Source organism: Clytia hemisphaerica, unplaced genomic scaffold, assembly GCF_902728285.1.
Source record: "Clytia hemisphaerica strain Z4C2 unplaced genomic scaffold, Clytia hemisphaerica genome assembly, whole genome shotgun sequence".
Classification (NCBI taxonomy): Eukaryota; Metazoa; Cnidaria; class Hydrozoa; order Leptothecata; family Clytiidae; genus Clytia; species Clytia hemisphaerica.
In genome coordinates this window covers 1706399-1757048 of record NW_027103562.1, presented here as the reverse complement: position 1 = coordinate 1757048, position 50650 = coordinate 1706399, and the positions used below count along the sequence as shown (strand labels likewise).

Genomic DNA, 50650 nt, shown 5'->3' with positions numbered 1-50650 from the left:
TAATAGCCGCCCCCCCCCCCGCTAATTAATTTTTCGAAAATTTTCCACCCAGGACATTCTTATTCCAACCCCCCACCCCCCGTTTATTAATTTTTGGGAAAATATTTTTGAAAGTTCCCTATTTTGTTCCAATTCTGCTGTATTAGCCTCCTTTTCAAAGATTTTCCAACCTCAACCCGCTTATTAAGTTTTGAGATTTTTTCCAACCGAGGGGGGGGCGGCTATTAGGTACCCGAGAGTAATTAGATTTCGGTAAATTTAATTAACTTCATATATTACCCTAAATTCGGCATATTTGAGGCCTCAAGACAGATTTTTTCAGGCATCTTCTAAATTAAATTCCTTACAAAAATAAAAATTAATAACAACATGTATTACTTACGAATTGCTGAAATCTATTCTTGTCTTGAATTCTTCCAATGGCAGAATATTCAATCCTACAGATTTCTCGAAGCATTCTTTTGTTTTATTCTGGACAAGATTTTCTTTTATTAGAGTATCTACTACCCTGGTGAGGTTACACAAACGACCTTCGTCTAGGTAATGAAAAAAGAACATTTAAATCAGCTGGAGACTCTTAATAATGATTTAGAATTGGTAATTCATACCTTTAGGCGCAAAATTTTTACGAATAAACAGTTCTTGGGGACGGAGCAGACGTGAGTTGGAATAATACGTCATTTTTATTCGGGGAAATTTTTGTGGGACTTAATTTCGTGTTTTCGAAAATTTATTACAATTTATTGCCTTCATTACAAAAAATAACTGACAAAATCGCGTTGGATTGCCAAAAGTAAGTAAATCCGTGTATGAATTAAAAATAAAATAAATTTGAAGCAAAAAATACTGTAATTTTCCTATTTCCGAAGAAAACTTCGCGGTTATCCCAATTAAAATTTTCGCGACGTGAAAGGGGATTCCTTTTTTTTCGAGAACATTAACTTTCACGAGTCGATGTGTTAGGAAATTTTTATCAAGGATATTATGGACAGGTTTCCAAATAAATAATTCATATTACCTGATTTGATTGTGACAATGTAAAGGTTAGTCCGAGCTCGAGAAAGTGCTTCACCAAACATATGTCGCGAATGGTAATCACTTTCATCCCATATGACAAGGACCTAAATCATCGTGAAAAAGTTATGATTCCCTAAATAAATGTTTCATATTTTATGATTTGCAGTGTTTGTAAGTGATTTACAGATTTGTTAAGAATGTTTCATAGAGTTCTTTCTTTTCCGATTTCTTTTTTTTTATTTTTGGCTTTTAATCCGGTTTTTTGATGAATTTCTTGAAATAGAGAAATCAAATATGCCTAAATGCACATCATCAAAGTTAAAATATCGTTCTTTTAAGTTGAAATGACTGAAATTTTATAACTAAGGGTAAATTGAAATATGGAAGTTCCTTAAAAATATTGGAACAACTATTGTATTCACTGTTGTTCAATCGTTTAAATTTCTTTCAAAATATAGAAAAAGTCTCTTACCTCCTTGTATTCTATGCCTCTGCATCCTCTACAATCTGTTAATAGAACTTGGCATCCTTGTTTCCATTCATCCAGTATATGCCTCTTGAATTCAGTTGGTTTGGCAGGATTTTTATGGATGCAGTCAATATATTCGACATGATTTACAGAGATTGATGCCAATGCACATCTGATCAACGGGATCAGATCAACGAAATTACAAACTATCATCAAATGCTTCGCTTCATCCTCCTTGAAACAGACATTCCTCAAATAATACACCAGAGGTTTAACGTCAATTAAGGTAGCACTATCAAGGCGCAATAGGGATGGTTTAACTCCTCCAACACCAGTACCGTTACCTTTGTTCTCCGGATATTTGAAGTTTGATATAATTTTATTATCCGAGTCTAAGTCTAAATTTATGAAGTAGTCATCGAATTTCAATATGGGTTGTATCATGCTTTTGACTTCATTTGCGCTGGTAATAGCTGTATCATTTTGTAACATCAATTTTTCATCATCACCAAGATTCGCAGGTTCTTCTTTAAGATCTGTCTTAGATGCTTTGTGCTCAAATTCCGGTTTTATATTGAAATCGTCTTTGTAGGTCTCCAGGAGTTCGCCAGAATTTTCCTTTTTAGATGGAATGTTTTCTTGTGGTTCAGGTATGTTGATATCCACTTCAACTCGTTCTTCTTTAGGTGTTTCTTGCGATAGAGCCGTATCATCTAAAGACTTTCCATCTGGGGCATTATAAAAATTCTCTTCCTCTTCCACCTTTGAAAGCACAGAGAGCATGACGTCATTGATTTTTCCACTGTATCGCATCGTTTTCGGTAGCTTATATTCTTTTATACCCAGCTCTTGCAAGCAATTGCTCGAAATATTTTCAACACGACCACCTTGATCAAGCCTTCGACTCTTTTGACAGCTTTGGATTGCTATCACGAGATTAGTTTTCTTGAAGAAGGGCGATTCTAACATCCCCTTGATATTTTTAGCTTCTTCTTCATCAACATCTTCACCATCAAACTCGTCAATTATGACATGGACTCTATCAATCGTATTAAGATGTTCATTTTCAATATAACTGAGACATTGGGAAAGAGTGAGCAATTTCGTGGTATTACTTGTTTCAATTGATAAATCAGCAATATTCCGGCAAAGGATATTTGGTGAGATCCCCCGGCAAAACTCGTGCATTTGAACTTGTTGTATGGTGTATTCATCAAACCCAATGTAATATATAATATCATTGTCGTTAGTTGCAAGTCGTTGGATCATCTCGTGTATCACAACACTTTTACCTGATCCATAAGGTCCTGAAAACATAGTGACAAAAGACTTTGTCAAAAAAAACAAAAGAGCTGTCAAGACTGAAATTTAGTTATAAACCAGTAAATGTTATCTCCAGGTATTGAGAATGTATCTTGACAACAGGAATAAGTGATGCAAAAATCATATACCCATTCTTCTTTGTTTAGAAACCCTAAATGATTAGCCACAAAACTGAGAATGTTTGAACATGTAAACAATATGTTAAAAGGAAATCTAGGGCAGCTCACCGGTAATGATTTTCTTGCTTGACAAATCCAAAATTGCATTACTCTGATATTCGTTAAGAATTCGTTTACAAATCTTTTCATCTGTTTTACAGAACAAATTGGGGAATCTCTCGTCAATAATCGACTCCATCACAATCGATCTACTAGCGACTTCAAAAACCATATTTCTTGCATCTTCTTTTTCATTTTCATCTACATCATCGTCACTACTCCCAGCGTCTGCGTCATAGTTTGGATCTTGTGCCTCCTTCTTAACATTCCTAGAATTACAATATAAATGGCGAAATAAACTTTCGATACTTATTTTGCGATGGCGAACCTTTTCCTCTAGCCTCTGTGACATTAAGGGTACTTTTCTACAGGATAAGTGGAAAGCAAGGTAGACTAATCCCGCGTAGCATATCCATTTTGCTTCAAAAACAAAAAAACGAGCGGAAATTCGTTCTAGAAAGTTGATCTTTGAGGAGTAAGTCTGCCTTACTTTTGGGTTAGCCTATAGAAAAGTGCTTTAACATGAGCAAAGGCTAGAGGAAACATGTTCGTAGTCACAAAATATCTATCGATACTTAACAACGCTAACATAAGTTGGTTCATTCATATCTCTAATTTTACCAATCAAATAAACACAGACAATTTTATGCCAGGTATTTCGAAACAACGACTAAATTGATACCTGGCGTAATTTCTCTGAAATAGGGCCACGGTTATAGTGTTCCAGAATTCAACTTAATCACCTTAGCAACTTTTAAGTGGTATATTCTATACGAACCTGTAGAAATCTTCAAGATTGCTATTTGTCTCTAGTTCTTCTTTAAACAACATCAAATCAACATTGCATTGAGTACAGTAGTCTTCAAAATCATTCAGTTTGTACCAGGCTGCTGCAATAGTGTTGATGACAACGAACCGTTGCTTTCTTTGCTTGAAGATATCGGCATGTATTGTCATGAAAGCTTTCAAATTTTCATTTGCTTTGACAAACAGTTGATGTAAACTTTCATTTTCATTTTCCGGTAATGTCATGATAATTGCAATCGGCATTTCCTTTGGGTAAAGCACCATTGCGGAGCCTCCTTTTGGAAGGCTGTTGTACATATTAGACATTTGCTGGTCATCGTAGCCAAGCGTTTTTGATAAATGCTTGTGAAAATCAACATTGGTTAGGAGATAACAGTCGCCAAAGATCTCCAGTATCTTTGAAGCAAGTCGAAAATTCAAAGATTTGGGATGCAATTGATGGAGCTGTGGGATAAGAACTTGGGACTGGATGAGTTCTTTTTCACTAAAATTTGAGCGGACATGTTTTCCACAATCGATGAGATCGAGAGAACGAATTTCTTTGCCAGCACCAGTATGGTAAATGATCTTTTTTGCATTGTTGGGTTGCCCTTCGATAAATGAAGGTGCATCTGTTTTTAATCCAAATGTGTGGGATACCATTGTAACTCCATAGGTATCGGTATGTCTGTGAATTGCATCTGAGAATGAGAAGGACCCCCAAAATAATTGAGAGTGAGTTTCTTAAAATTTGAGTAGTTTGAAAGAGCGCATCTATACGTTTTTTTATAGTACACATGGTGCATACATGTATTTTTATAAGCATTGCACTTGTAACAGAGGGGGAGTACAGACACAGGGTACTGACCCATAGCCAGGTGGTCTATTTTTGCATTTCAAAAAAGTTAGTACCCGGTACTACTTTAGTAGAATTTTGCTGTTTTTCAATAAAAAAAGTAGTATGTTGTAATAGTTTGACTTTTTCAAATATTAATTTATTTGATTTGAAATTTTTTTAATCGACAAATTTTCTTTACTCTTTTGAGAAATGTTTTGATTTTTTTGAAGACAAAACTTCCAAAATGGTCAAGAAGTGTGTGATGAAAATCAAAGGACAAAAGCTTCTGACTCCATCATTGATGGTTTGCTTGAATTATCTGTCAATTTTCAGTCTGAAAAACTAACAATAGTACCCCTCTCTTGGTCTAATTTGTAAAATTTAAGATTTTAGGGATGGCGTCCCTAATTTTTACAGCGAAAGAATGAAGTAGTAAATAAGTAGTACTAAATATGGGTGGGTGGTACTAAACAAAATTTTAGTAAAAAATCAAGTTAGTACCCTCCTATGGGTTAGTAGCCTGCCTCTGTACCCCTGCTTGTAAGCATATCTAGGCTCAGATATGGGGGAAAATTAAGCGTATGCTAACCGTTACCTCGAGCCTATGAAAAAAGTATAAGCTATTTTGTAGTATAGCTACTTCATTTTTTTTTGTTGCGAATGTTTTAATAAAAATTCGAACGTTTGATAAAAAAATTCGAATGTTTAATAAAAAATCGAATCTTTATAAAATTTCATTATCTTTTGTAAGCATACTCGAAAAATTTATGTTAGGATATAAGCATCCCTCAAGCACTTTTTCAGCCTTAATAAGCTTTCAACCTTACCGGATTTTTATATGCTTATAAAAACATGTAGTGGAATATCAGGAATATGTCCAAAGCAGAAATCAAGTGAGTAGCTATTATACGCGTCTTTCATGTTAATGTGTTTTTTCATTCTCATTTAAGCACCAAGTTATCTCGGTAAGTTTTCCAAATGTACAAAAACTATTTTAAACTTTAAATTTAAATAATCATCGGCAGGGTGATAATTGAAAAAAAATCGTCAAAGCATGAAGGCGACTTAATGCACGCGACAAACTCTTTAAAGAGTTGAAATCCTACAAAACTTTGAATTCGTAAGGTATTTTAAATCTTTAACACCTTCTTAAAGCGTTTTTAAACCTTTGAGCAAATTTCGCTTGAATACCATTATTTTCACCCTGACCCTAACCCTAACTAAAGAGTACTTCTGAAGTACAATAAGCTGGTTGTAGTTGGCTTTGTAGAAGTAATCAAATATGAAAAGCTACCTTTGGTGGTGATATTTTCTATTGTTAAAACAATGATTTCATCAGCTGAGTTTTTAGCCAACACTCGAACATCATATCTGCATCTTTCTTGTAAGTGATTCAGTATTAGAACTTGTTCACTGCCATTCAATGTTTCCAACTGGTGTTCACGACATACCCATCGATTTTGAGCTTGATCCCATGTTTCAGCTCTCAAGACATATTTCACGTCTTGTTTGGTTGGTAGAATGAATTCCAGCTGGTTATTCCTTGTGGTTTTAACATCGAGGCTAAAAATTCGAAATTTTGAAAATAAACTTTAACTGAAATTTAAAAGCTTACATTATAAACTAAAGTCAGCGGTGTTCAAAGTTTCAGAAAGGTAATTTTTATCTTCTTTTTCAAATTATTAGAAAGTTTTACAAAAATTATATTAACCCAAAAATTAAATTAAAAATTCCTCGCTGAATTTTAGTTAAAAAAAACATTTAAGACCATGTTCAGATGTTATGGTTTCGTATTGCTCCTGTTACGGTTGGATTTTACGGAATCATACTGATTTTGGAATGCTTCAGATCAACGACACGAAGCAGTTCCGTTCCGATGAAAAAAGTGGAACTAACGTAATTCGATCTGTTTTTTTCTTTCTAACGTCATTTCTAATATTGACGTCCACACAATGTTTTGAGACGATCTGTTACCGTAGCGTCTGATCGTAGTCTAAAACTAGCGACGTTAATGTCAACAAGCTAGAAGCTGAATGTGTAATGCGAGCTTGGTGGCTCTGATGTATTTTTAGTAAATTTTCAATAAAATCAAAAGAATTCTCAGTCCCTAGCCACAGCTTCTCTTTTCAAAGTCTTCAGTTTCCATGGCTTCAGTGTCACTTCAGTGTTTTGCGTTCATTAGCTTCTGTTTTCAATTAATTTTTACGCATCTTATTTTTATGTTCAATGCGTGCGTTGTCATTATTTTTCTATTGTTTCATTATGTCATCTTTTGTTCATTTTTGTCAGCTTTTTATTAAAATCGGGACACTTTTTTTCAAGGAGCTAACTTGTTCCTTACTTAGAGAGATGTGAGGTTCAAAGTATAAGAGAAATTTTGATGGAATTCAATTTTTAACTTTGATTTTTCAATCGTCATTTTGTCATTTTTGGGCACTCAATACCATATTTACTGGCTACCTGGTAGGTTTCCTTCTCGTTTCTCACTCGTTCATTATTTCGTATTTTTCACCAGGGCTCAGGCATCATGTCTCCCTAGGTTAAGATTAGGTTATGAAATTTTTGAAATGGATGTCTTTTTTACATTTTTACGAAGAAATTTTTCACTCATTTTTGGTCAATCTTACAGTATATGAGATTCGTCATTTTTTTCAATTTTTTGAGATTAAGATTAGTCAATTTTTTTTGGATGATCAACTTTTGTCACTTTTTTCAATTTTTTCTCAGACTAAAATTTGTCATTTTTCTTAATTTTTTTTAGACTAAAACATTGTATTTTTTCTTCATTCAGTTTGAACATGTCATAAAAGTTCCAAACGCGTCAGTCTCTGTGCCCTGCCCAACATTCAGACAAACGGTAATTCCGACAAGCCACGTGTCAATTATCGATCAATCATATCACTCATTCGTTAACTCGCTCACTCGTCGTCACGTGTTATGACGTCACATAATTGAATGAAATTACGTAACGTTCCACGCATCAATTACCGTACTCTTCACTTGACCGGTGTCGTCGAACCAAAATCACCGGACACAACATCTGATAAACCCGTCACCATGTCAACACATGATGAAACCAGCAAGTCATTGGAAATCGATATGAAGGTCATAATCAAACAAGTTGATTACGTCATCGATGAGAACCCCATCCAATCCTAAACCATCACAGATACAAACCTTACCGTCCAGAAGTTTGAGGAATTACGAGTCCAGCTCAGACGTAAGAACCATCAGCTAGGAGAATCCGATCTTCCTGTTCTATCAACGTTCAACCTTATCAAAGATTTCATCGTAAGATCGAGAGATCGTAAGTTAAATTCTCGTCTTGCTCAAGAAAAGGAAAAGCACGATCGACTTCGTCACAATGATCAATCAGTAGCTTTCTCAATAATCAATATTGCTCGCCAGATATCGGAACTTCAAGATGTTTACAGTGGCAACCCATCCAAAGCTTCCCTCGAACAGCTAATCGAATGGAAGACCAACCAACACAATCATCTCAAAAAGTTTGATATAAGTTGCTGTTGAGTACAAAGAACTCTTAAAATCTTAAGTACTCGATAAACAACGAGACGATGATGTTAAAAGTATCAGTAAACACTTTGAAAAACTTACCACGCTCAGACAAATTTATACCAAATCACTTGAATCTGAAGTCAGCAATCGTGAATCAGACAAACTCAATACCTTCAACAAGCTGTCACTCAACATCAAGCTTTAACCATCTGCAGTGTATGGATCAAAAATTGACTTTTACACATTCGAGTCTGCTAAATCGCTTGCCACGCGTGCCAGCGTGCTATGCGTGCCTACGTGCCAGCGTGCCAACGTGCTTTGGCGTGCCATCCAAATCTCGGCGTTCCATCCGAATTTTGGCGTGCCATCGTGCCATCCGAATTATTACCGAAATTTCGGTAAAGCTTTGGGGAGAAGATGACACAACTTGGACCCCCCCCCCCAATTTGGACCCCATTGTGGACTCCAATATGGACCCCCTCAAAATGAGCGGGAAAGCATTTTCAAGGATATTTTATGTAATGACACTTAAATTATGTAAATAATGGCATTATCACAAAATATGAGGTGTATACACCAATTTACAACAAGATGTTTTCTCACGCTCAATAGGATGCTGGCGGCGCAAATGGATATAGATTGTCATGCAATGAAAACATTAAATGCTCCAAGAGAGCTGTTTTAGAGATATGAAAATAGTAGTACTTTTATTATTATTTTATTATTTTATCATTTTTATATGAACAGAGCATTTATACATAACTTTAAAAGTTTTGAACGAGATACACATGTTTCTTCCACGCGAAAGGCAGTAGTCTACCTGTCATTTTCTTAACAAAGTGACACTTTTTGACAAAATTATTGACATGGCAATTAAGTGGGATACCTGCAAGCTTTATTACACCAAATATTTCAATTGTACCGGATGAGATGCCTTTGATATAGATAGATAAATATTGGGGTTTGTGTAATTCGCGATGCGCGATCCAACGATTCACGATGCACGATGCGCGATCCATGCATAATTTATGTTAATTATTCTAATTATGCATTTACAGTAATCACATAATCTAAGTTTTCTTTTGTGATTATAAAAAATTTATTCAAAATATGCATAGACGTTCTCTCGTTTTCTTTAGCTAGCTGTCTACAATTATTATTCTTTTACCCAGGCTTTTTTTCAAAAACAATTATCTGCGCATGGATGTCACGCCAAAATTTGGATGGCACGCCAAAATTTGGATGGCACATCGGAATAGGATGGCACGCCAAATTTTGGATGGCACGCCGGAATAAGGATGGCACGCCAAAATTCGTATGGCACACCGAAATTTTAATGGCACGCCAAATTTGGATGGCACGCTGACACGTTGGCACGCCAAAGCACGTTGGCACACTAGCACGTTGGCACGCTGGCACACCAAGGCACATTGGCACGCCGAGGCACGTTGGCACGCCAAGGCACGTTGGTACGCCAAGGCACGTTGGCACGCAGGCACGCATAGCACGCTGGCACGCATAGCACGCTGGCACGCGTTGCACGCGATTTAGCAGACTCTACACATTCAAGTCTAATTTCGAGAAAATTCATCTTCACTCAACACCAAGTCGTTTGCTTCCATTCCAGACCTTCTAAAGAATAATTTTCTGGTCGACCCAGCTCTAACTCTCGTCAAAAGTCTCGATGATATCGACCTGATATGGCGCCACCTAGAAGATGTTTTTGGTGACGCCAAAATTATTCTCCACAAAAGGTTGCAAGAGTTATCAAAACTAGACAACGTCAAGTCTAACAATTCAGAGAAGTTGACAACCAGTCTTGGTAAGATCATCAACGTCATTAACAAAACCATGAGGCTTACAAAGGATCACAAAGTGGAAGAACATCTATACTACGGAGATAGACTATCTACAATCTACAACCTTCTTGGTAATCAAAGGACAACCAAATTCCTCACATCCATCATCGATGATGACCTATCAGAAAAGCACACTTGGTTGAAACTCATCCCATTCCTCGAACGTGAAAAGAAGGTTCATCTACCAAAGTCACTCCTCCAAACTGCTAAGAATGCATCAAATTCAAAGAATGATCAAAGAAAGTCGGCCAGCTCAGGATCAAACACAGGCTCCAACAGACTATCATCGCGTCCCACATCACGAGTCCAGAAACATCATGTACAATTTGCAACGAACCCACTGGTACCATTGGTCGCATTCCATCATCTGTTCCAAACGCTACCAAAATCCTTCAATACTTCACATGCAGAAAGTTCGTCATGGCTACACCTGCTCAACGTCTCAAGATCCTTCGTGAAAGAAACTACTGCATGCAATGTCTCTTCCCTGGTGCTGACGCTACAACTGGAAAGCACGCCGAAGGAAGATGCCAACGAGACTTCGTATGTCCACATCCATCTCATCGAAGTTATGATGTGGAGAAACACTTCCTTGTCTGCGAGGAACACAAATCCGAAAAAGATCAATTACTCTGAATTACTTGCAAAGTACGTTCAACGCTTCACACATAATCCATCACTACCAGAATTTGCTCACAACCTCAGCCTGACACTTGAAGAATCAGAGAGTGCCACAAGATCCACAATCAAGACTGTAATGACAGAGGAATCTACGCCTTACAACGCATCAACGTCAATGGTAAGAAGATTCTCGTTTTCTTCGATTCCGGCTGCAGTGATTTCATCATCAGCAAATCTGAAGTAAAGCTCCTTGGTGACAGATGCTCACAAGAATCATCCAATCCTATTACTCTTGGTGGTGTTGGCAACTGTTCGACCAAATCAACCTTTGGATCATATCGTGTCAAGTTACCTCTCTTTGACGGTGATGCTGTCTTAATGTCAGGTCCTTGCTTGGAAAGGATCACATCAACCATGCCAACCTATCCACTTGACGAAGTCTTCAAAGACATTCAGCGAAGCTACACAATATCAGGTGGTAACAAACCATTGCCCCAGCTAACTCCTTCAATCGGTGGTGAAGTTCACGTTATGATTGGTGTAAGGTATCTTCGTTACCATCCAAAATTTATCCATCAGCTACCATCAGGACTCACGTTGTATCCGTCAGTTTTCCAAGATTTATCAGGTCGTCGTGGTGTCGTTGGAGGTCTCACAAAGTCTTCACTAATGTCATCAATACCACCACTTTGCTATTCATCCAACCCTGAGGAGGTAAACCTCAACTTCCTCTTTTGGGATAACAACCAGATTCAATATCAGCATTCCTGTCAACTTCAAAGTCTTCGAAGAGGTGGAAGGAGCAGAAAGTGAAATTGACTATCGATGTCCAAAGTGTCGAGGCTGCAAAGACTGTAAACATGATTCATCAAGCAAAACTATTTCAATCAAAGAAGAAGTCGAACAAAGTCTCATCAATTCTTCAGTCAAAATCGACTTCGACCAATCTGCTTCATTACCCTTCATCGCTGATCCAACAACTTGTCTCGCCAACAACAATAATAAAGCAATGAAAATTTACATCCAGCAATTGAAGAAGCTCAATCAACCATCAAACCTCACTGACAAAGAAGATATCCTCCAATCTGAAGGGAAGCTTCAGAAACTTGGGTATGTTGAATTTGTTCGTAACCTACCTCAAGATGTTCAATCAAGACTTCACAATTCATCTATACACTACTTCATACCCTAGAGAGCCGTCTGGAAGGGAAACTCTCTAAGCACACCCTGTCGCATCGTCTTCGACGCATCTCAATCAACACCTTCCGGGAACAGCCTAAACGATATCTTAGCCAAGGGCCGTAACAATCTCAATAGGCTACAAGAAATACTCATCCGTTGGTCAGTTCAACCAGTTGGGATGCATTCAGATGTAAAGAAAATGTACAATACGATCAAACTGGAAGAGAACGATTGGTGCTACCAACGATACCTCTGGCATCCTGATCTCGACATTAACAAGCAACCAGATGAAAAAGTTATCAAGACGCTCATTCATATCGATCGTCAGGCAACCAAGCGGAACACGCCCTTCGAAAGCTTGTTGAAGCTTCAAAGGAGGAGTTTCCTGAGGCAAACAATGTGGTTCAAAAGGATGCTTACGTCGACGATTGTCTCACAGTGCACCTGATCACAAAGCAGCTCACCAACTTGCTGACCAAATAGAATCGTCACTCAATCGTGGTGGATTTGAATTGAAAGGTGTAGCATTTTCTGGAGAAGACCCTCCACCACAGCTTACCGAAGACGGAACGATGATCCACATAGCCGGTTTGAAGTGGTTCGTTAAAGCTGATCAAATTTCGCTCAACATCGGGAGATGAACTTTGCAAGAAGATACGCGGCAAAAAACCTTCAAAATTTTCAAATGTCATCCCAGAGAGACTTACCAGAAGACACTGTGCATCAAAGGTCGCCGAAGTATTTGATCTTACTGGGAAACTCACACCACTCATTGCTGGAATGAAGATTGATCTCCAGACACTCGTTCATTTGAAGCTGGATTAGGATGACAAGATTCCAGACAATCTTCGAGAGATTTGGGTAAACAACTTTGATACAATTCAAGAAATTGGCGACGTCCGATTTCGTCGAGCTGTCGTTCCAGAAGATGCTGTCCATTTGCAAATGAACACCCTGGATTTCGCTGGTGCAAGCCAACATGACGTGCACCACGATCTATGCCAGATTTCTACGTAAAAATTCCACTTACTCTTGTCAATTAATTATCGTCAGATCAAGAACTGTACCAAAGGATATGTTGATACCCAGAGCTGAATTGTACGCCGCTCTTGATAATACTCATTCAAGTGAAGTTATCAAAAAATCATTTCAAAAAATGCACCAATCGCCATCCAAATTTACAGACAGCCAGATTGTCCTTCATTGGCTCAACAACGATGAAAAACCTCTCAAGACCTGGGTCAGAAATCGAGTAAACGAAATCAACAGATTCACCTCAAAGGATCAATAGTTCTATGTGAACACAAGCGACATGATTGCTGATCTGGGGACGAGGAAGGGAGTAACCATCCAAGATGTTTCAGACAATTCCACTTGGATCAATGGCTACGAATGGATGACTCGAGACGTCGGAGAATTTCCAACCAATACAGCCAAGGACCTTCGACTCAGCCAAAAGGACATTGCAGAAGTTCAAAAAGAAAGATAATATCAAGTACATCACATCCAATTGCTAGATGCTGTCCAAGAAAGATATCAATATTCCAATTACGTAATAGACCCCAATCACAGAGATTTCAGCTCAGTCATTCGTATTCTTGGTTACGTAATTCGATTTATCAACATCTTGAGAACGAAGCAACGAGCTACTTCGACCAATCTTACAGATCTGGAAATCAAACAAGCAGAGACGTACTTCTTCAAAAAAAGCCACTGCTGAAATCGTTCAGTTCGTTCCAACCAAAAAGTACGAACCCATTAGTGTCAACAAAGATGGTCTGCCCTCAAACCAAATCACAATCGTTGGTAGATTCACTGAAGCAATGCTGGATTTATCTACAACATCATTCTGTGTCCCACTCGTGGATCGTTATTCACCTATCGCCTTGAGCATCATATCAGATGTTCATTGGAACAGTCGTGTTTCAAAACATTCAGGATTAGAAACCTCTATACGTGAAGTCAAAAAAAAGGCTTATATCATCGACGGAAGAAATACTGACAAGATCATCTAGAAGTGCTGTCAGAGATGCAAGTTCCTCAAGAAGCAATCAATTCCAGCTTCAATGGGTCCAATACCTCAATCAAGAATTACCGTAGCACCTGCTTTCTACTTCACCCAGTTGGACCTGATTGGACCCTATAAATATTATTCAACACACAACAAAAGAGCCACTGTGAAAATTTGGCTCGTCGTCTATTGCTGTTGTGTCACATTTCTTCAATCGTTCATACGATTCGCATCACGTTATGGATTCCCAAAGACAATCTTCTGTGACGAAGGTGGTCAACTCATAAAAGGTACAAAGACATGCGTCTATCCTATAGTGATATCAAAGGAAAGCTATATCGAGATCGAGGAGTCGAAGCTGAAACTTGTCCAGTGGGTGCACACAACAAGCATGGAAAAGTTAAGAGGAAAATTCGGGAGATTAATTCATCTGTGGAAAAGAATCTTCAGAACGAAAGGCTATCGATCCTCCAATGGGAAACGCTCTGCTCGATGATAGCCAACTCGATCAACGATCGTCCAATTGAAAATTTTGACCTTGTTACACCTAATCGTTTAATCCTTGGACGTACTCTCGGGTACCAAATAGCCGGGGGGGGGGGTTGGAAAAAATCTCCAAACTTAATAAGCGGGGGGGGGTTGAAATAAAAATGTCCTGAGTGGAAAATTTTTGAAAAGGAGACTAATACAGCAGAATTAGGACAAAAGAGGAAACTTTCAAAAACATCCCCAAAACTTCCACAAAAACAACTTTCCCAAAAATGAATAAGCGGGGGTTGGAATAAGAATGTCCTGGGTGAAAAATTAATTAGCGGGGGGAGACGGCTATAGTCCCGAGAGTAATAACCAGGGGGGGGTATCGAGTCAGTGTACTGGCCCATAGCTGGTGGGGTGGTGTATTTTTTAGATTAAATTGAGTTAGTACAGTGTACTAAAAGGGTGGTCCTCTGAGAAAAATACAATGAAAAAGTTAGTACAGTGTACTAAAAGGGTGGTCCTCTGAGAAAAATACAATTAAAAAAGTTAGTACACTGTACTAAAAAGGGTGGTGTTTTGAATTGATACACACTGAGAAGTTAGTACATTGTACTAATTTCAGTGGTAAAAACACACAAACCCAGTGAATTCCCATGTATATTTGGCCTAATTTGCCAGGTCCAAGCTGGTCCGAGACCTTCAAGTCAAGGCTGGTTAAGCTATACAAATTGGTACACTGATTTTCCCCCAATGTTTCCTGTTTACTTGATTGGATTTGTTTCAGAGTCGCAGCATGCGCAAGTGGAGACCGGCCTTAATTCCAATCTTGTTTACGTTTTCTTTAAGGCCCTATTTACATTATGGCAACAACAAGAATTTGAATGTGTAAACGTTCGAATCGAAGCTTTCAAGTTTTATAAAAACAAATCCGCTCTATTGTTTTATGTTTTTTAGTAACCTTGTTGGATTGATGTTAATTGAAAAAAAATCTGTATATAAGTGAAATCACCGGGGGGAGGGGGTGAAAACGACCGTAGGTTCGGCCAAAAATCAGGTCTCTAAAATCGGTCCCTTACAGTGCAGGAAAAATTTGGCTGAAAATCGACCCTTATAGTGTAATTTTTCGAAATTTTTTGCCCTTTTCAGGGCAACATTTTTTGAAATTTCTCAAATTTTACCTCAAAATTTGGTATTTTATAAAATTTTACACCCTTACAGTGCACTTTTTCCCACTCGCTCACAAATCAACCCTTACAGTGCACTTTCCAAAGTCCAAAAAACCTACCCTTAAGGGCCGCACGTCCGGTAGGTCACTTACCTGGAGTGCCCCCCCCCCCCCCGCGGAAAGCACCTTTTTATATATTTTGTATAATATTACATTTGATAGAAGATTTTCCATTTCAGTTTGTGTACAATGTTATTAAGTCTTTTATTTTTATTTTTCAAAAAAGAAAAACTGCTACAGATTGCCAGACAACCAGAAATCAAGTCACAAGAAGGGAAATAACTCAAAGTTGGTTTTGAGTGTTTTGACGTGCTAATTTCAGCTATTTGATTGACTTTGCTTTGTCTGTTTCATTGTTTCAGTGTTTGTACTATATAAGGATTCAAGTATTTTAATATTCAAATCTTTCCTTTTATATAATTTGGTGCTTTTCCTAGCAAAATGCTTCAAAACCTTTGTATATGGTGGCAATTAAACTTATCTGGCTAAGAAGAAATTAGAACAGTGCACTATAAGGGGTGGTTTCTAAACTTATCTGATCGAAAAAACAGCTAGTACAGTGTACTAAAAGGGTAGTATCAAAAATCCGGTCATGGAGAAGTCAGTACAGTGTACTGAAAGGGTGGTAATAAAAACCTAGTTGTGGAAAAACGTCAGTACAGTGTACTAAAAGGGTGGTATCAAAGCTCCGGCTGTGGAAGAAAGTTAGTACAGTGTACTAAAAGGGTGGTGTCAAAGCCCCGACCGTGAAAAAAAGTTAGTACAGTGTACTAAAAGGGTGGTGTCAAAGCCCCGACCGTGAAAAAAAGTTAGTACAGTGTACTAAAAAGGGTGGTGGTCTAATTTTTTGGAAAAAAATCCAAAAATCAAGTTAGTACCCTATGGTCCAGTACACTGACTTGGTACCCCCCCCCTGTAATAACGATCGCAGTCCAACGGGGGAATTTCTTACAAATTCTTATCTTATCTTAATTCATTATTGCTCCGTGTAAGGCCATAACAGATTTCGTTAAAATAATTTGTTTTGTTTTGAAAAGAATTCGAATGTCTAAAATCAAAAGTTCGTAAATTACATTCGAAAACATAAAACAAAAGAAAAGAAACAAGCTAGATGCTGAATGGACCTACCTGATGACGAAAGTTAGATAGAAATGCAAGGAGAAAATAATCAGTCAGAAAATATACCGGGTGTCTCTGAAAAAACTTCCCCCTGTTTGATTCAATATTGCGAAAAAGTGAAAAAATATATTAGCTTGATTTTTTCTAAATCGTTTAGAGGAGGGTTTAACTTAAATTTTGGTATATCAAACTTTAAAATTGCTTCATTAGATCAAAAGTTCTGACAAAAAGAGTAAAAAAATTGTTTTCAAAAAGAGCGCAAAAAGACGAAAAAACAGGGTATCAAATTAGACAAGAAAACACTACTTTATTGACAGTAAAGTTTTACTTTTGAACTTCTGTGCATCTTTTTTGTTTTATTATTCGTTTTTAATGATTTTTATTGCCAATTTAGAGCTCCTTTTGGATTCATTAATGAGCATGAAGTTTAAACAAGCAACAAACTTTTATCAAAATTTTTCCAAAAGTTTCCAAAGCTTAGCGAGTCTATTTGAGTGGAGAAGAGAAAGTTTGAGTGTCTTTTTTTCTAACAACAGATTTGATACCCTGTTTTTTCGTCTTTTTTCGCTCTTTTTGAAAAAAGATTTTTTACTCTTTTTGTCATAACTTTTGGTCTAATGAAGCAATTTTAAAGTTTGATATACCAAAGTTTAAGTTAAACCCTCCTCTAAACGATTTCGAAAAAATCAAGCTAATATATCTTTTCACTTTTTCGCAATTTTGAATCAAACAGGGGGAAGTTTTTTCAGAGACACCCGGTAGCGTTAAGAGAAAATGCATAACGCAATAAATTCATCATTGATTGTTGATAAGGGGAGAAAGAAGGGCTGTAGGGAAAAAATAAATAGAAAGTTCTGGTCGCAAAAATCAGTTTTATTGACAATTGAATCATGCTTGATGGTGAGCATTGTTATTAATAATGTTTTTGTGTCAAATACAAGGAAAAAAATCTAATGAAAATCTGCAAAAACGTCGATTTCCGGCATTTTCAACTGAAAAAAAAAATATTTCTCAAAAATCGGACCATGCCATGTTTTGAGCATTGCGAATACGCATCTTTCTACAAAAAAATCAGAAAAAACTAAAGATGAAAATTCGAGAAAATGTAAAAAAACGGTTTTTCCGGCATATTTCCGGCATTTTAGGCCGGAAAAAATGTTTTTCAAAAATCGGGCTCCGTCACATTTTAGGTATTGTCATATTGCATCAGTGTGAAAAATTTCATAAAAAAATATAAAGTACAGCTTGAGAAATTCAAGAAATACTGTCTTTCCGTCGAAAATAGGTTGTTCGGGCGATATTTAAATAGTTCCGGCTTCAAAATTCAATTTTATTGAAAATTGAAACATGGTTGATGGTGGGCATTGCTATTAATAATGTTTTTGAATGAAAAAATAACAAATTATAACGAAAAAGCCCAATGAAAATCCAGAAAAACGGCGATTTCCGGCATATTTCCGGCATTTTCGGCCGGAAAAAATTTTTTCTCAAAAATCGGACTTGGCCATGTTTTGGGCAATATTAATACGCATCTTTGAGCAAAAAATCAGAAAAAACTAATGATAAAATCTCGAGAAAATGTCAAAAAAAAAGGTTTTTCCGGCATATTTCCGGCCTTTTCGGCCGGAAAAAATGTTTTTCGGAAATCAGGCTCTGTCATATTTTAGGTAATGTCATTTTACATCAGTGTGCAAAATTTCATAAAAAAATATAAAGTACAGCTCGAGAAATTCAAGAAATACCGTTTTTCCGGCGAAAATTGGCTGTTCCGGCGATTTTTAGAAAGTTCCGGCTTCAAAAATCAGTTTAATCGACAATTGAACCATGCTTGATCGTGGACATTGCTATGAATAATGTCTTTGTGTGAAAAAACAACGAAATAAAAGGAAAAAGTCCGATGAAAATCTGCAAAAACAGCGATTTCCGGCATATTTCCGGCATTTTCGACCGTAAAAGATTTTTTCTCAAAAATCGGACTCGGCCAAGTTTTGGACATTGCTAATACGCATCTTTGTGCAAAAAATCTGAAAAAACTAATGATGAAATCTCGAGAAAATGCCAGAAAAACCGGTTTTCCGGCATATTTCCGGCATTTTCGGCCGGAAATGATTTTTTTCCGAAAATCGGGCCCCGTCACATTTTGGGCATTACCATTTTGCATCATTGTGCCAAAAATCAAAAAAAACTAATGAGCCAATCTCGAGAAAAGCTGGTAACAGACGGACAGAACGGACGAACGGACGAACGGACGGACGGACAAAGGTTAATTTATAGGACCTCCAGGTAGGTCCAAAAAACCTATCAATCAAAACAAACTTATCAAACAATTCAAAGAACAAAAACATTGCTTGCGAAAACAAAAGTGACGCACAGACAAAATGACACACACAGTACAGTACGGCTATTAATATATAGTCTGGAGATCCATACTCTCTATTCAAACTTACACCACATAAAGAAAAAATCCCATCAGAAGCTATTCATTGAGAAGAGTATGGTATCTTTTACCCAGTTTGAATTTGTTTACATTTGGTTTGAATTTCGTGCCAAAAAAACCGTTAGCTAATCAGGTTCGCCCACTTCCAATCAAAACAATAATATCACGTGATTTCAACGATTGTTTGACAGCCAATAGAATTCTGCGACCAGACCAACAAAAATACCCGGCTACTCTGTTACTTCTTTATTATTATTCGTTTTAACTAAATGCTATACTTCGAAATCACACGAACAGAGTAGATGGGTCTCCCAGCTATTTAATATATAGATAATAAGACAATCCTAAATTGCTTTTTTTTAACCCTTGTCATATCTAACTTTTCGAATTTAGATATGCAGAATGTCGTACACACTTTTTAAAGGGATAATCCAATACTACGCAAATCAAAATATTATGGTCACGTGTCTGGAATTTGATTGGTCGAGCGCGATAAAAGTTTACAATTTGATTGGTCGAACGGGATTTTCACTTTCGTTTTCGTAATCTAAACAAACCGAAAAATACTTTGCGACATAAAAAAGTTCGAAGTTAGGAGGGGAATGAAAAATCTTTCGTGTAATTTCTTCTGTCTTGTTGTATCATACTTATATGAAGGAAATTTTCTGTTTTGCTATGCCAAAATTGATTCACAAATGTAAATACTACACAAGAGTTTTTCTATACACAAAGAGATTGTCAGATGAGAAGATATAAACAGTTCTTTTTTGTTTTCCTGTGTTCTTTGTGTTTCATCAAGAGCAGATGATCAAAATAACAAATAGTAAATAAAGCATAAAACATTTTTTGAAAAAAATAACATCACATTACAAAATTCCTGTATATACATTTGGATTTTGAAAACTATATAAAGTATTTACAAATTCTTTATGGCTTCACTTTTATCAAGAGTGATGCTAAAGTATTTGAATAATAATATGACCTCCTCTTTGAAGTTGCCTTCCAAAATATTTCTTTCCATTCAAAAAAAAATTCTCAATTAAAGCACCCTCAGAATTTTTCACACAGTACAGTAGCACTTCATAGGGAAAAAAGTTGCCTAGTAAATAAAATTTTATCAAAACTGTTGGTGAAAAAATACTTCCTTTTTTTAGCAGAAAATGTTTTTAATATCTTAAAATTTTATCATTGAGTATATGTATTTATCGTCACTTCATACAACATCAGTCACAATATTCCACATTCACTCAAGTTAACAACGTAAATAAAATGTAAAAAGTTCTTCTTACAGCAGCATATCCATACCACTGTAAAAAATGCAGCTATGTCCATCCATCACGAAACAAACTGGTACATGAAAAATATGTTCAACTGTTCCCAAATCATAATAACATGTACGAGAGGACTTTCAAAAAGGGTGCAGAACTATGTAGCTTCAGAGTCGAACCATGCCAGAAGCACAAGAAGACAAAGTCCCTTGATCGATGGTTTGATATTAATTTTCAATGATAGTCACAGGATTTTAAATTTAATCAAATCAATGTGTCCTACTCTACTGCTACTTCCTCAACATTATATCATAAAATTCCAAATCAGTAAAATATGATGCTCAGAACCAGAGTTTTTCATTCATCGTAGAGTTACTTTTCACTTCATTTTATTTGGTTCGTGCAAAATCTCATGATACAGTGCTTTTATCGAGAAAATAATATCCGCGTTCCATGATTCTATCGAAGTATTCTGAAGTTATGTACAGTCTACAGTCTATAGACTACAGTCTCCAGAGTTGATTTTTCAAGTCATTGGATGAACAAAAATGTCCCATATTTTGAAGTACGAACCATGAAAATCTTCTTTGAACAAGGCTTTCTTGTCTTGACTTGATGAGTTTCATTCATTTCTCAGATCCATATAATGCACACTTTCGAGAGAGATGAACAAGTCTTTCTTGTCTTGTTGATGAGTTTCATTTCACTTCTCAGATCCATATGCACACTTTCGAGAGAAAATAGAAATCTCTTTCTCCTCTTGAGTGTTCAAAATTGACTACATTGTTATTTAACTGAAAGAAGCAAGAGAAGAGATAGTTCTGTATAAATTGGTTAGAAAAAGAATTCAGCCTTGTTGGAAATATCTTCTTGTATCTTCAGCATCATAGAAAAATAAACATTGAAACTTTGCACAAAGATAGTTGAATAAAAACACTTTATGATTTTGATAATATTAACATGTTATAGACATCTAAAAGTATATTTAATCAGTGGTAAAAATATAAACATTTCACTGATCAAATTATTTCGCTTCCATTTTGAAAGCTTCGAAGCTTCTGGTGCTAGTCTATCTCAACTTCATTTCTCTCGCAATTCCCGCACAAACTTTCCGTGAATCGTTTTTAATTTTGCTGGATAAAATGAAACAAGTTTATTTGCTAGCGTCTTTTGTTCTAGTATTGGATTATCCCTTTAACAGTAACGACGACTTGAATGTTTTTTTATGAAGAAAGTGGACTATTTTTAATTTCGCTTAGCGAAAGTATTACAATAGCCTTTCTGTGGTGTCCTCGGAAAAAAAATTAGAAAACGAAAGTGCTTGATACGGTGGACGAACTCACTAAATTTAACTTACAAATTATTCGCGCGTATAACCACGGACGATTTTCGCGGGTTTTCTTTGGATGACGTCATATATGTTTGTGTCTTTAGCTCCACAGTTTTGATTTTTCTATATTTTCTTATAAGCATATACTTTATAAGAATCTAAGAATCAAATCAATAACTCTTGATAGACGGTAATATACCTTACGGTAATTAGTTCTTACAAAGTAAACAAGGGATGGCACACAATATGAGCTTACTTATTTTTCTTATAAGCATATACTTTATAAGAATCAAATCAATAACTCTTGATAGACGGTGATATACCTTTCGGTAATTAGTTCTTACAAAGTAAACAAAGGATGGCGCACATTATGAGCATATTTATTTTTCTTATAAGCATATACTTTATAAGAATCAAATCAATAACTCTTTATAGACGGTAATATACCTTTCGGTAATTAGTTCTTACAAAGTAAACAAGGGATGGCGCACAATATGAGCTTACTTATTTTTCTTATAAGCATATATACTTTATAAGAATCAAATCAATAACTCTTTATAGACGGTAGTATACCTTTCGGTAATTAGTTCTTACAAAGTAAACAAGGGATGGCGCACAATATGAGCTTACTTATTTTTCTTATAAGCATATACTTTATAAGAATCAAATCAATAACTCTTGATAGACGGTGATATAGCTTTCGGTAATTAGTTGTTCCAAAGTAAACAAGGAACGGCGCACAATATGAGCTTACTTATTTTTCTTATAAGCATATATACTTTATAAGAATCAAATCAATAACTCTTTATATACGGTAATATACCTTTCGGTAATTAGTTCTTACAAAGTAAACAAGGGATGGCGCACAATATGAGCTTACTTATTTTTCTTATAAGCATATACTTTATAAGAATCAAATCAATAACTCTTTATAGACGGTAATATACCTTTCGGTAATTAGTTCTTACAAAGTAAAGAAGGGATGGCGCACAATATAAGCTTACTTATTTTTCTTATAAGCATATATACTTTATAAGAATCAAATCAATAACTCTTGATAGACGGTAATATACCTTTCGGTAATTAGTTCTTACAAAGTAAACAAGGGATGGCGCACAATATGAGCTTACTTATTTTTCTTATATAAGCATATACTTTATAAGAATCAAATAAATAACTTTTGATAGACGGTGATATTACCTTTGTTTATTAGTTCTTAAAAATTAAACAACAGTTGTTCTTAAATTGGTCTCTTTTTTTAGCGATTTTAAGCCTCGTTGTTCTTGTAAAATTGTTTCATCAAGGCTCGATGTAAAGTAGATTTCAAATTGGCTTCAATCTTCACTTCTTGTTTTTCCTATGTAGTTTAAATTCAAGGCGAAATTTTCGACTTTAAGTCGTCTTGTTTTCTCTTGCTTTTTATCGCCCTTTGAATGCTGTTGTTGTTCAACAAACTTTTTTATTTTTGCTCCGGCCTAGGAGCCTTAAATTCTCTCTCGTCGGCCGCTGCCGACGACGGTCAAGACATTTTTTGTTTGTTTATCTAATCCGATGATCTATTCCAATTTAATAAAAACGGATTATCTAATTCCAAGAATACTGTGATTTGATTGGCCGAAAGTATTTAGAAAAAGATGGCTGCTGAAAGTTGACTAGCTGACTGTGTAGCAAATTACTGGCAAATCTCAGTGAAAAATTGATCATTTACATCATTATTGATGATGTTTTGGACATGATTTATGAGAAGTTTGATGATACTGGCTCTTTAACAATGTGGAAAGACTTTGGAGAAATTTTGGCAATGAGTCGTCAGTAACTTCTCTTCTAGCAGTCTAGACGCAAAAAACCATAAACCTTGGAACTTCACAATAAAAGTAAATAGAATAAATAACAAGCAACATGCTGAATGGACCTACCTGTTGATCAAAATCAGATAAAAGTAGGTGTTCTACATTTTACTATTGGTATTGAGCAAACACAATAAATTTTAGAACAATGCAAAAACGTCTGATTTATTTTCTTTTATCATTGTGTAACTTGGTCGTCTTTTTTTGAAAATTTTATGACGAAAAAAAATTTTCCGAGAAAAATTATTTCAGCCACATTTTAAGGTACCTTGCACTCTATCTTTCTGACAAAAATCAGGAAAAACTAATGAAGCAATTTTGCACCAAGTCCAAAAAACCTTATTTTTAGGTAGTTTTTGGCCCAAATTTACCCCAAATTTTTTTTTCAAAATCGGGCTCCGTCACTTTTTAGGCATTGCTATTTTGTATCATTGTGCAAAAAATGAAAAAAAAATAATGAGCCGATCCCGAGAAAAGCTGCTAACAGGAAAATGTTAAAAGGTGATTTCCCCCAAAAAGAAAATTCGTATTTTACGACGAAAAAAAATTTTTCGAGAAAAATTACTTCAGCCACATTTTAGGGTGCCTTGCACTCCATCTTTCTGCCAAAAATCAGGAAAAACTAATGAAGCAATTTTGCACCAAGTCCAAAAAACCTTATTTTTAGGTAGTTTTTGGCCCAAATTTGCGAAAATCCGTATTTGACGACGAAAAAAAAATTTTCCTAGAAAAATTACTTCAGCCACATTTTAGGGTGCCTTGCACTCTATCTTTCTGCCAAAAATCAGGAAAAACTAATGAAGCAATTTTGCACAAAGTCCAAAAAAACCTTTTTTTTTAGGTAGTTTTTGGCCCAAATTTGCCCCCCAAATTTTTTTTTTTCAAAAATCGGGCTCCGTCACTTTTTAGGCATTGCTATTTTGTATCATTGTGCAAAAAATTAAAAAAAACTAATGAGCCAATCCCGAGAAAAGCTGCTAACAGGAAAATGTTAAAAGGGAATTTCCCCAAAAAACGAAAATCCGTATTTTACGACGAAAAAAAATTTTCCGAGAAAAATTACTTCAGCCACATTTTAGGGTACCTTGCACTCTCTATCTTTCTGCCAAAAATCAGGAAAAACTAATGAAGCAATTTTGCACCAAGTCCAAAAAACCTTATTTTTAGGTAGTTTTTGGCCCAAATTTGCGAAAATCCGTATTTGACGACGAAAAAAAATTTTCCTAGAAAAATTACTTCAGCCACATTTTAGGGTGCCTTGCACTCTATCTTTCTGCCAAAAATCAGGAAAAACTAATGAAGCAATTTTGCACAAAGTCCAAAAAACCTTATTTTTAGGTAGTTTTTGGCCCAAATTTGCCCCCCAAAAATTTTTTTCAAAAATCGGGCTCCGTCACTTTTCAGGCATTGCCATTTTGTATCATTGTGCAAAAAATTAAAAAAAACTAATGAGCCAATCCCGAGAAAAGCTTGTAACAGACGAACGGACAACGGTCAAATTAAAGGACCTCCCGGTAGGTCCAATAAAGAGAATACTAAAATTACAACATTACAGTTCAAATTTGAAAACAATCTAAGTAGTTTTTGTGGTGTTATGTGTATGGCTGAAAATGACCCTGTTTTGTATATATTCATCATTGTTGACACTGGCGACCGTTCCTTTTGATTTTTCAAACCGGACACAGATTTTTACAAACATATTACTATGAGAATTTAATAAAGGATACTAAAACACAATGCCTGTGTAAATTTGAATAAAATTGGAGAAATTTTCACAGTGTTATGGCTGAAAATGATAGTTTTTGGACTTTGTCGTAATTTTATCGCGGCTAGCGACCGTTCCTTTCGATTTTTCAAACCCGACACAGATTTTTTACAAACATATCACTATGAGAATTCAATAAAGGATACTTAAACACAATCCCTGTGTAAATTTGAACAAGATTGGAGAAATTTTCACAGGGTTATGGCTGAAAATGATCGTTTTTGGACTTTGTCGTAATTTCATCGCGGCTGGCGACCGTTCCTTTCGATTTTTCAAACCCGACACAGATTTTTTACAAACATATCACTATGAGAATTCAGTAAAGGATACTAAAACACAATTCCTGTGTAAATTTGAACAAGATAGGAGAAATTTTTTAGTGTTATAACTGAAAATGATATTTTTTGGACTGTCGTAATTTCATTGGCCGACCGTTCCTTTTGAAGATTTTTCAAACCCAAAACAGGTTTTTTTCCAAATATACCACTGTTTATTACAGACACACTATTGTACCATTTTATTTGGTTTATCCTACTCTCCTCCAAGTATTATCCCAACAGAAAAAATAATGCTTAGCTAAAAGCCATGGCCTCTAATTTAGGCTATTTTTCTGCCTCTCCGCATCATGGCTTCGCTAATTGGCAAGTTTAGAAAAAAATAAATTTATAAGAACTTGGAAATTTTGACTTCTAAATGTTTATCTCCTTTAGCTCTTTTTTTGAACTTGTCAAGGATAATTGGGCGAGGAGTTGGGTTGGTTCTTTAGGCAAGAAAGTGTATGCGTAATCACTTAGAAGAGCTAAACTTCCAGCTGGTTTATTTATTCGTTAAGATTATTTCTCATGCTCGCTCTGCAATAGAGTTATTACTTTGATTTCTGATTTGTTCTGATTAGTCGTTTGTGGGCAACGTTCTAACACAACTAACTCAACAAACTCATCTTTTAATCTCTTAAGTCGGAGCTTCCAGCGCAGCTGGTTTATTATGTTTGATTTACATTTGAAATGTTCTTTTCTTTAAAAGGAATTTGTTTTGTTTTGAAAAGAATTCGAATGTCATTAATAAATACAATCGTTAATTACATTCGAAAACATTTAAAACAAAAGAGAACAAGTAATACTTTAATGGACCTAACTATTTATAAAACGAATAATTAGAATTTAATGGAAGTAATGTATAATTTTAAATTTCGATTTATATATCTATTGGAACGGAGAAAGCAATTAAGAAACGCATCGATGTTTAACGGTGAAAGAAAAATAATATCGACACTTTAATCAATCATTCATCTCAAGAAAATCTCAAAAAAACGCTTTTTTCGGGACATTTCCGGTTCTAGCGGCCGGAAAAATTTCTTTTTCGAAAATTGGGCTCTGTCACATTTTGGGCATTGCCATTTTACATCATTGTGCAAAAAATCATGAAAATCTGTCGAGTATAAGTTGAAAAAATGAAGGAAAACCGTTTTACGCCGGTTTTCGCCGGTTTTCGGCTGTTCCGGCGATTTTTAAGGAGTTCCGGATTCAAAGGATGATTTTTTTGGAAATCAAACGATGCTAAGTTTTGGGCATCATCATAAAGAACATTTTTCTGTAAAGAAACAATTAAATAAATTGAAAAAATGTGACGGAAATGTGAAAAAACGACGATTTCCGGCACATTTCCGGTTCTACAGACCGGAAAAAAATTTTCTTCGGCAAACGGTTTTCGACACCTTTTCGGCAGTACTAATGTGCATCTATGTGCAAAAAATCGCAAAAAACGAATGAGAAAATCTCGAGAAAATCTCAAAAAACCGCTTTTTTCCGGACATTTCCGGTTCTAGCGGCCGGAAAAATTTCTTTTTCGAAAATTGGGCTCTGTCACATTTTGAATATTGCCATTTTACATCATTGTGCAAAAAATCATGAAAATCTGTCGAGTATAAGTTGAAAAAATGAAGGAAAACCGTTTTACGCCGGTTTTCGGCTGTTCCGGCGATTTTTAAGGAGTTCCGGATTCAAAGGATGATTTTTTTGGAAATCAAACGATGCTAAGTTTTGGGCATCATCATAAAGAACATTTTTCTGTAAAGAAAACAATTAAATAAGTTGAAAAAATGTGACGGAAATGTGAAAAAACGACGATTTCCGGCACATTTCCGGTTCTACAGACCGGAAAAAAAAATTTTTCGGCAAACGGTTTTCGACACCTTTTCGGCAGTACTAATGTGCATCTAGGTGCAAAAAATCGCAAAAAACTAATGATAAAATCTCGAGAAAATCTCAAAAAACCGCTTTTTTCGGGACATTTCCGGTTCTACCGGCCGGAAAATTTTTTTTTTCGAAAATCGGGCTCCGTCACATTCGAGGGTTTATAGTAATGCACCTTTGTGCAAAAAATCAATGAGCCAATCTCGAGAAAAGTTGGTAACTAACGTACTAACGAACGAACTAACGAACCTCCACCCCACCGGGGTAGGTCCAAAAATGTTTGGTCGGACAAGCCTTGACAAAAATTAAAATTACTAAATGTAGATGGGCCTTAAATTTCAAAACAAAGGCTGAATAAAGTCTTAGCCAGGCTCTATCCGATCTGTCAATCAAAACAAACTTATCGAGAACAAAAAAGAACATTGCTTGCGAAAACGAAAGTGACACACAGAAAACAGCCAGAAAACAAACAGACATACAGACTACGGCTATTAATATATAAATTTTAATTAATCTTAAGGAAATTGATTCACCTTGAGTTCTTGAGGTCACCGATGAATATATTCCGTCCATCGATTTCGATCAAATCTTTCAATGGGAACTCTGAAATATTTAGAAATGTATAACAATGATGAAAGTTTTACAATCTTTTTGCGAGCAGATAACTAAAGTCTAGTTATGCTGTTACCGTATTACTGACTCTAAATAATAGTAAAAACTGGTAAATAACGACAAAAAAACAGCCTTTTGTCGATCAACCAGCAATAAACTTTGTTTGATATCTTTTGATTGAATGAATATTTTTGAAAAGTTTTTTCACATTGATGATGATCTAAGATTGAAGAGTCACTCCTGTGAAAATGGTAATTATACCACATTTCTACAAAAAGTTGATTTTTTTCTTCTTCATTTTTCATTTTCATATTCCTTTTTTTTCTCAATTTTTTTACTTGATAATATCCCACTCACGAATATCTTTTTAACGAGCACAAAATCGCAACTTGATTCGAATTCTATCAAAGGTTACAGCCATTTTTTTCTCCAGCTGCAAATTATTTCGAGACAGACTTTAGTGTAATTTTTCAGGGCAAAATTTTTTGAAATTTCTCAAATTTTACCTCAAAATTTGGTATTTTATAAAATTTTACACCCTTACAGTGCACTTTTTCCCACTTGCTCACAAATCAACCCTTACAGTGCACTTTCCAAAGTCCAAAAAACCTACCCTTAAGGGCTGCACGTCCGGTAGGTCACTTACCTGGAGTGCCCCCCCCCCGGAAAGCACCTTTTTATATATTTTGTATAATATTACATTTGATAAAAGATTTTCCATTTCAGTTTGTGTACAATGTTATTAAGTCTTTTATTTTTATTTTTCAAAAAGGAAAAACTGCTACAGCTTGCCAGACAACCAGAAATCAAGTCACAAGAAGGGAAATAACTCAAAGTTGGTTTTGAGTGTTTTGACGTGCTAATTTCAGCTAATTTCACTGTATTTGATTGACTTTGCTTTGTCTGTTTCATTGTTTCAGTGTGTGTACTATATAAGGATTCAAGTATTTTAATATTCAAATCTTTCCTTTTATATAATTTGGTGCTTTTCCTAGCAAAATGCTTCAAAACCTTTGTATATGGTGGCAATTAAACTTATCTAGCTAAGAAGAAACTAGAACAGTGCACTATAAGGGGTGGTTTCTAAACTTATCTGATCGAAAAAACAGCTAGTACAGTGTACTAAAAGGGTAGTATCAAAAATCCGGTCATGGAGAAGTCAGTACAGTGTACTGAAAGGGTGGTAATAAAAATCTAGTTGTGGAAAAACGTCAGTACTGTGTACTAAAAGGGTAGTATCAAAGCTCTGGCTGTGGAAGAAAGTTAGTACATTGTACTAAAAGGGTGATGTCAAAGCCCCGACCGTGAAAAAAGTTAGTACAGTGTACTAAAAGGGTGGTGTCAAAGCCCCGACTGTGAAAAAAAGTTAGTACAGTGCACTAAAAAGGTGGTGTCAAAGCCCCGACCGTGAAAAAAAGTTAGTACAGTGTACTAAAAAGGGTGGTGGTCTAATTTTTTGGAAAAAAATCCAAAAATCAAGTTAGTACCCTATGACTTGGTACCCCCCCTGGCCATCTTTTACCTACTTTCATGCAAAAATTAAGAAAAAAACAATGATCCAATATTTCACAAAGTCCAAAAACCCTTTTTAGCCGTTTTTTTGCCCAAATTTGCCCAAAAACATTTTTTTTCAAATATCAGGGTCCATCACATTCGAGGGTTTATAATTATGCATCTTTGTGCAAAAATCATAAAGAATGAAAGAGCCAATCTCGAGAAAAGCTAATACCTAAGTAATTGATAATGTGCTTATAAAAAAATATCGAATTTAGCCAGTTTTTCTATAAAAACACGCCAAGCAACCAAAATTTCGTGTCTAAACACACATATTCAGCCCTCATGAGCAAAAAAAACATCTATCTCATAAAAAAATTGAGTAATTTGACTAAGAACATTGATGTATGCTTATTAATAGTGATTCTTATAGATAAATATGAGTTTTTTTGAGCCAACAAAATGTTTTTGCAAAAATCTGCTTGAACCATCTTTTACCTATGATGGTACCCTACTTTCATGCAAAAAATTGGAAAAAATTAATGATCGAATTTTTCACAAAGTCCAAAAAACCCGTTTTTTAGCCGTTTTTTGGCTCAAATTTGACCAAATTTTTTTTTTCCGAAAATCGGGCTCCAACACATTCAAGGGTTTATAGTTATGCATCTTTGTGCAAAAAATCATAAAGAATAAAAGAGCTAATCTCGAGAAAAGCTAATACCTAAGTAATTGATAATGTGCTTATAAAAAATATCGAGTTTGGCCAGTTTTTCTATAAAAACACGCCAAGCAACCAAAATTGCATGTTTAAACACACATATTTTTCAAAAGTAAGCCCTCGTGAGCAAAAAAAACATTTATCTCATAAAAAAATTGAGTAATTTGAATAAGAACATTGATGTATGCTTATTAATAGTGATTCTTATAGATAAAAATGCATTTTTTGAGCCAACAAAATTTTTTTGCAAAAATCTGCTTGAGCCATCTTTTACCTATGATGGTACCCTACTTTCATGCAAAAATTCAGAAAAATTAATGATCCAATTTTTCACAAAGTACAAAAAACCCGTTTTTTAGCCGTTTTTTGGCCCAAATTTGCCCCCAAATTTTTTTTTTCGAAAATCGGGCTCCGTCACATTTTGGCAACTACCATATTGCACCTTTATACCAAAAATCAAAAGATTCCTATGATTCAATCCTGAGAAGGTTGGTAACAGACGAACGAACGGACGAACGGACGAACAAACATAGGTTAATTTGTAGGACCTCCATTGGGGTATAGGTCCAAAAAGAAATATTTATTCATCATCTTTTTATCTCCTTCATTTATAAGGTTAGAATATTTGAAATTTAGCCAGCTAAAAAAAAGGAATTTGAAATTTGAATTCATTCATTCTAGATTTTGGGTGGAAACAAAGAAAGGCTGAACACGTAAAGAATTACCTCTAATTTCAATTTGATCACTTCGAACAATAACAAAGGTTCCATCATTAGATTTGGCAAGAGCACGGAATTCAACAATATCACCAGCCAATAGATTCGTGACTTCAATGTATCCTTTTTCTTTTTCAACCGTTGATCTAGGAGATATCTCATTCCAAACGTTAACATGACCTCCTCTACATTGGAGCTTAACAATTTGATATGTATCTTTGTATAACAAAGTGCAACCGGAGGACACGTTTCCCGACAAAACAAACCTGTAAAATTTAAGGTGATTCTTAAAAGAATTTAACTTGTACGCCTCTGAAATTAGAGCAAATGGGCGCTTCCAGAAAATGTTCATACATGGGGGGATTGGAGGATATAGTCTCCGGGGGGGGTAGTGAAAATCTACATAATTTGCCTTGTCCAGGGGTAAACTTGCTCTATTTGAGGGTAATTTTGCCCTGCTAGAGGATAATTTTGAATGTCCAGGGGGTCAACTATTGCTTGTCCGGGAGGCTAGATCAGCTGTCCGGGGATCAAAAGTCACAGTGTCTTGGGGGTAAATTTCCAAAAAATGTTATATCCTCTACCCCCCCCCCATATTCAATTAATTTCTGGAAAGCCCAATAAGAGAAGGGCACACAAACCAGAGCTTAATAAGTTGAGAACAGTCAAAAGTGAATTTTTGTTTTAGATTGTATTCTTAACATAATTATTATTGAATTTTTCAGCAAAAGCAGACACGTATTTTACACAGCATCACTCTTTTGACCTTCCCAAGTCTTCTATTTAATAAGAGCATGAAAACCATGGAAAATCATCTAACCCACTCCAAGTATATTACCTGTCTTCTTCATGATTCGCATCTTCAAATGGTACATAAATACCATCCAAGTAGACAAAATCTAAAAAAATAATGTTATACTTTATTAAGAGAATTAATTAATGCGGAATTGATTGATGCAAATTTGGCCCTTTTTCGCAAATTTAAATTCCGCAAAGCTTAAAAGTTTCGGTTATTCACATATTAATAAGTTCCGCATTTTTTTTCTAAATTTTGCTTATTTTGGAGGTGTGAACCCTAAATATTCATTTTCTGGACTCCAGGGCATAAACTAAGCACTTGCTACTTGCATTCCCATATTTGATATTATTCTGTTACTTAATAAGCGACCAAACTAGTTGCTAGAATGCAATAAAGAAAGTCATGGAGCAATAAAGCCAAACCAGCAAACAAAATTTCTTTCTGTCGACGAGGAAGGGGGGTAGGGTTTGCAGTGACACTAGCACATTTACTATGGATAATTTTGGAATTTACTTCAGAATTTTCTTGAAGGTTTTAAAATGTTTCTACAGATACGTATTGATTGTTGGCTTCAAAAAAATTATGATGTCTTGGTAGTAACTGTATAGAGCTTCGGCTATTAAACTCAATTCATTTGAAAATTAAAGTTACCTTTGCTCCACTTTTGGAAATCCTTCTCGCGATTTTTATTTAATTCTTTAAACCCATCATTGTTTTGTTTTCTTAAATATTTAAATCCCCCTTCACACGTTGCATTCAACTGCTTTAAATCATTATCACATTGTTTTCTCCATATAGCAGCATCCTCTCCACCCATAATTACCGTATGATAATACTCAATATCATCGCTGACGATTGGAACTAACGTCTTGACGTCAGCACGAAAAATCATCTCTAATTCCATTTTCATTTTGTCAAATTTTTCATCATCAAGAAAAGCATTCCGTTTTAAGCATTGTAAACATTCAGTTGTACGTTCTTTAACAAACGCCCATAAGTCATCCCATTTTTGCGTTTGAGGAAAAGCTTGCAGCACATGGGTTCCATTTTCAAGATCAATAAAACAAGTTTTGTTTTCAGACAAATGTTTAATACAGTTTCTCAAGGATTCGGCAATATCCACTAACCACAACAAAGCCGTGTAATCACATTTGTAGGGGTATTGTGAGCATTTTTTGTACCCACAATTAATTTTGCCAACACAATCTCCTTTGGGAATATTACAGATGCAATTTTGGTGCTCATTTTCACAATTACCACAGCATTGAAACACTTGTCGAAGTGATTTTGAGATGAATTTCAAGTTGAAAACTTTTGTTAATAGCAAAATATCAAGTTGCTTGTAGTCAATGCTTTGTTTCAAATTGTTTTGTGCATCATAAAAGTGTTTCTTATGGTGATGTTCTTTTAAAAATTTCTTGTTTTTGAATTGTTGAAAATTTGCTGTAATGACTTCCTGGAAACCGATTTTTAGGTCACCCTTGTTTTGACAGTTGCGGTGATGTGATATTGCAAACTCAAAAATGACAACCTGTGTTTCGTGAAGAATTTTCAGCAAATGTTTGGTTCGAATATCTAAATGATGCAAAACCATGCCTTACAGCATTTCTTAAAAAAAAAAAGAAGAAAACAATTGCAATGGTTATGATGGAACAATCAATTTATATTTCAAACCTCTAAACCTCTAAATCTACCGAATTTTATTTCCTTCAAAAAAACTAAACCAAACAGCCTATACACTTTCAGTATGCACTTATTCTGCTTTGATTTTCATACTTCAACCAATGCATCAAAGTTAATAAATTATAAAGCATTGAAAAGATAATTCTAAACATTATAATTTTTAAGGAAGATAATAAGAAAAACCTTAAAAAGTATTAGTCAGGTAGAATTAGGTCATAAACCACCAAAACCGGGACAAAAATGGTGCAGAGATGAAATTTTGCACATAGGTCCATGAGTATAACGAAATATAATGATTTTACAATCGAAAAAAAGTGCTGACTCAGCAAAAATAAGCGTTTTAACGATTTTTATAATCGTTATATCTCGCCAACGGCTGATCTAAACATGTTGAACCATATATTTTTCTGAAAGCCTGTGATCGTCATTTTTTGGACTTTAGAGGTCATATCTTGGGACCACGTGGTCCAAATTTCAAAAGTGACCCCATTTTTTTCATCTACTCATCAAGAGGGTGTTCCCTGTATAGTTATTTTTGACATTTGAAAATCATCAAAAATCAGTTATCAAGGGTCCCCCCTTTAGAATTAATTGTAGAAAAAAGTACCATGCTCACCATTATGGATTTGAGGGTGTTATAAATTGTTAAACTTATTTTTGCTTTTGTTATGGAATTTGAAGCAAGAAATAGGAGCTTTACAGATTCAGACAGCATTAAACAGAGTGAGAATTTTATTGATGCTATGTTTATCGAAGGAACTGTGAAGAAATGCTTCGAGAAACTCTCCACAAACTTTCTAGAGAAAATGAAGGATTATGTTGATGAAGCAGTTCGTACCAAGAAACACTCTTTTGATGATGAGCTTCTATTTGGTGATACTGATACTCGTTTGATATCAAAGATGAACAGTGAAATCAGTTTTCTGAGGGATGAAATCAAAAACAAAAATAAGATTATCGAAATTTTGCTGTCAGACAGAAATCACACACACTCCTCTCAAACACAAGTCTCGTCAAAACAAACAGATAAATCGGCGAAAATGTTCGATAACTGTTTTGAAATTCCCAAGCGATATGCTAACAGTCAATTACCGAAACAAAACAACTTCATACATCAAAATCAATTTGACGCGTTAATTCCTTTTCATGAGACATTTAATGACGATGATCATAATGACAACAACGAATTGATAAATGAACCCAACGATCAAACAAAAAACAACCAACAAAGAAACAACGGTGTCACTATTCGTAAGAGAGGAAAGAAAAAATCCGATGAAAACAAAAACACTGAACCGAAAAGAGTTGTAGCTATTATTGGTGATTCAATAATTAAATATATTCAAGGTAGAAAACTTTCATCAGATAAACACTTTGTCGTTTCAAAACATTTTTCAGGAGCTAAGACTAAATGCATGCACCATTACGCATTGCCGACTATCGAAAGGAACCCGGACGAGCTAATCATCCACTGTGGTACTAATGATTTGAAATCCGATACTCCAGCCCATCAAAAAGCGTTGGATATTGTCAATCTATCGCAGCTTGTTAATGTAGACACAGCAGTAGTCTTCTCCAGCTTGATCCACCGAAATGATGATCTTGATCCTAAAGTTAATGAGGTTAATGTTGAACTTGAGAAATTATGTCATGAACGGAATATTGGCTTTATCAACAACGACAACATTAAACCGGATACTCATCTCAACAACAGTCGTATCCATCTCAACAAACAAGGTACATCGTTACTCGCTAAAAATTTTCTCCATCATCTCAACTGCTGACAACCGGAACTATTTTCTACTACCCGAGGATGTAAGATACCATCCCATGAACTCGAATTAAAAGCACTGAAACTTGCCAACAAAGAGAGACTTGTAATATCCTATCTCAATATTAATTCGATCCGCAACAAGTTTAATAATGTTAAAAGTTTCTCAAGATTTATTGACGTACTCTGCATTAGTGAAACCAAGCTTGATCCATCTTACACAACTTCCACATTCAAACTTGACAATTTCAAAACGCCATACAGAAAGGATCTTACTGACACTAGTGGAGGTTTACTTGTCTATGTCAAAACCCATATTTCATCACGTGAATTAAAATGCCCGGATCTTCCTAGCGACATCGAATGTATTGCATTAGAACTCAACGTACGTACGACTAAATGGCTTGTCTTAAGTGTTTACCGTAACCCCAAAACTGGGCTCACCTACTTCCTTGATCAGATTCAAAACTTGACTGAAAGCTTCTCTAATTACGAAAACATCCTGATACTTGGCGATTTTAACCAAGAAACTACTAATACCCATGTTCGTCAGTTCATGGAAACCTCATCTTTGAAAAATTTGATAAAAAGTCCAACTTGTTTTAAAACAGAGAAGGGTCGCTGCATTGACTTGATCCTCACAAATCGCTACAGATGCTTCCAACATAGCAAAGCCATCAAAAACGACGTAAGCGATCACCATACTTTTATTTGTACTGTTTTAAAAAAAACTGTGCCTAAACTCAAACCAAAAAATATTTCGTACCGGAGTCTTCGTAACTTTTCGCTCGACAACTTCAACAGAGACCTCCTAGATACTTTGTCCAACGAAAATATCGAGCACTTTGAACATTTTCAAGCTGTTTTCGAAAAAGTTCTTGATAAACATGCTCCCAAGAAAATTAATCGTGTTCGAGGTAATCATAAACCTTACATAACTAAAGAAATACGTAAAGCAATCATGTTACGCAGCTTCTACAAGAACAAACGTAAAGAAACAAAAGACCCATACTGGTCAGCTCTCTATAAACGCCAGAGAAATCTTGTCGTCTCATTAAATCGATCAACAAGAAAGAAGTTTTACGCTAAACTTGGTACTTCTCAACCAATGTGGTCAAACATGAAACCGTTCTTCTCTGATGCAGATATCGTCCACGAAAGAATCTCTTTACAGGAAGGCGATGAACTGATCGAAGACGACAGCCTCATTTCAACTTTATTCAACGATCACTTTGCTACTATAACCAAAAATCTCAACATTGAGCAGTGGAAACCTACTAACGATACTGGTGAAGCATATGATGAAGTCACAAATATTCTTTTAAAATACGAAAACCACCCAAGTGTACTAAAAATTAAACAAACCGTCGATTCTAACCACTTTCAATTCACCCCTGTCTCAGAGGATGACGTTGAAAAAGTTATCAAAAATCTAAACCCAAAGAAAAGTGTCCGTGGTAATATCCAAATAAAATTTGTTAAACTTGCAAGTTCTATTATTATACCCTGGTTGACAAAATTCGTGAATGATATGATAATCAATGCAAGTTTTCCCTCGAGTCTTAAACTGGCTGAGGTCTCTCCAGTTTTTAAGAAAGATGATAAATTTGACAAAGCTAACTATCGACCTATTAGTCTTTTACCAGCATTTTCTAAAATTTTTGAACGAATAATCTATAATCAGCTGGAAGGATTCTTTCAAGATAGTTTTTCTGTGTTTTTGTGCGGTTTTCGATCAAAGCATAGTACACAACATGCCCTTCTTCGTCTTCTTTCTGAGTGGAAAAAATCTCTTGACAACAGGGGAAAAGTTGGAACCATTTTAATCGATTTGTCCAAAGCTTTTGACACTCTAGATCACGACCTACTTATTGCTAAATTATCAGCTTATGGCTTAAATTTTCATAGTTTACGTCTTATAAAAAATTACCTTAGCGACAGACATCAAAGGACAAGAATTGAATCTTGTTATAGTGGCTGGCTAGAAATGTCTCTTGGAGTCCCACAAGGTTCTATTCTTGGCCCTCTTTTATTTAACATATTTATTAACGACCTTTTATTTTTACTTGCAAGCATCTGTAACTTTGCGGATGACAATACTCTCTTCTCATGTGACCCAAGCATGGATACCATTCTTTCTAACCTCACGTCTGATCTTGCCATCGTCTTAGAATGGTTTAAAAACAACATGCTTGTGGCAAATCCGAAAAAGTTTCAGATGATGCTACTAGGGCATAACGTTGATCGATCTATTGAAATAAAGATTGACAATTTTATTATCAAAAACTCTGATTCAGTTAAGCTGCTTGGCATTGTGTTTGACTCCAAGTTATCCTTTGAATCTCATATTTCTAGTCTTTGCCATTCAGCAAACTACAATGTCATCAGATTCAACAGAATCAGAAAGTTAATCAGCTACAAACAATCTATTTTATTATTTAATGCTTTTATCATTTCAAAATTTATGTATGCCCCTATTGTTTGGATGTTTTGTATGAAAACACTTTACCTAAAAATTCAGAAGGTTTTTGAGCGTGGAGCAAAAATTCTTAATTTAATCCCTCCTGAAACAGAGGATGTGCCTTTACGAAATCCCATGACTATTCATGAATTACACCTTCGCCAATTACTTTCTGAAGTCTTCAAATCTCAGAATCTTGGAAATCCTGTCTTCATGTCATGGCTGTTTCCGTCCCGGAAGATCGAACGTCACCTTCGTTCCAAAAATCTTCTTTCAATCCGTAAAAAAGTCTTGACGGTACGCCATGGCTTTAACTCTTTCCCATTTCGAGCTAGTATCTTGTGGAATAAACTTTCGGATGACCTTAAGAATTCCAAAGATATTTCCACGTTTAAATCTAGTTTGCTTAAGCTTAAACTTTTAGATCTCTGTACTTGTAATATTTGCAAAATTTACTGAACTCTATTTTTTCAATTTGTTTTTTGTTGTTGGTGTAAATTAGATATTTATCTATGGTAAACTAACTTGAAATAAATGAAATAAATAAAAAATCCCATCTTCTTGAGGGTAGGGCTTTTTTTTCGTGAATCCTGACATGTTCCTGGACCTCTGTGCAATATTTCATCTCTACACCATTTTGTCTGGCGTAGTTATGTAATTCTACCTGACTATATGTTCACTGTATTTCGCAAGGAAAGTATTTCCTTTTTAAATTTTGCTGCCTCTCTGAGTCAAGTCCTGAGTACGCTTGAGCTGAGGTGAAATTTTTTTTTTAAGTGAATATCTTGCATATAATATAGAAATGGGTTCAGAATGGCCCAATCAGCTGCGATGTTAGTTATTTTTCTTTAAAAAGACAAGACAAGTAATTTTCCTTTAAAAATACAGAAATCAGACGTTAGTTATTTTCCTTCAAAAATACAAGACTGAGATGAAGAAGGAAGGAAGGGAAACTGGTGAATTTTTCCATAATTATACCCTAACCCCCCCTGCTGGGAATTCTACAAAGTTTCAGGCTATAATTTTTTGGGTGCTGGCAGGCATTATGGATGGAAAGATCCATGTCAAATTTCAAGCTCATACCTTTCCTGGTTAGCTCACAAGTCGGCTATTACAAGAATACTAATATAATAACCTTTATTAGTAAATGAGATGAAGAATGAAGGAAAAAGGACATTTTTTCTCTTTTAATAAATTTTATTTGTATAAAAGTACTTTGAAAGAGTCTGGCTAAATGACTTGTCCTGCGTGCCCACGTGCCCTATTTTTTTCCACATGCCCACGTGCCTTTGCGTGCCCTCGTGCCTTAGCGTGCCCGCGTGCCCACGTGCCAACTATTTTGACGTGCCCACGTGCCCTCTAAAATTTTGCGTGCCTGCATGCGCTCAAAATTTGACCTAGACTTTCTACTAAATAAATACCGTCAACTGCTCTAACTTGGGACGATTGGTCGAAACATGGGACTGTTGCATATCTGGTCTGTATTTTCACTTACTGTAAAATCGAAAGAGAAATCGTATATTTTCCTTAACTCAAATCAACCGACTTTGGAGGTTCGGTGAAATAGTGGCCGAATTGCTGTCCCATGTTTTGTCAGATAGTCCCAAGTTAGAGCAGTTGACGGTAAATGCTTACTTTTCTCATTAGTTACAATTCATAATGCCGTCTAATTTCTTGTTCTCATAGAAGGCATGAACGAAACCAGTTTGTTTTTGTCAGTAACCGTTTCATAACATGTCTATAACTTTAACAATATGTCTGATTTCAAGAAAGGAGTCGAAAGAAAAAAAATTCATGATTACATGAACGATTTTTTACAAGAATATTGTTTTTTGACTAAGGATGAATCAACAATATGGAAGTTTTATAGAAGTTGTTCTTATAAAAAGAGTGGGGCCACAACCGAAAGCAAAAAACAAAAATGAAATTGAATGGAGCAAAAAAAGTCTTATATTGTGGTACCAGGGTTAGGCAAATACTTTTTTATTTATTGGTTTACGGATCCGCCGACATTATTTTTACCAGAGATTTCAAAAAAATTTATTTATTTTGCTCCTCCGACCTTCAAAAAAGAAGAAATAAATAAAAAAACCTTTACTTAAACAGGAAAACAAAAGAAAAGAAGAGAAAGAGAGAGGGGGTTAAATGATCTAAACACAGCTGTGCCCTATTCTGCCAATGTAAAGATACTTTGATCCTTCCCTTGATGTCAGGGAACTCCCCCATGGAATTTCCCTATCCACAAAAAACAAGCTAAATTATACAACTCTTTGTGTACACAGTTGATTTTCTTCATTTTTTTCATTTTTTTTTTGTAATCGCTTTTATTTAAAGTCCTTTATGTGATTGTTAAAATTCAACAGTGGATATAAAAATAGGCATACCAGAAAAGTGGGATGGGGGAACCCTAAAGTGGGAACCCTAAAGTGGGAAACCTAAGGGTGAACCCTAAATGGGAATCTATGTCAGTCAGTCTTACATATACACATATCAGTCTTTATGTGTACATTTTTATGTTTCAGTTTATTTTTAGTGTTTTTTATCCACAGACTCTAATCTATAACAACATCTTGCACTTTATTCTTTTGTCTAAGTTAAATCTAAAAAATTGTTATATACTTTAGGAAATTTCATAAAATTCTATTTCATTATTTCCTCCCATTTCAGATTTTTAAAAAGAAAATAAAAAAGATTTAAAACATCAATTTTATTTTTATTTTTTTTCCATCCTCCTGTCCAAAACTTTTCCTTGTGATGTCCGTAAACCAGAAAATAAAAAAGTAATTGCCTTAGTAAACATTTTCTATCTTTATCAAAGTTGTATTATTTTTTTATAGGATGAAAATGTATACACTTTTGCTAGTTTTGCTTTCAAACTTGCTTTGGAGATTAATTATGATTTCCCCCTACGACTCAATCTATATCGAAAATAGGAAAAATTATTTCTCCCGCTTTACTATAGAAAGTCAAAACAGAAGTAGACTTTAAGTCGAAAATTTGGCCTACATGTTTTTTTTTTATAAGCAAGTGTCTGCCCCTACATCAGGCTCGCATTATGCTTAGCATTCTATTGTTCTTAAACAATAGAGCCATTGTTTAGGTACCAAAAACTGAGCCTGCATATGCTTATAAACGTTATGCTTATAAAAGAAAAAACATGTATTCCTATTTTCGATATAGATTGAGTCCCTAATATGAATGAATTTTCCTAAATGCAATACCATCTATTATCGTTGGTTATCATATAAAGAAGTTTTTTGTAAGAAATGAAGTCACTATATAGGTAGACAGTATGAATTAACAGACAATTTCCCTTTTGTCTATGCCTTTATAATATCAGTAGGGTTTCGGTAGAGCAGCGTATTGACTGCCAGTGTGTGTAAAACAGGACCCTCGAGCTTGAACACCTGTGTCAGTCATTGACTGATGAAGATGTCATCCATTCTGACAATCGTATAAGGTTTGATCCAATATCAGTAGTTTGATAGTTATTCATTCAGTAGCAAACAATGTCCCTCAACTAAATCCAGTTTTAGTTTTGAGCAACTACGTCAAAAAGGTATTAACCAAGCAAAAATCTTGTGTGCTGTTTGTTGTTTGGGTTTGTGAAACCTTAAAGCTGTGACTGGCAGTGCAGACGGGACTTTCGATTTCTCGCTTTCACGAGTGCTCTGTGTAAAATGCACGAAAGTTAAAAAAATATCACGAAAAAAATCTGAAGAAACAACATGAATATTTTTCTGGCGAACAAGTCCGCTACGTGAAGCAACAAAAGCCCCTGCGGGGCAATTAATATTCCTTTTCTAAGCAGTGCTTTTATAAGAAATTTATCTGGTAATATAAAAATTGTTTATGAGAATAGCGCGGACATAATTTTTTATAAGAACTGCTTTTATAAGAAACTAATCAATAACTTGTAAAATAAAAATTATTTCTTGTCGGTAATTGTTTATTTCGAAGTGAACAAGGTACGAGGAATAACATGAACATATTTATTTTTTATAAGCACTGCTTTTATAAGAAACTAACCAATAACTCGTAAAATAAAAATTATTTCTTGTCGGTAACTGTTTATTCAAGTAAGTTTTTTGTAAGAAAAATAAATAGGCTCTTATTCTGCTCCGTTGTATTGAAACAAATGTTTGGGAAATCAAACAGACAACTTTTGTAAGGATGTTAAATTTTTTGAATGATCAATAACGTTTATGATAGCCTGGAGATCCATGCTATGATTTCTTATTCTATATACTGATGGTGAAATAGATAGCATGGTATGGGCTGAGAGTTTGAATTTCTCAGATCCTAATAACGGTTGAAAACATAGCCAATCAAATTTTGTTATTCTTTTATATACTGGTCACACTTTCTTAGAGAAAGCACAACTTCCAAAATTTGGTTTTTATTTTAGTGAGTGAGAACAGCGCTAAATTCGAATTTCCTACTGTAAATTTTTTGAGGCAGATTTGTGCCTCACAGGTCATACCTGTCCTGTATACATCAGATTATAAAAAAATACAAGACGGTTCTCCTTTCTACGTTTATGACGGACTGTTTAATTACTCCCTTGAAAAATCTGAAAATGAACAAAAACCCCTTGGAAAATCAAGGCTTATAATACCCCTGTATGGTTTAAAAATGGAATAGCCTATTGGAACTTGGAGTTACAATATATCAAAATTTATGCTAGCATATATTCAATCATCCAACATATGCCAGGCGTAAATAATCGATATAATGGATAATCTTGAGTAATCGATAAATAATCGATAAGTAATCGATGGATTAGATATCAATTAACCGATAGAATGGATAGGTAATGTAATGCAACCTTGGTATTGTTGAATATGTTTCCATAAAAATTATAAAATTAGAAAAACCAAAAAATTTATTTCACAGTTTTCATTGAGTCTCACTTGTTTTCCTTTGTTCTTTTGTTTCATTCAGTCCCTTGTGACACATCAGTTTCTCAATTCTCATGTGGAGTGTCTTTTGTTTTAAAGTTCATTTTTGTCAACAATGTGTCACTCTAGGATAATTACTTTTAATTATTTATTCATTTAATTGCTTTTTTCACTTAGTTAATTTAATGACATAATATGGATAGGGACTTATTTTTTATATAAATACAGGCACACATTTCAGTTCACTCCAGATCTGACTTGACAGTCATAGAGTCAAGATGTCAAGGAAATCAGATTTTCACAAATTTTAATAATAATTCATTTTGATTTTCACTTGTGCACTGGGTACTAACAGTATTTATTCACTGGCTACCTGGTAGGTTTTTGTTTTTGCATTTTTGTTTCTTTGCTTTTTTCAGTGTGGCCATTTTGTTTTTCTTTCATGTGTCAGCCATTTTGTTTTTCTGTGCCTTAGGTTTAAGACTTTGTATATTTTCAGTACATTGAAACTTATTCACTCATAAAGACTTATACTTTTTCAATTCATATTTACACACTATACTTTAAAACATCTAGACTTATACTTTAGACATTTTGGACTTAGAAAATCTTTCAAATATTTTGGACTTTTTTATTTTGAAACTTATTTGACCAATTGTAATTTACCTTTTTAGTTTGAACAATATCAACGTTCCGAACACTGTCAGTCTCAAATCCCTTTGCACTACATTCAAACAGTCAGACACTTCAACTCAATTCAATTGTCAATGTCAAGACGAGGTATCACAAGGATCGACTACAGCCAACTCAATTCAACTGGCCGAATCATTCCCCTCAGAAGCATTGACGAAGAACTCACCTCTCATTTTCATAATTTATCTATTCGCGAATCAATTCACCCTGATTCCGACGTAACTCATACCGACTCTGACGCAACTCATACCGACTCCGACGCAACTCACACCGACTTCGTCGCAACTCACACCGACTTCGACGCAACTCATACTGACTCCGACACAACTCAAACTGTTCAACTAGACTCCATAATGACAGAGCCAAGTGATGAAGCCATCGATCTAATGATTTTGGCACAAGATGCTATTGACATGATGGAAGAAATCCCAATCAATGATCTCAGTCCTGAAGATTCAAATGTTATCATCACAAAGCTCGAACAAATCAGAAGCTCAATTCGCAAAAAGGAGGTCATAATCAAACGTCGAAAAGAGGAACTCGACGAAGATGTGAGGATTTCTGTTAATCAAGCAATTATGTCAATTAAAGAATTCATAACAGGCATTTACGACCGAAAATCAAAAAGCCAACCTGAGTCAGACCAAAATCAAAGATAACGAAGCAGCCCAAATAGAACGTAAGATCAACTTTCGTCTTGATTGCATCAATAGAGACATTGAAAAGCTAGAGATAACTTTTGATTGTGCAATGGACAAAGCAGAATCCTCTGAACTTTTACTCTTACGGAAAAATCTTTCTTCGAACGTTCATCAACGATTTGATAAAATCACAGAAAGTTATACTGAATGCCTTGACTCACCTATCAAAAGTGCCGAAACACTTATCATGATCCGCAAAACTGGGCAAAGATATGTCGACCTAGATGAGAAGAAACAGGCTTACGTCCTCAATCTTACCAAGGAAATCAGTAAGCGAGAACTTGACAAACATTCTGAGTTTAACAAATCTAAACTCAATATCAAATTAGAGAAGTTCTCTGGTTATGACTCCAATACTGATTTTTGACGTTTCGAACCAACTTCGAAAAAATGCACTTGTCTTCAACTCCGAAGGAACTTTTACCAGATCTTCTACGAAACAATTATCTGACAGATGCAGCACTAACAATGGTGAAGACCATCAACAACATAGACGAAATTTGGGAACGACTCAAAAAATCCTTCGGTGACTCAAAAGTGATGTTATCCAGAAGACTTCATCAACTCAAAAGTATCGACTTCAGCAAAGCAAAGAAGATATCATCCGAACCGGTCATACTTGGTGGCGTTGGTGAGTGTCAAACCAAATCGTTGAATGGAATCTTCAGTGTCACTATCCCACTTCACGATGATCAAGAAGTCACGTTCTCCGGTGTTTGTCTCGATCGTATCACATCTACATTCCCAACATATCCATTAGACGTCGTTGAACAAGACATCATTGACTATCACATCTCATCAGGAGGAACCAGTCCAATTCCAAAGCTTCCAAACAACATTGGTGGTGAAGTGCATATGATGATTGGAGTCAAATACCTTCGTCATCACCCAAAAATGGTCATCCAACTCCCATCAGGTCTTGCATTGTACGAATCGAAATTCAACAATTCAACTGGGGGAAGAGGAGTGGTCGGTGGACCACATCACAGCTTCACCAAAATTCATCAGCAATTCAACACATTGACATCCTCCACATTCTTTTCAAATCAATTCAACATGATTAGAAGCCAATCAGCTGTCCCTCTGCTAGGATTCAGCCAATGCAATTCAACAGATCTCGTGCAACAAAATTTCCACGATGAATCACCTACCCACATTTCAACAACAATGAAGATTTTTGAAGAAGTAGAAGCAACAGGTAGTGAGATATCATATCGCTGCCCAGATTGTCGCAACTGCAAAGCATGCAAGCAACCATCAAATGATGTCATCAGCTGCAAAGAGGAAATCGAGCAGAGCATCATCAATTCATCCATCACCGTTGATTTGGAGAGCAAGACTGCAACAGCACTCCTTCCTTTCATAGCAGATCCAGAAGCACACTTGGTCAACAACAAGGACAAGGCAATGAAAACATATCAGCAACAAGTTCGAAAACTCAATCATCCCAACAATCAAAAGGACAAGCAAGATATTCTCGAGTCAGAAGCAAAGCTGCAGCAACTTGGATATGTTGAATATGTATGCAACCTCCCAAAAGAAGACCAGGACCAACTGCAAACTTGTAAGATGCATTATTATATTCCATGGAGAGCCGTTTGGAAATCTAACTCCTTTAGTACGCCTTGTAGAATTGTGTTCGATGCGTCCCAACCTACAGCTTCAAGTTTCAGCCTAAATGACGTATTGGCAAAAGGCAGAAATAACCTGAATCATCTTCAAGAAATATTAATCAGATGGTCTGTCCAACCAATAGCTATCCATACAGACATAAAGAAGATGTACAATACGATAAAGCTACACAAGAGTCATTGGTGTTATCAGAGATATCTTTGGCAAAACAGCTTGGATCCATCAAAATCACCAGAACAGAAGGTTATCAAGACTCTGATATACGGAGTCAAATCGTCCAGCAACCAAGCCGAATTCGCTTTGCGCAAAATTGCTCAGTTATCAAAGGAGGAATACCCCAAAGTCAACAACATTGTGCAAAAGGATATTTATGTTGATGATTGTGTAACTGGCGAGAAAGACCTTGAAACAGCTCATCGTCGTGCAGATGAGCTCGAACTTGTATTGAATCGTGGTGGATTCCAATTGAAAGGCATAGCATTTTCAAGAGAAGACCCACCAAGCACCCTCAGTGATGATGGAGAAACAATCCATGTTGGTGGTATGAGATGGCTTGTCAAATCAGATGAGCTAGCTCTCAATGTTGGGGAACTCAATTTCAACAAGAAGATTCGTGGGAGGAAACCTGAAGAATCAATAAAAGGTATACCTTCAAATTTAACAAGAAGACAATGTGCATCCAAAGTTGCTGAATTGTTTGATTTGACTGGTAAAGTTTCACCCTTATAATAGCTTCAATGAAAATTGATCTTCAGGATCTAGTACAGCGACAACTCAATTGGGACGATATCATCCCCGATAACCTCCGGTCCATCTGGGAATCAAATTTCGACATGATGAAGGAAATAGGAGATCTACGATTTAATCGAGCCATAGTCCCAGAAGATGCAATCGACTTAAAGATGGACACTCTGGACTTTGGAGATGCCAGTCACTCAATGGTTTGCGTTTCAATCTATGGAAGATTTCTACGGCGAAATGGAGAGTACTCGTGTCAACTGATCTTTTCAAGAACAAGAACTGTGCCAAAAGGAACATTTCAACCACGAGGAGAATTGTATGCTGCTGTGATAAACACCCATACAGGAGAGATCGTCAAACGCTCATTAACCACGTGGCACCAATCTTCAATTAAGTTGACAGACAGTCAGATTGTTTTACATTGGATAAGTAACGAGAACAAACCACTCAAGCAGTATGTTCGAACCAGAGTCATCGAAATCAAGCGATTCACTTCAAATCAAGATTGGTTCTACGTCAACACTAACAACATGATTGCAGATATTGGCACTCGAAAGGGAGCAACCTTGAAAGATGTTTCCAGGACCTCAACTTGGATAAATGGCTTTGATTGGATGCATTTAGATCATTCACAATTTCCTATCAAGAGTGCAGAAAATTTGAAGCTAAGTGATTCAGAGATCTCTGAGGTGAATAAAGAAGTTCAAATCTTCCACATTAACAACAAAGAATTCAAGAAGAGATCAACACACTCAAATTATCTCATCGACCCAAACCACAGAAGCTTTTCGACAGTCATCCGAATTCTTGCTTACGTCAGTGGACCATATCAATCATTTTCACCTTCACACAAGCGAACAACAGTAAAGATATGGCTAGTTGTGTATTGTTGTTGTTCCACCTCTGCAGTGATGATCAATGTCATGGACGACTATTCTTCTTCAGCATTCATCCAAGCGTTTACTCGATTTTCAACGAGATATGGTTTTCCAAAGAAAGTATTCTGCGACGAAGGATCACAGCTCGTCAAAGCTACAAAAGGCATGAAGTTGAACTACACTGATGTCAAATCAAGGATGTTCAAGGAAAGAAGCGTGGAATTTCAAACATGTCCAGTTGGCGGACATAATGTCAATGGAAAGGTAGAGAGAAAGATCAAACACATCAATCTATCATTGGAAAAGACCTTCAACAATCAAAGACTTTCAATCCTACAATGGGAAACACTGACAGCCACCATTGCCAACACCTGCAACAATCTTCCGCTAGCTGTTGGCAACGTCACAGCTGTTGAAAACATGGATCTATTAACGCCAAACAGATTGCTTCTTGGACGAAACAATGAACGCAGTCCTGTTGGAGATTTCATTGTTACAGACGATCCATCAAAGATTCTGAAAACGAATACAAAAATTTATGACTCATGGTTCGAAACTTGGCTCTTGAGTCATGTACCAAAGTTGATGCACCAAAGCAAATGGTTTCGCCAAGATCGTAACCTTCAAATTGGCGATATTGTTTTATTCACAAAAGTCAATTCAGTGATCAGCAAAACCTACACGTACGGGATGATCAAATCAATCGAAACCGGGGACGATGGAAATGTCAGACGTGTCGTGGTAGAATATAAGAATCCAAACGAAAATGTCAAACGTGAAACCTCGAGATCGGTTCGAAGTCTTATTCTTGTACATGGTATTGATGATCCAGATTTGTTTACTGAACTGTTCTAATAGACTGAACTGGAAAATAAATTGTTTTGCTTTGGCCGGGAGTGTAATGCAACCTTGGTATTGTTGAATATGTTTCCATAAAAATTATAAAATTAGAAAAACCAAAAAATTTATTTCACAGTTTTCATTGAGTCTCACTTGTTTTCCTTTGTTCTTTTGTTTCATTCAGTCCCTTGTGACACATCAGTTTCTCAATTCTCATGTGGAGTGTCTTTTGTTTTAAAGTTCATTTTTGTCAACAATGTGTCACTCTAGGATAATTACTTTTAATTATTTATTCATTTAATTGCTTTTTTCACTTAGTTAATTTAATGACATAATATGGATAGGGACTTATTTTTTATATAAATACAGGCACACATTTCAGTTCACTCCAGATCTGACTTGACAGTCATAGAGTCAAGATGTCAAGGAAATCAGATTTTCACAAATTTTAATAATAATTCATTTTGATTTTCACTTGTGCACTGGGTACTCACAGTATTTATTCACTGGCTACCTGGTAGGTTTTTGTTTTTGCATTTTTGTTTCTTTGCTTTTTTCAGTGTGGCCATTTTGTTTTTCTTTCATGTGTCAGCCATTTTGTTTTTCTGTGCCTTAGGTTTAAGACTTTGTATATTTTCAGTACATTGAAACTTATTCACTCATATAGACTTATACTTTTTCAATTCATATTTACACACTATACTTTCAAACATCTAGACTTATACTTTAGACATTTTGGACTTAGAAAATCTTTCAAATATTTTGGACTTCTTTATTTTGAAACTTATTTGACCAATTGTAATTTACCTTTTTAGTTTGAACAATATCAACGTTCCGAACACTGTCAGTCTCAAATCCCTTTGCACTACAGGTAATCAGACCTTCAAAAAATCTTGAGTATCGATCAGCGATCGATTATTTCCAAGCTATCGATTACTTATCGATCACATATCGACTACATACAACCTATCGATTACTTATCAATTATGTATTGATTGTTAACAATCATCGATTACTTATCGTTCATGCATTGATTACTTATCAATTATTTACTTATCTTCGATCACGTATCGTTATCGATTATATATCGATCGTGACCGACTATTGACTACATTACCTCTCCTTTTTACGCCGGCCCTTATTCCACCAACGAGCCCAAAAATAACGCTACAGTAATAAGGTCCGGCGTAAAAAGGGCCAAGATAAGGTATATATTTAATGAAGTAAAGAAAATTTCTGGAATTCGCCAAATCTCATACCGATCGTATTACTTTGAATAAACGCCTGCTTTCGAATTAATAATGCTCCTCCAAAAAGGCAAACCATTCAATAACGCCCCTTCTCTAAATAAAACTGTAACTTTGTTTTTTTTTAACTTTTTTTTGTTCAGCCTTTCAGAGGGTTTGAGAATGCTTCAGCCGAAATTTACCGTATGCTTATAAAAAAAATGAGTGTAGTAGCTTTTCTAGGCCCTATGCTACCAGGGGATTGGATTCAATTCAAAAGTACATTCCAATCGAGATCAGCGAAAAATGTTGCTTTTAATTTCGCGAAAATGGCGAAAATTCGAGAAATCGAGAAATTTAATCTTGCAAAGGCGAAATTTTTTCCAATTAAAGTACCACTCCCTCTAAAATCTGATAAATAATCGATCACGAATCGATAGTTGATCGATTAACTATTTGATTGATGATTAATCAGATTTTGGTCGATATGTAATCGATCAAAAGCTGTGATCGATAGCCGATCAATTTTTAATCGATACTTAATTTAATCGAAGTATAATCGATCAATAATCGATAAACAATCGATGACAAAATTGATCGATAAATAATCGAGCTTTGAAAAAATCTTGAGTATCAATTACCTATCGATAGACATTTTTTCAAAGAGGACGTCCTGTTGAATAATTAGGCCGATGAAATTTACATATGAGTTTACCGTCGGCCGCCCGCATCTCTAAAAAGCACCCGCATGAAAATTTCATTATCTTCAAAATTCCTAAAATTTTCATTATCGACCGCCGAAGGCGGTTAATTTTCCGAGCTGTATACGGGTAAAAAAGTTGGATTCAAAATTTGTCACAACTGTGCTATCCTTTTGAATATTTTAAAATTTGACTCGCCCATTCTGCACGTTTTGCAGAATTTTGTCGGTTAAAGGTTTGAGCAGCTGAGACAAATTTGAGATATTTGTAGAATCGCTGGTTTTCTGAAATGTGTGGCGTTTTACTACGGAGATAAAAAAAGCATTTTTTCGGAGATAACGATGTTAATCATGAATAGATGAAAAACATGCTGTGGCGCCCCGCTAGGGAGATAAATGTTAAGTAAATAAAAAAACTTGAAGTATTTATCAGCTTCTGATTCAAACCACAAGTGATTAAACAACTCAAAATATACTATACTAGCTCATCGAAATCATAGAGCTTGTATGGCATCTTATACATGTTTTTTTATTAGCATACAAAAATCCGAAAACAGGCTCATAGATGCATAGGTTCAAAGCTT

At 35.5% G+C, this 50650-nt stretch overlaps 1 protein-coding gene across 1 annotated transcript; it reads right to left on the bottom strand.

Moving 5' to 3' along the window:
- Positions 1-378: 378 nt before the first annotated feature.
- On the bottom strand, positions 379-33451 carry LOC136800799 (uncharacterized). Its single transcript, XM_067057456.1, has 10 exons — positions 32491-33451; positions 31879-31939; positions 31050-31306; positions 28034-28103; positions 5946-6214; positions 3806-4514; positions 3037-3296; positions 1490-2793; positions 1019-1121; positions 379-536 (listed from the first exon to the last, which is right to left on the bottom strand). Exons 1-10 carry the CDS (start codon positions 33431-33433, stop codon positions 379-381), a joined length of 4134 nt encoding a protein of 1377 aa, XP_066913557.1. The 5' UTR covers positions 33434-33451.
- Positions 33452-50650: the final 17199 nt, after the last annotated feature.

Coding starts and splice junctions, on each gene's coding strand:
- LOC136800799 (XM_067057456.1), bottom strand. CDS start 33,433: ATGGTTTTGCATCATTTAGATATTCGAACCAAACATTTGCTGAAAATT. Junction 31,307..31,878: donor GCGAATCATGAAGAAGACAG/GTAATATACTTG, acceptor TAAATTTTACAG/GTTTGTTTTGTCGGGAAACG. Junction 3,297..3,805: donor AATCTTGAAGATTTCTACAG/GTTCGTATAGAA, acceptor TTGTAATTCTAG/GAATGTTAAGAAGGAGGCAC.